Here is a 72089-nt window from a genome sequence, read left to right on the forward strand (position 1 = left end):
CCCAACAGATATGCCTCTGGTTTCCTAGTACAATGGTACCTCTGGCTGCAAATGGGATCCGTTCCGGAGGCCCGTTCACAACACAAAAAGCCCGCAACCTGAAGCCCCGTATCTGCGCAGGTGCACATGATTTGGTGCTTGTGCGCATGCGTGGGCGGCAAGACCCGGAAGTAACCCTTTCCGGTACTTCTGGATCGCCGCAGGACGCAACCTGAAAAAATGTAACATGAAGCAAACGTAACATGAGGTATGACTGTAAATGAGATTCTTAACATTTTTTCTAGTTCAAAGTGGATTTCCTCCCAAAATTTCTTTATTTTGCTACATTGCCACCATATATGGCACAGTGAGTCCGGCTGAATTCAAAGGGGCTTGTTCCCAGATAAAGTTCCTGTGAGCATGCGGCCTGAATGTAGAATCATAGAATCATAGAATCATAGAGTTGGAAGAGACCACAAGGGCCATCGAGTCCAACCCCCTGCCAAGCAGGAAACACCATCAGAGCACTCCTGACATATGGTTGTCAAGCCTCTGCTTAAAGACCTCCAAAGAAGGAGACTCCACCACACTCCTTGGCAGCAAATTCCACTGTCGAACAGCTCTTACTGTCAGGAAGTTCTTCCTAATGTTTAGGTGGAATCTTTTTTCTTGTAGTTTGGAACCATTGCTCCGTGTCCGCTTCTCTGGAGCAGCAGAAAACAACCTTTCTCCCTCCTCTATGTGACATCCTTTTATATATTTGAACATGGCTATCATATCACCCCTTAACCTCCTCTTCTCCAGGCAAAACATGCCCAGCTCCCTTAGCCGTTCCTCATAAGGCATCGTTTCCAGGCCTTTGACCATTTTGGTTGCCCTCCTCTGGACACGTTCCAGTTTGTCAGTGTCCTTCTTGAACTGTGGTGCCCAGAACTGGACACAGTACTCCAGGTGAGGTCTGACCAAAGCAGAATACAGTGTATTAGTGCTTTAGTATTCACTGCAATTAACAAAAATTTAAAACAAGAATTGGAAACAGAAATTGAAAAAGAATTCAGTTTAGAAGTTGACCTGTTTGTGAGAGACCTCTGAAAATGTTTACTATTCCTAGCATAATACTATGAACTTGCCTTTTTATTTAATCAGGATCCTTCAAATCAGCAGTAAATCTAGGTAGAACTTTGATAGAACTCAATATGCTCCTTGTTTTCTATGGGTAAGATTGATGCCCCCCCCCCTTCACTGCAATGAACAACTAAGAGTTGAGGCCATATAAGTTGCAACACAAAAAAATTCATTATCAAGCTGTTCCAGACTAAAACAAATGACCTAGAGGTAAATGGCTTCTGAGCTCATTAACCTTGAACCATCTAATCTTTTGTTTATGGTTTCTGCTTTCAGTGAAGTTCAGCATCACCCTTACCTGAGCAGAAATCAAATATAAATAATATTATGAGATAAACAAAAGAACCAGTATGTACTTTACCATAAAGCAAGTAAAAAAACCCCCCAGAATAAATTATAAATATTACATACACAATGCAGATGTTTGTTTATTGAATCTGTGACATTAATTCAATTTAATTCTGCTCACCACTTCAAATGAGTTTCATGATTTGAGGGACTAACTCATATAATTCTGATTGAGTGGCCTCTAGGTTATTTCAATTGGGCGATTTATAAAACTGTGTGTTTTAGCTGCTTTGTACAGCCTGCTGCTCTCATCAACATGACTTGAGGTGTGTGTGTGTGTGTGTGTGTGTAAAAACTCCTTCTGCGATGACCCTGACAAACACATTGAATTCTGAGACTTCCAAGGGTTGGGAAGTTTATCACAGAAATGCATACACACCCACACCCCAGTACTTTGCTTACTGCCATTGAACAGGGATTGGCTTTGAAGGAAGCAAGAGACATTTGGGAAATGATTGTTGAATCAAATATGTCTAGAAACATTTGACGACAAAAGTAGGTGTTATGGGAGCCACCGATCGGCCTCTATCCTTTCCCCCGGACTATAGTTCAGTGGTAGAGCTCATGCTTTCTAGGCAGAAGTTCCCAAGTCCAATCCATCATGTCTCCTATTAAAAGGGCCAGGAAACAGCAAGTGGGAAAGACTGCTCTGCCTGAGTTGCTGGAGATCCTCTGCCAGTGCAAGTACTGGGCTAAATGAACCATAGTCTGGCATGTTTTGAGGCAGCTTATTCCATGTTCTATGATAGCCTTTGCCAACCATGTGCCTTCCAGATGTGCCTGCAAACTGGCTGGGGCAGATGAGAGTTGTACTCAAAAACATCTGGAAGGTAGAAGAGCATGTCCTACAACTGTTACTCTAAAATGTACAGTGTGCCATGATGCCACCATGCAGTGGTTTCATCCTCCCCTACAAGTAGCATCCCATGAAGCCGTGTGGGCAGGGGAAAACGCACAAGGTGAAGCTTTTGGTGGTAGCAAAATAGCTTTCATAACACCTTGCTCTGGTGCTTGTGAGCAGTGCTGAACTACACTACTTTCCCTCTTCCCACAGCATAATTGAAAATTCAAAAACAAATGCTTCTTCAGCAGAAAAGGCTATCTTCTTGAGACACTCTGCATTTAGCATTTAAATTGGCATCTCAGAATTGGTTATACTGAAATCTCCTGGGTGCCATTCTGTTTTGTTTTAATAAAGCTAGTTATCTTTCCAAGGTATTAATTCATAGACAAACATCAGGAAAGAAAGGAGGAGGACATCATATGGGGGAGCTGAGAAAACTGGAATCACAAAGAGAGTATCTGACAATGGCTGGTGTGGTGTGGTGGTTAGTGTTAGATTAGGACTTGGGAGACCAGGATTAAAATCCCTGCTTGGCCATGAAAATCGCTGGCTGTCCTTGGTCCAGTCACTGCCTCTCAGTTTAACCTACCACACAGGATTGTTGTGGAGCTTAAATGATATGGAGAGAGAACCACATGGATCAACTTGAGTTCCTTGACTGGCAAACTGCCTTGCAAAATTCAGAAATGTGTGAATTTTGCAGGATGGCTGTATTTTGGTTCTTGGGCTCTTTTGGAAAGTCCAGATTACAGCAGTTCACCCATAAATGCAAAGTGAATTGATTTTCTTCCACATCCCTTGTCCCAAGTAGTTTTCTTGGGAAGAATTGTTGGAATAAATTCTATTTGTTAAAATTGATAACTCAAAATGTTTCCGGAGTCAAAACTGCCTGTGCAGTTGTTTTCAGGAGTATTAAAGTGAAGCCATCTAAATACTGCTTCATTTACTCTTCAAAAATGTGCTTTAACCCACTTTTATGTAGTAGCTCCTCACTTGTGGAATGCTCTCCCCAGAGAGGCTCGCCTGGTGCCGTCATTACATATCTTTAGGTGTGAGGCAAAAACATCCCTCTTCTCCCAGGCCTTTTCAACTGTGTGTGCATGTGTGGTAGGTGGTTATTGTTTGTTACTGCATCATGTTTTTTCATCACCATCATTTTCAAATACAATTTTCTTTTCACATTAATTTTGGAGGATGGCTAGAGAAAACCACAGCAGAACTTCACTACAGTAAGGCTGGGATCTGCTGCCTGACTCTTCATGAAGATACAGTTTCTAGATGCTATGATACCCCATTTTATCTCTATTGGCTGTGGATTTTGCAACACCAACAGAGCAGAAAAAGCAGTCCTTATTCATGCTTACTGCTTTCATGAATTTACCATAGTGTTTATGTAGCTTGAAGTCACTTATTGCTTCTGCTATGAGAAAATCATTCCAACTTTAATTGCCAAAGTGGTTAAGAGCTATTACAGAAATTCAGTGTTTTTCATCTACTTTAGATCATCCCTAATGCCAGCAGAGTCATTGTTTTGAACTACCATAGCCAAGATGTTGCAAGATGTTGCAATTATCCATTTTCCTTGTGGTTTCTTTTCATTGGCATCCAAGCTCTTTGAGTGATTGATGTGGTGATGTGCCATTCAAGATGAGCACAATGCCATTTAAAAACAACAACACAACAACAGAGGATGAAGTCAACAGGTGGATATCTATTACAACACATCTACCCATATTAGTTAAAATGCACTTGCCTCTGTCAGGTCTATCTGAAAACTCAGCATAGCTGTAATTGCTCTTTGACTCTGGAAGTTGCACCTTGAGTGGCTTTAGGTACCACATAATGAACCTTATACCTTATAATTATGAAACCACCAGATCTTGTAAGTCTTAATACTAGATACCTAATACAGGCCAATCCAAGATCTGCTCTGTTACAGCTCATAAGAGAGTGATCTCACATGACTGATGGGACAATATCCATTGGGGCAAGGAATTGTACCAATTGCTGCTGCTTCACCAACAATATGCATTCTTCTCCTTTCACTGCAGGAATGTTTCCCTGCTCTTGCTGTGAAAGACAGGGAATATGGTAGTATTCTTTTTGCCACTATTCCTGCACATTGAGCTAAACTGTCTGATCAGAAGCACAGTTACTTCCATACCTGCCATTTTTTCTGAACCTCAGCTTGAATGGGGGAGATTTAGATTATGCTGTGGCTAACCTGTTGCATTGCAGTGTTATCTGTGGTGTTGCCGTATCTTTCTGAAGAACTAGTTGGCAGTGATGTTTCTTACTTGAAATACATTTGTAGCATTCGGCCAGCCTCCTCCAACCTGTTGCCCCAAGGTGCTCTGGACTATAACTCTCATAAGCTCCAGCCAGCACAGCCATATGGAAGAAGCAGAGGTGGCTGCATCAGCAGTGTTGGGGATTCTAGGACAGCATGGGATGCAATGCATATTTGCTGAGAATGAAGTCCCGTGCTCTCTCATGTCTTGCATAGGACTGTAGTCAAAATTGAGCCAATGCAAGCAGTTTGGATGGGGTGGGAATTGCAGAAGGGTCTCTCCTGGTTCTTCCTTGTTTGCCCTCCCATCTCAACAATTAGCTCTGCACATGTTGCTCTGAAGAACTATGCAAGCTTTGGGTGTCTGGTGGATCATTAGAATGCTAGGATAGTTCACAGCAGCCCAAACAGGTTTGACCAAAATCCTCAGAAATGTTTGCCTATTTTTTTCTGAATGGCTGTTCCCTATTCAAATCAAGAAGCTGGAGGTAGTTAGAGTAATCAATTTCTCCTTAGCTCATATTTACAAATTATAGGGGAGGTTCTATGGGTATATCTATATATCTATCTATCTATCATCTATCTATCTATCTATCTATCTATCTATCTATCTATCTATCTATCTATCTATCTCTATATCTATCTATCTATCTATCTATCATCATCTATCTATCATCTATCTATCATCAATACATTTGTCTTGCAGAATTTGCCTTGTTGTTGAGAGGTCTATCTGGGCATGAGACAAATAAGTCCCAGATGCTTTCTAGCCTGAAGGTAATTTCAACATGGAAGCTTCATAATATTTTACATATCCATTGCAAAGCTATTAAAGTAATCTGGCAAGTATAACAGGTGAATCATCTAGTGCTGGATGGTCTGATGAGATCTTACCAGTCTCAAGAATTGCATATGTTATGCTAGAGGACTCTGATATTAAAGAGGTGTTGCTAATTAAAACAGATGAGATTTAGTTATGCTGATGAGAACATGATGTGAAATAGATATGATGAACTGAGAGCTGGGAGAATGTCATTGTGTCTACTGATGTCAATAGAAATGTGGTTATTAATTTTGCTGGACCAATGTTTACCAGTGAAGGCGAGAGCCAGTGTGGTGTAGTGGTTAAGAGCGGTAGTCTCGTAATCTGGGGAACCGGGTTTGCGTCTCTGCTCCTCCACATGCAGCTGCTGGGTGACCTTGGGCCAGTCACACTTCTTTGAAGTCTCTCAGCCCCACTCACCTCACAGAGTGTTTGTTGTGGGGGAGGAAGGGAAAAGAGAATGTTAGCTGCTTTGAGACTCCTTAAAGGGAGTGAAAGGCGGGATATCAAATCCAAACTCTTCTATGTTGTTTTCTGAACTGTGCCCAGAGAGATTGTGAACAGAAATCGGTATGAGTCATAATTTAAAAGAAACTTTTTAACTGAAACATAGGAATCATTTCTGTCAGGAATATGTGACAGATAAAATAAAAGATAATTTATTTCCTCTTCCAAAATGCTAACATTGGCCACTTGTGAATAAATGCCCATCTTTATTCATTCTGTTTTGTTAGATTCCAACTGAAGCCCTCTAAACTCTCTAAAGACAGAGATGTCTCAAACTGCCATGACTCTAATTTCCTACTTCACATCTTGCCTTATCAAGACTATATTATTTCTTTCTCAAGCAACTGCCATGAGGGAAATTCAAATTATTTATTTAAAAAAACACCACAGGAAGCAAAGAAAAGCATTGTTTTAATTAGCATTCATAAACAGAAATCAGTGTTAAGCATTTTATGGCACTTCTGTGACAGTATTTAATCTGACATTTGAAGCAAAAATACCCAAAGTATTGTCCTGTTGGAAAACATTTAGACAGCAAATATGGAGCAACAAACTGAGATTATTCAGCAACATGAAAGCTGGAATGCTAAGCATATAAATGTCCCAACATTTAACTTGACATTCAGCAGCTCCCAATAAGTATCTTTTAAAAAGCTCACTGTGGCTACAATCCTATGTGCATGTACTGAGGAGCACTGAACAAGATGAAACTTATTTGTGAATAAACAAGCACAGAATCAGACTGCACTGTACACAAAAAAATATGTGCTAAGAAAGCTTGTTTAGGTAGCAAACAACACAGACAGATCGCACAACAAATTCTTTGACCATGTGATTTGCTTGCAACCAATATAAATATAGAAACACCTTTATCCTATATAGAACTTTATGCATATTAAAAATATGCTAAAATAAAAAATATATACAAATCTTACCAGAGTAATATTATATATATATATAAACCTTTTGTTTTTGTTTTGTTTTTTTAAAAAATCATCACTCCATTGCTTGCCAACATACCGTATTAGAACAGCAATCTCAGAAATGCCTTTATGATATAAACATTCATATAAACATCCTGTTGGTTAGAGATGGTAAAAAGTTCATTTTTGGCTGGGACCGCATGTGCTTGGCAAGATCTGTGGCAGTTAATAAATCTATTGTCTCTGTTTATAGCAGAGTAAATCTTATGTTACTTCTGTTTCCAAATCTATAGAGCCCTGAAATCAAATGAAGTCCTGAAGAATAGCGGGAAATATCTGATACTATTATTCAGTATCGTGGATTGATATTATAGGATTGAAAAATAATCTAACGAAGGTTGTTTATGAACTCAGAAAGAGACTATTCTCACAGTTCCTGCTCATTATAAGAGGAAGAACTGTTCCTCATCTTCTCTACACTACAAATTTATGCTGGTTTTATGCTAGTTTCTACCAAAGACTCCTGTATATCCGGGATAGGGAACCTATGCTTTCCAGGTGCAGTTGGACTTCACTTGCCCACGCAGCATGGACATAATCAGGGATGATAGGAGTTGTAGTCCAACGACATCTGGACGGCCACAGGTTCTCCACCCCTGTTGCATAGTACGGGAAGGGGGTGCTGAGATAAATCACTAGACCCTCTCATAGAATTTTGGTTCCTAGGGATTGCTGGGACGAGAGAACAACTATTTTACCGATGCAAATATGTAGTCTTATGTCCTAAAGGTTCACACCTAATTACAATATCTCTGCAAACTGAGGAGCTGCTGGGAACAGTCTAGCTCCCATAAAATTGTCATCAAAGAAGTATTTTTACATGATGGCATAATTATAAGTAGTTACCACAAGATCTATGTGACAGTGAAATAGCAGCATTAGTCAATGTGGATTACTTCCAAGAATTCCAAAGCAAGAAAGGTGTGGGACAAAATAAGAAACCAGAAAGGACTACAGCTAATTTAACCAGCTGAGGGCTTGAATTCGAGCCAACACAATAATTAAATACTAACACAACTGTCAGCCATTTTGTATGTAGCACAGAAATTCTTTTAATTACCTTCTCATATTACATATTACAGAAGAAGGCACATACAGTTTGCACGTAACATTATCCAACCCAAGGCTAGTTATAAATGACTGAAAGTACAGATACTTTTCTCCTCCTCAAGTCCTCCTGCTGCTATGCTATCCCAAAGCTAAGGCATGGCTTGGGTTTGGCATTATGTCTGATCCCAGGCTCATGGTTTGTCAATCTCCAAACAAGCCACGAATATTGCCAAGGTTTGTTCTTGACCCCACATTCATGATTTGTTGGGGAAAACAAATTATGAGCTCAAATTCAGACGTAATGCAAAGCTAAACCATGGCTTAGCTCTGGGAAGCAGGGCAACGCTTTGCCATAGTTTGCTTAGCTTTGTGTGTGATCTGGGCCATCGTGTAGTGCTATTCTTTTATTCCCAAGCACTGATAAATTAGAAGTACAAAATTATCCATTCAGTGTGTTTCATTCATTAGGACTATAGATTGGCTATAAATGTGTATAACCTTTTGGCTCAGAAACACTCCATACTGGTAATTCCCAACAGTGACAAATCCAACCCATTGCCTAACATTTATGCAGGATCAGATAATTGGTTAGATGCGGGGACCCATGAAGTTAACAATGGCAATAGGAAGCAAGCTGGGGTGGTGGAATCTGATTCAGAGACAGAACAAATGTTAAGTCAAGAAAAAGACACAAGAAGAAAAGGCTTGCTTTGACGGCTGGAGTCCTATGATTTCATTTGTAAATAAGATGAACCTGCCTCCACCCACCTTATGTAAAGTAAAAAATGTCACATAACTATAACTGATGGTGACAGCTTTGGCAATAACTGAGCAGGAAAAGGTGTTGTCTCCCTGACATGCCTATGTGTGTTTTTCTGCAAAGACCAAAGAGGGAGGCACAAAAGCTTACGCCATAATCAACTCATTGACCTTTAAGGCTGTAGAAGACTTGGTTGCTTCTGCAAAAACCTGACCAAGTCCCCCAGTAGCCTTGACAGTTTTGTGCTGTGCTCTGTTGCTTTATTCTTCCATTATATACCTAGAAAACGGGCTATCACCTGCCATCTAAGAACTTTAAAAGGAAACTTTGAAATTAAGACTCCAGTTTGGATTTAAATCATGTGGGCAAATATAAATGAGCCCAAAGTGACCATTTTTAAGTTAAGCACTTGCAACAATTGCCTAATTTCCCCTGATAGGGTAAATCTGTGTCTAGACCCTATCATTTCACAGTGCCTGTAAGTGCTCATGTGACGGAATGGTCTTCCATAAAAAAAGAAAAACAAAGAAATCGTTACAAAAAGAAATTAGATGTAAGGTTCTACCCTAGGCTTCTCCTTGAGACGTCAGTTTTCTCCTTGAGATGTCAGATGGAAGGAGTGGCCTTTGAATGGAGGAGAATTCAACTATGGAATGTGGTGCAGTCAAGATCTCACCTGAGTGAGAACTAGGCCAACATGTATATATAGCAGCCAGAAACAGAATTTTTGAGTGCTTGATGAACAGTTTGTATTAGGCAAGGAGTAGATAATCTTGCCCCTTCCAGATTTTGCCATACCACAAGTTCCACAATCTCTGGTAATTAGCCATGCTGGCTGTGACTGCCAGAGTTCAGAAACATTTGGCAGGCCCCAAATCTCTATCAGACCATTGTTAGATTTTGATATATATATATATATAATGTCACATATGGTTACATTTCTATCCTGCTCATACTCTTACATCTGAGCAGGAATTAAACCCATATTAAGTCGAAACATAAGAAGGTACTATATACAGAGTCAGACCATTTGGCTCAGTATTGTCTACAATGACTGGCACCACCAAGGCTTCAGGCAGGAGCCTCTCAACCCTACTGGAAGATTCTGGAAATTGAACCTAAGATTGTTTGCATGGAAAGAATGTGCTCCCCCACAGAACTACAGCCCTTCTCTGTATGAGGATTACATCTGACCAAAAAGTTGACTTTTTCACAGAGATTTTGGCACAGTGATTGCCTAAGATACTCAAACGTGTCTCAAGTTAACAGCCAACCACTTCTTCAATGTGGTGCTGTCCAGGTATTGTTGGACTCCAACTCCCATCAGCCCCTGCCAGCATAGTCAATTGGCAGGAGTGATGGGAGTTGCATTTCAACAACTTGTACCAGGTTGGGGAAGGCTGTCACCATGAGTTTTTTGGTTTTTTTAAATAAGCTAGCTAAGCATTCATAAAACTGGTAATCAAATTCCACTAAAAAAATACAAAATTATTATTATTAATAATAATTGAGTTTATATACCACCCTATACCCAGAGGCCTCAGGGTGGTTCACAGAACAAAAGAATACCCTTTTACTGAGATCATGGATTCTCATGTTCCAGGACAGTTATTTGAACAAATAGTCTTTCATCCAGGAACATGAATCCATCTCTTAAATTGAGGGTCAAGAACGGAGACCAAGACAGGGCAAGGGCACATTGACTACAGAAATAATATCCCACAGTCATCATATTCCACAGTTTTACTCAGCTACCTCTAAAACAGACACAAGATTTGAGTGGCCAGATCTTCTCATATAATCCTGGCACTGTGATAAAGGATATAGATCAACCTTTCATAACCTCACACCTTCCAGATGTTTTAGACTACAACTCCCCTTGTTACTGACCATTTGCCACAATATCTGGAAGGCTCCAGGTTGGGGAAGGGCAATATATAGATGCATCCTAATTTCTCTTACATGCAGAAAGCAATAGTCCTTATTTTCAGGCTCTGAAGTAAAACGTAATGCCCTGTGAGTTCATCTTAGTACATTCTTCTCTCACAGTATTGTTATAAATCACATTTCTCTTGGAATACATTTTTTAAAGTCTTCACAAGAAAGGAAAACACATCCCCAAACACAACCATACAGCATTATATCATAGGTCACAGAAAACTGTGTACATCTTTCCCCATAGAAGGACATATGTCAAATAAAATAACTTCAACATCAATAAACCATAGTGTTCCTTCTTCCCATTAGAAGTAGATTTCTGCCCGTCCTCCCTCAATTTTTTGTACATAAATAGAAGAAAATAGTCTCTGAAATATTTACATCCATGACAAGTTCCTGTGGTGAAAATTTGTACAGTTGTTTTTAAAGTGGATCCTTAGTTCTCATTTTCTCTCCAACCACGGGCATTCTTTCCAAATTTATATACTAGTCTCCGACCATCTACACGTTCGAGAATTTCTCTTTTGTAATAGTATCTGTTAAAAAGGAGCAATGAAGTTGGATATATCAGAACTGTCTAATGAATGGTTGGTGAATTTCCCCCTGAACTCAAATTAAAATTGGATTTGGCAAATTAAGTTATTCCTCTTCCCCAAACAGAAAATAGGTGAGCTTATTTGAAGGCTGATTCATAGGGGATTCAGAACCCACTGCATGATGTGATCAGGAGTGCAACAGGGTCTAGAAACCCCAAACTCCATCCACAAGCTACTGTGGCAGACCCACTACCCACTTTCCGGTGAAGGTCAGAGCAGAAACAGGCAAGTGTAATCCCCCTGCCCCAACAAATATTGACTCATTAGTTTACTGAACACAGAGGCTCAAAGTAACATAGCTCAATATGAAATCAATATGAAATTAGGCATACTTTAAATCAATGAAACCAATTAACTCACAGAGATTTAAGTATTCCTAACTTGGTTGGAATTGTGACAATTCTCTTTGATAGCCACTAGGCCAATAAAAGGCTACATGCAACATTTTGCAATATCATGCATCACAGTTTTTCAAATATCAGTCGGTGTGGTTACTTATATTTCATTGGAACTCCTATATCAAGGATGAGGAAGCAGTGCCCTCCAAATGTTGGCTTATAACTACCAAAATCCAGGACCATTGGTCTTGCTGGGCCAATGGGCCTTGGACAAAATATAGGAGGGCCACGTGCTCAACTCTCCTGCTCTATATCAAATACATTGATCACACTATAGGATTCCAAACTAAGCACAGTTACTATGTGCCCAAACTTTCTCCCTTCTTGTTAACCTACCTCATGGCACGGCTGAGTTTCTCATAAGTCATGCTGCTATTGTTTTTCTTCTTTCCCCACAGCTGAGCTACTGCCTCAGATTTTAAGAATCTGAAGATGCCTTCAGACCGGTCCTCCCATTTTATCAAGCCTGGATTCTTCTCTGGATGCAGGAGAATGTCTCGGATAAATTCCCACAAGTGAGTCCCTCGAGGAGCTAAAATAAAATGAAATACAATGAAAAGTTATCCACAGCAACAACTGCTACATGGGGATAATCCTTTCCCCCCCAGTTCCTAATAGGAGGTCATCCCTTATCTCTGAAGGGATGAACAGGTGAAAAATTAGATGGTATATTGTCCTTAGACAAGCATATCGATCTAGGAGAGTTAGAAAATTTTCTGACCACAGGAAGCATCATTTGGTGTCAGGCAAAAGACATGCTACACTGCAGCTGTGTATAAAGAAGCCCAAAGGCTCTTCCTTCTGCCTCTGAAAGCATACTTAGAGGGAAGCAATTTGCAGTGGATAATTGAGAAGAGGAAAGAGAGTGCTGGATCTTTCTCAACCAAGCCACATTTCCCTGAAACACCCCCCACTAACTGTTTAGCTGAGGACAGTTTGAAAAGCAAAAGAGAACAACATGCAGTTTATCTCCTGCATCCCCACCAATGGCAAATGTTTAATCAATGAAAGATTCAATCCATGCCTACCACTACAAAGTTTACATTTCTATGAAAGAATGACATCTTGGCTAACAAGCCATCTCCTACAAGTTTATTTGTAGTACTGTATTGAGGTTCTCACTAAGGACAAATACCTAACTCATTTTTGTTTTTGTCTCTAATTTCAGATCGTACTTCTCTGCAAATCAGTTACGTTCAGTGTTATTTCCTGTACTCTTGTCTGCTTTGAATGAAGGGAAAATATGCAACTGAGCCCAGTTCAAATGGGACATTCTGAGAAGAACTCCCAAATTAGTACCAGACTCTGAATGGTCATCCTCATGGGAATAGGAACAGATAAAAAGAGCAGTTGTGTGCTTTTTTGAGCATTGTAGTTGTCTAACCACCTAACTCATCTCCAGATACAGTGGGAGAAGGTTAAAGTTGCATAGCTGGCAAGCTACAACATTCAAACAAATGTCTTAAAGTACATTCCTTACTTTGACTGGACAGTGAAGGTGAAGGGGATGTTCATAGCCAAGGCTATCATGTTGCCATTTATCCCTAGGAGATAATGCTTAAAAGAATATAATAGAGTAGGACCTTCAGGTTTTTTCTCAGACATTTAAATTCTAATGAAGTTTACAGTGGGCATTTTGTGTGCAATTCCTTTTCTGTTGGCTCTGGTTCTCTTCACTATCTGTTATGTCAGTAAATATTTGCTCAGCCCCACCTTACCGGGCAATAGTTCTGCAGTAGCTAACTTACTGTGTTTCTTGCTGTGAGATTTTGGAAGGTGGTCTTGTGTTTTTTTCAGCCCTGAAGCATCTTCTGTAACAGAAAAGGGGGGTAGGTCAGTTCTTCCACCTGTTCTGGCACACACACTCATGACCCTGTTTCTAGAAACAATCACATGATAAGCCTTATCTACACAAAAATGTATTGTTTATATTCTGTTCTCAAAGTAGCTTGCAAGATGAAGAAACATAGCATAAAAGTACATTTTCATTCAGTGCCAAACCTTCAAATCTGTTTGAAAATAAAGCAGCAGAAACCTAATAAAATTATCACTTTCCAAAATCACAAAAGGCTCAAAGAACAAAAATGTTTTCCCAAAGTCCTAAAATGTATCCATTAAATAGGTCCAATGAATTTCACCGAGCAGAATTTTCACAATCCAAGCCATCATCTGTTTTTATTATTGTTTATTTACATTGCCTTGTGTTGTCTATTACATTGTCCTGCCTTGATTGACTTTTACTTTTTGTTTGTTATGCAATTATTTAAGTTCATAATATTATTTATTTAATATTGCTTTCCCTATCAATAAACACAAGTGTATCAATAAACTATTACATTTCTTTCAGTTACAATCCTCAGTCTGTGGCCCTTGTCACTGGTTATTTTTTAAACACTGGGAGGAGGGGGGCAAATTAAAATGCATATTAGTGCCGCAACAAGGGGAAAAATTATCCAGATGATCCAAGTCAGGGATGAAGAAGCTGTGGCCTTCCAGAAGATATTACTGGACTACAGCTCTCATCATCCTTGGCCACGGGCTCAGCTAACAGTGGCTGGCGAGAGATGGAATTCAATAATATGTAAAGTACCACAATTCCCCATCTAACATATAATTCTCTAACTAATATATGGAGAGAGAAACTCCCAGATTAACCCAGGCTCAGACCATTTTGGGCTTTAAAGGTCAAACCCAACAACTTGGATTGAGCCCAGGAACAAATTGGCAGCTAGTAAAGGTCACACAAGATCTATGTGAGCTTGCTATTTGGTTCCAGCTAAAAGCAGAACTGCTGCATTTTGAAATTTCCAAGCTGCATTTTATAACAGTTCAATGGACAGTGTATTATAGTAGTCAAGTGAAGAAGTAGCTGGAGCATTCAGAACAGGAGCCAGGTGCCTTGCTTGAACACCAGAAAGGAGCATAAAATAACTAGTAATTCATTAAAGAGGCACAATCTTCCTGTCCTTCTTCCCAGTCCCTTTCTTTGAACCCTTTGCCTTTTGAAAGCTGAATTAGCAGAGGTGGAAGGGTGCAGAAATGATAATGATTAGCACCAAGACAGCGAGGGAAAAACATATAGACAATGTTAGGCTTCCTTTGTTGGATATTCACCTCCTCAGGTGTTCAGCAAGGGCTAAAGTGGGTAGGGGGACAGGTAGACTCATACTCTAGGACAGCAGCAAATTTCAGAGGGTCCTCACCATGATGCCCCCTCCCCTGCTTGGCAACACACACACACACACACACACACACACACACACACACACACTATACAACTTGACTTTTTTTCTGCAGCAGCAATTACTGCTTTCCTTGCTGGGTATCCAAACAGCATTTTAGCATAATGGTGCAGGTTAATTTGATTTCTTACCTACCCTTCACCCCAAGGCCCCAGAGCAGGTTACATACATTTTATAAATACAATATTAAAATCAGTTTAAAACTATAATAATAATAATAATAATAATAATAATAATAATAATAATAATTTATTATTTATACCCCGCCCATCTGGCTGAGTTTCCCCAGCCACTCTGGGCGGCTCCCAATCAGTATTAAAAACATCCCTGAACAGGGCTGCCTTAAGATGTCTTCTGAACGTCAGGTAATTCTTTATCTCTTTGACATCTGATGGGAGGGCGTTCCACAGGGCGGGCGCCACTACCGAGAAGGCCCTCTGTCTGGTTCCCTGTAGCCTCACTTCTCGCAATGAGGGAACCGCCAGAAGGCCCTCGGCGCTGGATCTCAGTGTCCGGGCTGAACGATGGGGGTGGAGACGCTCCTTCAGGTATACAGGACCGAGGCCGTTTAGGGCTTTAAAGGTCAGCACCAACACTTTGAATCGTGCTCGGAAACGTACTGGGAGCCAATGCAGATCTCTCAGAATACAATCAAAAGAATAGGGTAGGTTCATTTGGCTCCTGTCCATAGTAGCCACCTACCATTTTAATTGACCCAAAACACATTGGCCCTGGATCTAAAGGTTGAGTCATTGCATCTGAGGTAAATTAAAATGGCAGGCAGCTACCACAGATAAGAACCAAGGTTGGCTCCTGTTCAAAAGCAATAGCGCTACCTGCCCAAGGCAAAAACAGATACCCCAGGAGCAAGCAATGAGGGCAATAAGATGGCACAGCCAGGTCAGGCCACTGAAGGGCCCTTTTGATCACTGGGGCCCTTGGCTAATGCTTGACTGACTGCTGGTGCCAGGCATGCTCATGCAAAGTCTTCCACTCGCAGGCCTAGCATTATTGGTTCCTGACCCCGAGAAATTCTGTAAACCTCTCCAGACCTTCATACTAAACAAACAAGTCTCAGATATGTGTGTGTGTGTGTGTGTGTGCGTGCGCGCACCTTTTGAAATTTATGGTTATCACCACATCAGTGAACTCCAGAAGTGGAGGACACACTGGGTGAAGCAATACTTCTGTTTCTCACACTTGAACCCACTGCCAGTCAACTTGATTAAGGAATAACCCCAAGTTCTAATATTGCGAGGGAGGGAGGAAAACTTATCTCAGACCAAACTGAAATTAAATGACACACTAATGCTAGGCCTGCCACACCCTTTGTTGTATCCTCTGTAAGCCCATTATTTTCCAGAAATTATATTAAAGACTTCCTCCTTCGTTATTTTCTGGTAACTGATCTAATGCAAAGTGTGGGTAGTGGTGAAATAGCAGGGGTGGATGGAAAATATTGTATTAGTTTTCCTGATTCTAATGTCAGCTCTTCTGTCCTGTTTTTCTTATGTGCCTTTCCCACTGTGGTACCTGTTGCATTATGGAACTGTGGCTTCTTGACTGATATACTGGCATGCTAAACTAAATTTCATTCATACTAGTGGACATTGGACAGCATTGCTACTCCCTCATCATTCCCCCATAAAGACAGCAGGAACTGTATGCGAGTACAGCACCCCAAATTTCAGCATTTTACCCCTGTAGTTTTCTGGGTTAATGGAGCTGCAATTAGATTTCTTCCTCAGAAGGAATTAACACAAAAATGAGTGCTAATCTCCCACTACATTCCACTAGATTTATGAAAGTGGCTTTTACTTCATTTGTTAGCTCAAATATAATGCAGAAATTCGCAGTTAGGAAAACCCTGGGGAAATAGAAGAAAGTGCTGTGTGAATGCAGCCTAGATTAGATTAGATTTAATATAGTTAAAATAACACTCAAAGCAACTCACACAACAAAACAACAAATATACAACATAAAATATGGAAATTATGTATTCAATATAGTATCAAGAACAATAATATGTTCTAGCTGCTGTCTCTCTTGCCGTCCCCAGCAGAGCAAAGTCTCCAAGACTCTGACACTTCAAAATACCACCCCAATGTGCTGTCCTCCTTCTGCCATCTACCCAAAGGCAGTCAACTCCAGACACCAACCTTTCACATATGTGGTCTTCTAATCTAGACACTGCCTGGCTCAATACCCTCTATCTCAAACTCTACCATTTCACACTTGCCTCCCAGCTACTCAGCCTCAGTTGTGAGCCACAGGACAAGGCAACTTTTCCCTTTAGCTCACTAGTGCTTTTTTCTGGAGGTACTCAAGGGTACACAGTACTGGCACCTTTTTTCCTAGAAGAAAAGCACTGAGCTCAACCAACCTGAGCACATAATGGTGTGTTTCTGAGTATGGATGTGGGAGAAATTTGGTTTAGTTACAGGCGGACCAACCTCATTTGCAATTTCTGCAATTTCTGAAACAATACACGGACTGAAACACAACCACCCTTTGAAATTTGCATTGTCCCCGAATTTTGCAATGCAGTTTCCCAGCCAACTAATGTGTACAAAAATGAACACACTAGGGCAAAGCATGCATGGAAGTGCCTATACTAGTGAAAAGAACATACAAAGAGAGGCAATCACTTTGCAAAACTGTATATTAGTCAAAACCTCATACAAAAATGTTTTTAATAAGAAAAATCCACAGTAAAAAAAATAATCAGTTAAAAGAATTTGATGTGGAAATGTGGAGAACAAACTTGGAAATGGAGAAAGCAAAACTGACAGATTCAGCCATCCCTATTTTTCAGGAAGTGGGACAATCAACAGGTCTCAGGGGCATAAGAGACAATGTTGTTAGGAATTGTTGTCAGTCGGACATGAACAAGTCCGCCTTCCCCTTACTGATGCAACAGTATGCTGGAGGGAGGAGGGAGGGAAATCAGATTTCTGAGCACTAGAAGTTCCAGAGTAATGAAAGGTAGAAATTCTCTCTGTTCATCACTTAGCACACTTAGGATGCTGAACACTCACTACTTTAAAAACAAGCCAAAGAAGCTGAAGGCTTGCCTGCCTAATCTGCTAGTGGCAATCTGTTTCCATTTATCAGTGGCACATCGCCGAGTGCCAGGAACCTGTGTCGTGTCTGCCTTGCAGGAGATCAGTGCCAGAGAAGCTTAAAGCCCACACGTGTTCTTCCACCTACACACATGTATAGACAGTCACCAATGGAAATCAGCTATTTGCATGTGCAGATGACTTACAGTAACTGCCAGGCTTTCTGCACAAACTTGTCCGAACGTTTTTTTGTTGCAACACTGATAAGCACTCCAGGAAAATGGCCTTCCATTAGGTTCTGCTGGAAATCTGTACCCACAGCTGAAAACCAGCTAATTACATTTGTGCTTCCTTCTGCATTGTCAAGTTCAGAGAACACCATCCTCTTGTACGATTTGCTGAGCTTGTGGGAAAGTCCCAAAATCTAATTAAGGCTTGACAGTCCTGCCTTTATGGAAGCATACCAGCCTTAAAACCAAATTCCATTGGGAATTTTGCCCTGAGAATGAGACTCCAAGGAATTTAAATTTACTCTCCTAGGGAAAAGAAATCCTCACTACTCTTGAATTATCTAGTTATTTTATTCTATTGAAATTAGGGCACAATCCTGTACTGGAGTTCTGCTCGCTAAAGAGGCTTTTGGATCTGGTAGAAGCCCTGCTGTGCCAGCAGAATGGCAGCTATGTTGCCATCATGACAGAAACACCAGTGCAGTGGTTTTCAACCAGTTTGCCATGGCACCCTGGGGTGCCTTGAATGATGGTCAGGGTGCCATGGGCAACACTGGCCTCTGTCCCTCCTTCCTTCCTTCCTTCCTTCCTTCCTTCCTTCCTTCCTTCCTTCCCTCCCTCCCTCCCTCCTCTGATAGTCTCTCACATCTCTGCTTCCCAAAGACTTGCATGGCTGTTTCTTACAGCAGCCCTGCCTACAAGCTCTCCAGGTGAATGGTGCCTCTGGGGCTAGCCAGGGGGTGCTTCCCAGGCCCCTGTGGGGCAGTGTGTGGAGAAACCTCTCTTTGGAGCAGGGTGGGCAGCTCAGAGATCAATAGCTGCCCGGAGGACTCCCAAGGAGTGGGGAGAGGAGGATGAGGGAACACTCCACATGGGAGGGTGTTCAAAAAGTGGTGAGGGGCTGTTGGCTCTGTAGGCAAGGGGTGATATAACAGGGCTCCTGAGCCCCAAGAATGTAGTTGGTCAAGGGAGCTGTAGACCCAAAAAGGTTGAAAACCTCTGCACCAGTGGAATGCCTGTGATTCCTTCCTGCAGAATATCCTGGTTGGCAGAGCTGCTCTGTGGTTGAAGAGATGCCTGTAATGCAGCTAAAACAAGGGTAGAGTTGCATGAAGTTTGTGCACAGCACAAGGGAGAAAGCACCCTTGCTCCAGATCCTATACCTCTTCAATCGATGCCCATAGATCCGTTGGCAGCACAAATTTATACTAGCTCCAGACCTGGGGCAGGAAATTCCCCCCACCCCCCCATTGACTTCAGTCGAAAAGGGCAGGGATTCAAAAATAGCTGTGCCCACATCAATGGCCTGAACAGAGGACTCAATACCTAATTATAGCGAACTGCCATGGGGAGATCATAACTCATACCATGTGTGGCATGGGGCTGTATTTACCTACCAGAAGGAGTGGTAGGCAAAAGGGGTTGCTTGGAACATGGAGGAACGAGGCTATTTGCTCCTCAGTTTGTTGGCTCAATGTGCCTCAATGTGGGAGGGCCTCTCCATTTCCTTTTACGAGAGTGCACTCTGGGTTTGAGCCAAAGAACGGAAAACAGTAGGTGTTCTTCCCACCTAAGAGTCTTCTTGCAACCTCTGTGCTCCTGGCGCTGAGGACTGACTGTTGAAATCAGGTGCAGGGAAGACAAATGCTCTGTGATTTGTCTTATTGCTGCTTATTGCTGCTTAGTAGTGTCTGCAGTGTGGGTTGAAGTATCAGAAGTTCCCTCCATCCTTCACTCCTAAAGCAACTGCTTTGTTTTTCCAGGCATGCAAACAGTTATTGGGGCATATTTCCCCATCCTATGATGGGCCTCAGACTCTCCTCACCTGCTTCCCAACCTATACAGTGAGACACTGGAAGGTACTGATGTCAGCGTATGTTTGTGATGCTCCTTATTGCATCTCCTTGTGCTTCCCCTTGGCCAATTGGCAAAAGGCTCTTTTCCTCTCTGGGTGGGTCTGAAACTCTTGTCCCAGGGAGGGGTGTGTGAGTTTCCCAGGACACAATTGGGCACTTTGCTGCATATCACATCTTCCATCTCTTGAGCATGTGTTATGCTCCTAAAAGAGTGGCTGCATAAAGATATTATAATCCCTGCCTGAGGACTGGTTGTACATCTGGGCCTTGTGGACTGGTGTTGTTGTGGCTTCATCTTGCTTGGTGTGGGTGAGGGTGTGGATTGTGTGCTGGGGTGTGTCTCCATCACTGAGAGGTCATTGGCTGCCTCTTGTGTATGACCAGCTTGTGGGCAGGATTGCTAACATATACCACGATTACTTGGCACTGACCCTATTTCTAGACATATTGTGGGTGTCCCTCTCTTTTATTTATCTTATTTTTATATTTTCTGTTTGTGCCTTCAGATGTCTTCTGAAAGTCAGATAGTTGTTTATTTCCTTGACATCTGAAGAGAGGGTGATCCATGGGGAGGGCACTACTTCCAAGAAGGCCCTCTGCCTGGTTCCCTGTAACCTCACTTCTTGCAGTGAGGGAACCAGAAGAAGACCCTCAGAGGAGGACCTCAGTGTCCAGGCTGAACGATGGGGAAGGAGACGCGCCTTCAGCTATACTGGGCTGAGGCTATTTAAGGCTTTAAAGGTCAGCACCAACACTTTGAATTGTGCTCACAATAATTGCATATGATTCAGGAAAAAAGCCACATCAGTGTTTTTTTTCAGAATATGCAACTTTGGTTTTTACAGCGCTGTGCCCTTGGCATGCCATCCTACCTCTCTAGGCCCAACAAGGAAGTGGATAAACACACCACAACAGGGAGCTTGACTGATCCTCATCACTGTCAGGAAAGATTTGAAGAGCTAGCAGCCATTTTTAATGAGAATGGGTGGACAGCAAAAGGGAAAGAGTGATCAATTGCTGAGCTCACTTGTTTGAAGTGTGTGCACCGAGATAAATCAGGTTGCACAGCTGCTGTAGATCAAAATGACATTGAACACTCAAATGCATTTTTTTCTGCCATTGTTAATAGCCTATTTGAAAATAGGACGGCCATCTTTTTCTGCTGGCAGAGCTCCTGTGCCTTAACAGCTGCAAGAAAGGAAGCCATTAAGCACTGCAAATTCCACAGCATGGGCACACTGTGCCGTAGCGGTTAAGTGCTGGGCTTTGACAAGGGCAAGACAAGTTCAAATCCTAAGTCATCTACTAGTTGACCTTGGCCAGTCACCGTATCTCTGCCTAACCTACCTCACAAGGTTGGCTGAGGATAACATGGAAAAGGGTAAAACCATGTATGCCACCTTGAACTCCTTGCAGGAAGAAGGAGGGGGATGGAACAGTAAATAAATAAATCACTTGTGATGAATGTGCAGGTGTGATTCAGCTCATAGTCTTCTATTTCTGACCAACTCAAAGTGTAATGTAGTAAGGAAGAATCAAGGCAGAGACAACCACTCTCATTCTAATTCTCAGATCACAGACCAATCCGTGTTTTTCTGAAGTCTATATACATACTGAACCATGCACAAAACTGGCAATGAACCATGCATATGCAACACAATGTTTATATTCATTCCAGTTTTGGAGAAATCAGATATGAGGTGGCCGTCTGACTCTGCCCAGGTTTTGAAGCATCTGAACTACAGTGGTACCTCAGGTTAAGTACTTAATTCGTTCCAGAGGTCCATTCTTAACCTGAAACTGTTCTTAACCTGAAGCACCACTTTAGCTAATGGGGCCTCCTGCTGCTGCCATGCCGCCGAAGCACGATTTCTGTCTCATCCTGAAGCAAAGTTCTTAACCCATGGTACTATTTCTGGATTAGCGGAATATGTAACCTGAAGCATATGTAACCTGAAGCGTATGTAACCCAAGGTACCACTGTAAATCATAAGATGTTAAATATGCTTACCAGTAGGCTGGTGACTAGTAGCGTTGATTGCAATCTGTGCTCGACAGTACGCTTTGCTGTCCACTAATTCTAAGGATTCAAAATGAAAGAGTGACAATGATGTAATGTCTTGTTAAAAGAGTATCCCAGAACCATTTGAAAATGCTTTATAGGTTGTTGGGTTAGTTACCTACTGTGCCACCATATCCACTATCATAGAAATAGTTCTCTTCTTTCCATGACGCCATTAAAGACGGATCTTAAACAAGCAAACAAAAAGAAACAAGAGTCAATGTTGGTAAAGCAACTTTTTAAATGCTCCATATTCGGGACACACAGCACCAATCCAGACAAACTTAAGCATTTGATTGTCTCACTTCTTTTAAAAAAAAGTAGTGGGGCAAACTGAGTGGTCTAGATGTTTAGAGTGAGGCATTCTGCCTTCCATGTGTCATGATCTTTCTTTGCAGATAAGGAACTTTATCCTTTGCAGATAAGGAACTTCAGCTCTCCTTGGCAAATCATCACAACTCCTACACCCAGGTCCAAGTCGCTGTTCCTTCAGCCAGATCTGGTCCCATGAGGATGCTTTCCCCCCCCCCACCAGTGTGACAACAGCTGCTTTGGCAAGAGGATAGGGATGGCCCTGCTCAAACCTTTCTCGCTTAAGTTCATTCCCAGTGCATTTTATATGGCCCAGTGGTTTCATAGTGATTTGACGAGGAAAGAGAGATAGTAGCTGCAGAATTCTGCACATGTTCTACATTTGAAACTGAGCCTGAAGTTGCCCTGAAGTTCTAAAGTCTTGACCTGGCACCCTTACAACGAACCGCAAGAAGCAAAATGTATTGTTGCAACAGAGAAAAACACAAAGGTTTTGAAAACCTTCCAAATTTTCCTTTTGAGCCGTAGCACATGGGTAACAAGCATGATACTAGCGTGGTATTGTTACAAAAGTATCATCAATCTGTACAAACACATGTTACTTATTTGGAGCTGTTAAGTTTGTTTTTGTTTGTATTTCAAAATACAAGGTGATTTTGGGGATCGGTTTGTCTTTTAAAGCAATGAATGTGATTACAGCTGAAAATGAATCACTTACTAAGTCATTGTTCTTGGCTAGGTTAAGACTTATGACACAGGAATTTAGCCGATCTTCTGCTTACCAGCTACGTGTTTGGGCATCCCAAACCTATGTCCTTCAAATAGCACACACCCTCTTGTTGTTTAGACACCTGATCTACCCATTGTTTGCTCTAAAGACAAGCCTCGCCCAAGAGGGGCTTGGAAGAATTTTTATTTTTGCAGTTCTGCACGGTATCAGAATATCTCCAGTAGCATTCTACTTCGGTTTGTTTCCTTTACAGAAAGTTAAAAAGAGTTATCATCAGTGGAGGTTTGTCCATTAGAGCGAATGGAGCTAGTCCAAGGGATGGCACTGCCTGTCTGGGGACAAGACTAGGAAGGATGGGGACAAGACTTCAATGACTTGGCTCTGCCAGTCATTCGTTTTGTCTCCACCAACTATTGATCTGCTTGCATTCCACTCAACCAGTCCCCTTTAATCAATGGATAGAAAATATGGCAACTCTTGCAACATGCGAGCAGATTGCTCATAGCCATAAATTGTGTATGAACAAATAAAACAACATTGGGAATGGAATGTATTAAAAAATATAGTCAGTTATAAATAAATGTATATGTATCAGAATGATAATTTCATCTCATATGCCTTCGTGCTCGACAATTATGTACGGAATTACAGGGGGGTTTGTACTTTGTGTGCACTTTTTGTTTCCTTTTTATTTCTTCACTTTAGTTTAATTTAAATTGGTTTTTTTTGGGGGGGAGGGACCCAGTCCCAATTGGCATCAGCCACCATTGGTAATCACATACAGCTGATCTGAAGGAATGCCAAATATGGCAAGCAGTCTACATCCAACTGAAGTCAATGACAAATCTGTCGGTAAGGGGAAAGCCACAAAGTGCACTGAAGGACAGAGCTGTGTCAGCCATTCAACACCGCCAGCATTCCCTAACCTAGCCCATTGCCCTCAGGTCTGGTGGAGGGTGGTATCTCCCCTCACCTTGGACTTTGACTTGGGCGAACTTGCCCTGCCTAGAGTTCTAAAGGTGAAGCTCAAAATGTTCCCTTACACTTCCAGCACTGCCATGGCATGTCTACTAAAGAAAGGGATATCTGAAAAAAGCTAAGCTTGATAAGAACATATACTATGTCAGTAGCATTGTACCATAGCCTGACTGTACTGGCTGCCAATCAGTTTCAAGGCCCAATTCAAAGTGCTGGGTTTGACCTATAAAACCTTCAACGGCTCAAGACTGCAATACCTCAAGAAACGCTTCTCCCCATATGAACCGACACGGACTCTGTGACCATAATTTGAGGCCCTTCTTTATGTGGTCCCTCCACAAGAGGTCCCATTGACTTCAACAAGAAATACAAGAACATGCTTGACTCTCATGTATTGCGATCAATGAAACTTTTAAAATGCTTAATGTTGACTCACATCATTTCCCTTATATTTAGTGCATATTATTATTATTATTATTATTATTATTATTATTATTATTATTGTAACATTGAAATGTGCTTCCCTGTCCTTTTTCAGATAAATGTGCCTGTCTTTATTTCTTCACATCATCTTAATTCATATCTATTTGGAGTTGTTTGCAGTTGATTGGGACATCAATATTGCTGGCATCACCCACCTGTTTGTTCTGTCTTAACAATGACATTGTGTGAAGGGTACATTTCACTTCCACACTGGCCTGCAAGAGAATGCAAAGGGCAGCTCAATATACATAAGGGCAGGATTTTAAGCACACACCACCAAACCAATTGGCCTGTTTCGACAAGAAGAACCAATGCTATCAGACAGTTCTACTAGTTACTGGTTTATAGCAGAACGAGAAAGAAAAGCAGTCACTTGCTTTATAACCTCTGCATGACAGTGTCTTCCCACAGGATTCTCTCCCCCTCCCCAGCTCCTTGGCATGCACATATCAAAATCACAAGCAAACACATGTATCGAACACACCTGTGGGTGTGAAGTTTTTGTGCGGGAAACAGCCCTCAGCCATTCAGCAACCATTTCCTAATGCAGCACTTTGAATTCATGAAAATACATTTTCACAGATGGGTAAGTCTCAGATTCACAAGGGCTGGGAGCCTATATAAAACCTTTGCAAAGTTATAAGTTTATATTTACCTGAAACATTCAGTGTTTTCCCTGCCCATCCTCTTCTTTGGCTTTGCACAGGTCCTGGCTTCCACCTCCCTATTTATTTGGTACAGCTAAAGAGGCCATTCTGAGACTGCCAGCATGGTCTCTGGGGCATAGATTTCATTTCTCAGCACTACTCAGTTTGCTATGTGAAGGCCTTCCTACAAACTTTGTTTTGATATTCAGCTATTTTAAAGACCTGATATTGCCCTGATTACCATATAAAAGAGATGCTGGAGGTTTGTAAACCTGAAATAGGATGAATTTGCCTGGCTCAATGAATGCTGCAGTTATGCAGATATCATCCCAAGGTGTTTCAAGGAATATGAAGGGCATGTTTTAACCTGCAGATCATTAGCATACTAGATATCAATACAGAAACTGAGTGGTAAGCTAATGTTATCCCTGTAACACTGAATTTAAAGTTGACATATAAATTTTAAGGAGGGATGTCAATGAAGCACGTAAAGGTAGGAAGCAATGGAAATGGTAGGGCCTAAAGGTGCCAACTCCTAGGGACCGAGGCACTTTTGGCTCCCCTAATTTAGGGAGTTTGGCCCCCTCAATATTTAGATAATGTTGCACAGCATCATATTGGGGGGCCTGATCCTCTGGAGAAGCTAGCGCCTCTGCTATGGCCTCAGGCCCAGAAGTCAAATGTGGCCCTCCAGTCCTCTCTATCTGGTCCCCGGAACTCTTTCCAGGCCACACACCCTCCCAAGACACACCAATCACTGTCTCTGTTCCTCATCCTCTTTGAGTGTTTTTGCCTGGCTGGACTGTGCTCTTGAACTCTGCTTATGCCTCTTGTCTGAATGGAGGGAAGGAGGAGAGGCGTGCTGTGTGCAAAAAGCCCTGGTATCTACATGGTAGCCTACTGTACAAAGGTAAAAGTCACCAACATTGTTCTGACCACTTTTACCTCTAGCCCTGCCCACCACCCAGGCACATAGTCTTCTGACTGAGAGAGGTTCCCCACACCTGGTCTGAAGAAAGCTTCTTCTTAAAAAAATGAAGGGGTGCTAGTAAAATTTGAGTGATGGGAGAACAGGACATGACTGAACCCATCATTTAAAAAGTACATAAACCCACAGCCCCAACTGCACCGTCATAATCCAGCCGCAAGAAACACAGCTGCTACTTCATCAGACCTGGAAGCAAATTCTGCAGGGAACAATGATGTGCCATGCAGGAACAAGTAATTTACAGAATTGTATACATCCGGTCTGGAATCCCTGATACTTTAGTGTGCTTTATTTACCATTCCACTTCAGGTGATGAAGGCTGCTGTAAAGAAGCTGCCCAGCTGTGCCAGCTGCTCGGGTGAAATCTTGCAAACTCATGTTGCACAGATGTTCCCCACCAATATCAAACTCCTGGAAAGGAATGCAGGCGGCATCGAGCTGGTTGGTGTCCAAAAGGTGCTGAAGCCATTCCCAGACCTGATACTTTGTCCAGTATTGAGGGTGTATCTCATGCCACTGAGTTCCAAAGAAACTGCCTGATGCTGCAAGAAAAAACTCGAGTCATTTGCCTGATCACTGATCGTCAGCAAATAATGTAGGTAAAATGGCATTAGTATTATTTTATATACAGGTTTCCTGCCTCCCCCCACCCCCGAACAGCACACAAGGGGAGGAGAAGGGACACTATTTTATCTGGCAAGCTGAGATGCATTTCTCCCATTGAAATTAAATGGCATGCCTTACTTAGCTCCATTCATCTCAATGGGTCTGCTCTGAGTAAAATTTGTTTGGATGCAACTCAAACATTAAGCAGCAAATAATTAAACAGCAGAAGAAAGAATACTATAACTGATTAAGTAGCAACAAAAGCCAACAAAAGCAGCAAAAAAAGTATTTTTAGGTGGTAAAAATACAATAAAAGCAGAAGTCCCCAAAGGTCCTCTGAACAGCTTCCATCTAGTTACTATAAATCCACTGTGAAGTGAGTCCTAGGAAGGCAGCTGCATAATCTTAATGCCACTGATCAAAAGGCCCTTTCCTAGGTAACTGCCCATTGTATGACAGAACATGAGAGAACAAGGCATCTGAGAGAGAGAGAAAACTTCAGGTGTTGATAACCTTGAGACCTTGCCAGATGTCTTTTAAAAAAAAAATGTGCTCATGGTGTTATATGGGCAGTTATATGCAATCTCACTTTCAATAATGTTTGCACCTACACAGGTTTGGCGGGCAGACACACTGCTTTGTTTCCAATCAGTACATGTCCCGTAACATCCTGCTGAAATCCTTTATCTTTTTGATACTACAGCTGTTATGGTTTAATTTTTATCCTGGGTGTGTGTGTGTGCGCCATAGTGCCATAGTGCCCCTCCAGATGGCAACAGTATAGTAAAGTTGGGGAAGCAATGCAGAACAACTAATAAAGTGGGGTTATGTGTGGATACTACAGTCTAAGTCCGCCACTAAGGCATGTTATTGAATCAATGACATATTTTGCAGAATACACTTGCAAAAAAAGCCCCTAGTCTTCAGATATTATGGACCGAAACCATTTAGGGCTTTCAAGGTCAAAGCTAACATTGAATTGGGCCCAGAAACCAACTGGAAGCCATTGTTGTATCACAATTGGTACTCCATGTCTACTAAGGACTGCCCCAGGCAAGATCTTGGTGTTCCAAAGCAGTTTTAGACTCTTAAGACTCCTCAAAGGCAGTCTCATGTAGACCACATTCCAGTAAAGTAATCTGGATGTCACTATAGCAATTAGGCAAGAATTACTGTGACGAGGCTGTTTGTATCCAAGAAAGTATGCAGTTGGCATTATCACTGGTAAAAAGCATTCTTGGCTGCTGTCACCCTCTCAGAGCAGCACTAAATCCAAGAGGACATCCTATTGCAAATCTGAGTTTCAGGGTGGGTCGAACCCCATTCACAATAGACTCTGCACCTATTCCAGGCCCAGCCATATTTCCAGTCAACAGCGCATCCATCTTCTCTGGATTAGGGTTTGTTTGTTTTTCTACTGTCATCCACTTCATCATAGACCTCAGACACCCATTCACAACTTTTACTGCCTTCCTAGGATTAGATGGGAAGGAGAGATAAGAGTAGGGTGTTGTCAGTGTACTGATGGCACCACACCCTGTATCTCCAGGCAACTCCACCCAGTGGTTTCATGTAGATATTAATGGGCACCAAGATAGACCCTTGAACCACCCTGCAGGCTAAAGGCCATGAGATTGAGAAACCATCTCCTCCATCATTATTTGTGATCTATCCTCGAGGGATGACAGGAAAGGAGCAGTATACCCTCCACCCCAACCTTGAGAAGGCAATACCCCAGCCATATAGAATCCTAAATTCATATATGGCTCAATATTACAGAGTCTTTACTCTCCAAGTCTCTCTAACCCAATTTTTTCCTCTGTTTTCAGTTCCAATGCAGGTGCAGAAAAGCTAGTCTAGATATCTGCTCTAGGGTTCATGAAAGGCTTTGGAAATTTGGAAACACTTTTGTTGTTCCTGTTGCTCTTGTTCTAAATACAAGCATTCTATCGGTGAAGCCAGAGATCTCAGATAGCATATTAGCAAACAAGACATACTGACTGACTTCCTCTTGACTTCGCAGCAGAAATGGCAGACACACACCTTTTGATAGCTATTGTTATTGATAGATTGAATTGGTTTTTACATCTATCTCAAGGAGATTTACAATAATGTCATTAAAAACACAGGGATCTATATATGTGATTTATCCATTCATTCATCAGCTTTTATTAATAAAAAGAGGAACTTTTCTGAAGTGCAAGACTGCTCCAAAGGGGCATTTCTTGGCAAGATCATTTGGGCTAGCCAGTCAGTATTATATATACGGTATTTTAGATCTGGTCTGACATTTGCAGAAATGTTTCCCCTCCCCTGGACTTTAAGGCCAAACTCTAAGCTGCTTCTTAAATATCCAAATATTAATAAGTATACCAATACTGAACAAAACAATATCTGAAATATTGGGGGGGATTTATATTTAAAAAACAACCACCTGAAAAGTAAACAATACTGTGCAACAGCATATCTGTGTATGCACATGTATCTGGGCATGCAAGCACACAGGGCTTGAAAGAATAAATATTAAACATCCCACTGTCAATTTGGAGTTAGTCTGTGTTTCTGAAATGTAGGCAAGCAGTCTCTCTCCCAGCAAGTCATCACTTAAAGCCTGCAATAGTATCTCAAAATGGACAGACTACCAGAGGCTTGAATTATTTAAAAACTGTGATGGTGGCCTCAGTTCTTTATTATGCAATAAAATAAGATAGTCAATATGTTCCCAGTTGTTGGGAAAATTGAAAGGAACTCAACACAGGAGCACGGAGATGTATACACTCAGAATATACGTATTCTCTCTTAACTTATTTACATTGTGTCTGGAGGATCACATTTGCAAGGGTTTTATTCTATACCACATTTTATATAAGGAGTAGTCTAGCTTCTCTAAATCTAAATAATGCATAGGTAGTGGCAGAACCAAGGGAGGTGGGATCAGGGTGGGAGGACAGAAGTGGGGCAAAGTATATTTCTAGGTAGGCAAAACGTGTCCCATTTGCCCCATCTGGCAACACCCATGTTGCCTAACCAAATTGGTAAAAAAAAATGGACAAGCAAATGACTCTTTTTTTCTACACTTCATGTGATTTTTGGAGGAAGATCTGACTTGGGAACCTAGGTGTGTTTGCATTCAAAACTACAAGTGAATCTTAAGAAGTTTCAGAATCTGATATCCTTACTGAGAAATTCTGTTTTTGTCAGACAACTCAAAAACTGGAACAACTGTGAAGCCTCAATTTCAAAAGGAAACATTGCTGATAAAAGGAAAGTTGGCAATAAGAGTTTGTTATGAGGATTTTAAAATAAAATAACCAGAAATTCTTTTAGAGATAGTTAAAAAAAAATATGGAGAAATATAATTGTATGGTGAATTGTCAGAAGAAAACTGACTAATAGTTACTTTATGTGACCAGGTTTAAGGGTAGTGTTGTGAGCTAGTGGTTAGAGTGTCAGACTAGGTCCTGTTGGCCATGGTTCATGGTCCCTTGGGCCAGTCACTGCCTCTTATCCTAACCTACTTCACAGGGTTGTTGTGGGGATTAAATAAAAAGAGGGAGAACCATGTATGTCACCTTGAGTTGCTTGGAGAAAAAGGTGGGATATAAATGCAATAAATAAATGGATTATTTAGAGTTAAGGAAAACGTTTTAAAAGTTAAATCTACATGGATTCACAGCCTGAATATATTTCTATATACAGAAATTAGGGGGATAGATAGATGATAGATGATAGATGATAGATGATAGATAGATAGATAGATAGAGATAGATAGATATAGATAGACAGATAGATAGATGATAGATAGATAGATAGATAGATATAGATGATAGATAGATAGATAGATAGATAGATAGATAGATAGATAGATAGATGATAGATAGATAGATAGATGATAGATAGATATCTCAAATAAACTTCATGAAAAAATGTATACCGTCAACAGCAGACTCAATGGAAACTGCTGTCTCCAATAAACACCTGAATATATTTCTACATACAGAAATTAGGGGCTTTTAGTCTAATTGCCTAGCATTTAATGACAGAAAGGCTTTAATGAGTCTGTCCTACATACGTGACCTATTTGAGAGCAAGTCTAGTGTAGATTTCAGTCCTGTGCCAAATGAAGAGGTTTATCTCACCCCAAATAACTTCTGGCCATAGGTGGCATCCTGAGTTTCAGTGCCAACAACCACCACTCAGTGTTAACTAAAACAGTCAGAATTGGAATGGAGAATTTCAAGTTGTAGAAATTATCTCTCCTGATGTCATGACTAGATTAGAATGTGGTGTTTATTGGGGAGCAGTATGCATCATGGCTGCTGTTGACAGTACACTCCTTTACAGGAAATTTATTATATTATATTATATTATATTATATTATATTATATTATATTATTATAATAGTTATTCTGTTCATTTACTCTGTTGTTTTTAATTGATGGATTTTTATCATTTACTTACTGTTTTTTGGTTTTTAATTTCTAAGCCACTTTGAGATTCTCGCCCCCCCCCAAAAAAAGTTGTGATATATAGAGTATAATCATCATCTTCCAAATAAATAGCAGGAATAAATAGTGTATAATAAATTACCATAGAATATAAATTGCATTGGTTACACTGCATTCCATTTTGGTAGCATGGAATTTTCTTGTTTTGTTTTTTTAAGGAATACAGTAGAACTGTAATGCAAACAATAATACTGCAGTAAAGTAGACTGGATAGTTCCCCCCCCCCCAAGTGGAATAAGGGCAAGATAAAGGTTTACAACTCCCAAGTCGATTCACAGATCACCACGGGTGAATTCTTCCTACCATGACATGTGGGGTATCCATCTGTCCAGGATGGCTGCTCGTGGAGAAGACTTGTGACTGAATTAAGACTCATTCTGCCAGTTCCTTCTAAAATCATGATCTGCAAATGAACCAAAAAGCAGACTTAGCTCAAACTTCTTGCTCCACAAATACCAAGAATATCCCATCAAAAGCAAACAATGGTAAATGCCACAGCCCAGGTTAGGAACAAGTTGCCACAACCCCTTTCTAGCTGAAATAAAACTTCCTACTGGCAAAACATTACTGTGCCTGATTTTCATATGCATGAATCAAGTTTCTACAGCCACCCATCCATAAAAGAGTAAGCTGTAATAAGGAAGGAAGCAGAATTAAACAAAAAAACAAGACAGCAACCTACCTTTACTTACGGTACTCCCATTTGAAAGACATTAAGGGGAAGAAAGAAAGAAAGAAAGAAAGAAAGAAAGAAAGAAAGAAAGAAAGCTGAATTTCCTCCCCGATCTTTCTTTGAGTAGTAAAATGTATTTAGTGTTATTTGACGCTCCAAAACCTGAGTTTAAAAGCTTTATATACTATACTAAAACCATATTTTTCCTCAAATAAAGCACATGCTCCCTAAATTTGGATTGCTCCCTCAATTTGTGCAATAATTTCTTGATAACATTAAACATTAAAACATTGGAATAAAGGACCATAAATACAGTAAGTTCTGAACAGCTGTGCACTCTTTTAAAAAAGTGTTTTAAAACTTATTTTCAGTCATATATGCAGACATCTGGAATAAACAACATTTATATTATGTCAACATAAAATGCAGGCTAAATATTAACCTTGATTAACAAATAACCAACTAGACAGAAAGTTGGACCAAAAATAAGCAGAAAGACAATGTAAGAAAGTGTTCTAAATGTTATCAAAATGTTTTACCTTGCTATGCTTAATAAACACTATTTGCTCTCAGACTGCTAACACACACAAAACAGAAATGCAATGTTGTATATTTAGAGAGACATTTGATGTCAAGTATTATGAGACTTTTTAAAAACGGAAAAGCCTGATTTAACAATGATGTGTGTGCATCTTCTCAATCCCAGACTCTAGGAAATACTTCAAAGATTTTTTGCATAAAAGGCATGCTTTTCATGGATACAACCCTGTGAATTATACTATAATCTATGAAAAACCTTCAGGCTTAACAACAGCTCCATAACATATGAATTAGAAAAGCACTGGGAGCCACATGGCACCAACCAACACTGCCAAATTCTTCTGCCAGAGTCTCATGGGAATACTAAATGCAATCATTCACTGGATCAGTCTAACAATACAGTATTTCCAAATGACATTGAAATAGATCTTAAGGCTTACACCATTGATTCATATGAACTGTTAAACCAGCATTTGTTTCCCAAGTTTCCTTCAGGGAATCTAGAGATGGTTCTAAACAAGCTTTCAATGCTTTATAGAATTACTGGTCTCTTTCTTAAAATTTGTACATGCAAGAAATAAGTAAAATAACCAAGCAAGTATTAGAAACTACCCCAGAACTGACCTTACTAAACACCTTCCAAGACATTAATGCCCACTTACACCACAAAGAACTCTTAACCCACCTACTTTCAGCAGCCAGAAGCATCATAGCCTGACACTGGAGAGAACTGTCAGGAGTAAGCAGGGACCAATGGTACCAAATAGTATGGGAAACAGCCCTGCTAGAAAAATTAACCAATAAGCTGAAACTGACACAGGGACAAATAGAAGAATACACCTTCACCCCGGTATGGCTCCCCTTTATCACATACACAGCCCAACAAGACAACGACAAAAATCCACCAACAGCATACAAATCAATATGGCTAACCTGATCCAAAACACCCACCCACCCCACTCATACATGAAAAGAAAGACCACCACAACCAACCACAAATGAATAACAACACCCTAGGCCAACCCCAACCTCTCTCACCACCAAAGGAACACAAGCGAACAGCAAAGAACCTGCACAAGCAACGCTGACACCAAACCCTGCATATAGTAAGTAAAATAGAAACTTCTAGCTGGCTTGGCCATGTCCACCGAATGGAAAATGGCAGGATCCCCAAGGATGTGTGCTCTATGAGAAGCTGGCTTTGGGCACCAGGCACTCTGTGTGGGAATCCCTTGCAGACGACCACAGTGCCTGGAGACATACAGGTTGTGAATCCATAGCAGTGACCAGAGGAGGAATGGCTGCTGGGTGGAGTGCAGAGGAAGAAACGCCATGGTGTATCTGCAGCAGGACAACAGGACACCTTCAACTAACCCAGCTGCAACCAAAAAAGTCTCTCCTGAATTGGTCTCTACAGCCACAGCAGGCACTTTAACTCTCTAACAGATTAACCTCACCCCCCCCCAAAGGCACACTCCCTCACTGAGTCCTGAGATAGATGGATGCCCATATCCCATGAAGACCTGTCATAAAATTTTCTACTTTTTAAGAAGCATTTCTATTAGCCACAATATTTCATTCAGCGTCTTAGACTACAACAATGCCCCTTAGCATTGTGCTAACCTATATTCCTATGAATAATCAATTACCAGGCAACATTCGATACCTTGTTGTTAACATATGAAGACATCAACAACTCAGAACCAGGTTACCCAAAATACCACTTTCCTCTGTACAGACCTGTAAGATCACTTAGATCATCTGGTGAAAATCTATTTGTGGTAGCGCACCCTACAGAATATTATAGGCTGGGGACCTGAAAACAGGCATTTCCTGCTGTTGCCCTTGTTTTGTGGAATAGCCTTCCCTCTGGCATACTCAAAGCAGCAAAAATCAGTTGCTTTAGATGTCTTGCAAAGACTTATCTTTTCGTCCAGGCTTTCCTTGATCCATAAGATTGGACCCTGATTTTTGTCTATTAATCCCCTTAATCTGCCTTATTTGCATTTATGTTTTTATACTGATTTATTGACTGTAGGCAGTATCTTTGTTTTTCATGGACATTGTTTTTGTATTGTACATAGTGTACACACTTAGAGATTTTAAGATTATGAAGCAGTTTAGAAATGCATTGAAATAAATAAGTAATCCATAAGAAACACGAATATATTTCTCAGGCAATACACACACACATCAGTCGGACAGAAATTTCAGAATTCATAGGCTTAAGACTATTTATCGTATTTTTCGTCCTATAGGGCGCACCGGCCCATAGGACGCACCTCGGTTTTTTGGGGGGGAAATGAATTTTAAAAAATTATTTCCCCTCCCCAGCCCAAAGCACGGGGCACCCTCCGGAGGGCTAAGCGTGCTTCGGGCTGCAGGCTGCCGCCCCAAGCCTCTCGCGCCCGGCAGGACCTCCTGCTGGGCGCGCAAGGCTTACGGACACTTGCCCGAAGCACGGGGAGCCCTCCGGAGGGCTCCCCGTGCTTCGGGCGGCAGGCTGCCGCCCGAAGCGTCGCGCGCCCGACGAGAGGTCCCGCCGGGCGCGCAAGGCTTGCGGACACTCACCAGGGCTGCAGGCTGCTGCCCACAAGCCTTGTGAGCCCGCGGGAACTCCCGCCGGGCTTGCAAGGCTTGCGGATAGCTTCCTGAAGCCTGGAGAGCGAGAGGGGTCAGTGTGCACCGATGCCTCTCGCTCTCCAGGCTTCAGCGAAAGCCTGCATTCGCCCCATAGGACACACACACATTTCCCCTTCATTTTTGGAGGGGGAAAAGTGCGTCCTATGGGGCGAAAAATACGGTACATTTACCCAGAAATCCTGATCTGCTGAATGTTCTCTCTAAGGAAACACACCTGGCACTACCACCATCATTCTAGGCACAAGGCTAAGACCTTTTCTTTCCTCAGGTAGTGAAGATGGTGGTTCTCATCTTTTATTAGAGTGGGTAAGACCTGTGATTATTATGTTATTGGAGGAGCATTTTAGATAGTCTGGGCTGGATTCAACTAACCTGGTGCACTAGTGCAAATCAGTGCAAAGACTTATGTGGCATACTAGTGCAACGGGGTTTTCCTCCTCTCCTTCCACCCTGTGTGCTATCTATTACTCCCACAGGACAACCACCAGAACAGCATGCAGGGGAAGAGAGGGGAATTCATTCTGTTTGGCACTGACAGAACAGTCCAATTACAGCCACACTGAGTTCCACCCTTTGCATTATAGATTGTTTTCCATTTTCTGTTTCATTGTTTATATATGTTTAATTTACCCTGTTAACAAATGATGACAATGATGATGACAGATGGTACATTTGAAATCAATTACTCCTCTTTTGATTAGTGGCAATTTGGATCGTCTTGCTAAATCAGGACATGTGTAATACCAAAACACTGGGAATGTTATGTGGGGAACAATACCATCACAGTGCGGGGAGTGTACAAGGTTGACTCGTTCAACAACAGTAGTTTAGCTGTGATGGCCAAACTGTTCTGATTTGGGTGCTTGCACCACCAATTCCTGGTTTTAGAATAGAGATATTTGTGGGCTACCAATACTCTACTTTATGTTCCAACTTTGAAAGGTGTGTAGGCCAAGTGGATTATATCACCCTTGTGCAGGAATTTTAGCCATTTGCTGGTTTACATGCCACACTTTGAAAACTGTAGTCAGAATAACCTTTAGGGACTTGGGCAATGCTGAACAACTGATCACCCTACCAAAATAACCCCAGCAGATGAAGATACAACAGAGGGAGAAATTCAGTGTTCCATCACCACAAGCATTTCTGCTTGCCAAACACAGCAATCTCCCCTCTCCTTCCTTCATGCTGTTCTGGGGTTCTCCCAAACTCTCAGAGCAATTTTGTGTGTCGGGGCAGGGGAAGCCCTGTTGCACTAGTGGGAGTCCTTGCACTGGCTTCCACAAGCACGTTGGCTTAGTTGAATTAATAAGGGCCTGGGTGAATGAAAATGTCTTAGCCTTACATGGTTTGGCAGCATTGCAGGCCTGGCAACCCCCACCATGGTCTGGCCTGGCCTTTGGTTGCTGGAGCTTCCCAGCCAGCTGAATATTCACCTCGCTGGCCAAGAATTGGACCCAAGCCTGCCTTCAGACTGGCCAATGGCAGGCAGACTTGAATGCAGGGCTTCGCTTGGGAACTGGCCTTCCCTCAGGTTCACTCCTAGAACATTCATGACAGCCTGTTTAAATTATGTAAATATATTTTTGATGCCCTTGTAGTATTTTATTTTATGTCACAGCCTGAAAATCTGGAATGGCTCGTGAACTCTAATTTGTTTTTGTAGGATTGAATATGTATTTCTTAATTAAGATATGCATATATGTGGCATTATGTTGACTGATCAACATATATGCATCATAAGATGATCTGTAATTTTAATTATTTATGTATGTTTTTCATCATAAATGAGCAATTGCTAATGAGGAAGCTCACTGAATTCAGATCCTAAATTGTAATATTTTGCTGAGAGCTGAGGAAGGATTGGCAATGCTTTTGGAGGAGATTACAGGTTGTATTGTATGCATTCTATCTGACAGGAGTTTGAGGCAATTACAAGATTGTTTTGTATTAGACTGAAGAATGAAGTATCCAAAAGAGGGAATGTTCCAATGTTGGGTAACCTCAATTATCCTCACATTGACTGGTCATGACAATGAGGTAAAATTTCTAGATTCTCTAAATGACTGCCCTAGAACATTTGGCAATTATTGCTAAAGATAAAATAACGAAGCACATAGGAGGATAAGCCTTGCTGAAGCAGAGCCAACATGTCTTCTGCCTATTTGAGTTCTCTGAGAGTGTCAACAAGCATATAAATAGAGGTGATCAGTTTAAATAGTGCACTTGGACTTTCAAAAAGCTTCTAATAATGTACCTCACCAGATTCTCCTGAGTAAGTTTAACAATCATAGACTAGGAAAAGAGATCCTCTTGTGGATCAGTAACGGAAAGTTCTCCTGATGGGGAGATGTAGAAAGTGAAGTCCCCCAAGGATGAGTATTTGGACTTGCACTTTTTCCTCCTGTTAATAATGCAAACAAGTGTAAAGTGATGCATGTTGGAGCAAAAACTCTTAATTTCACATATATGCCTGTGAGATTTGAACTGGCTACCAGGAGCGAGATCTTGAGGAAGATGTTTTCTTATGCTATTGGAGTGGTGCTGCCTTAATGCCTTAAACATTTGAGCAAGTAAATAAAATGATAAATTTTGCTTGGAGAAAGTACTGTCTATGTTCTGCAATACGACAATTGCGTTAGGCTTACAACTTACAATTACTGGGATTCGCTGGGGTTCAACTCAGCTTACTCAACTCTAACTTCCCACTTTTCCAGAGAAATAAATCGAGCAACTTTTTCCATCAAACTAGAGCGTTCAAAGAGGCCACTTTCTGCTGGCCCATCAGTATTGAAAACAGACAAATCCAATCTATTCAGCCACATGCTGCTGGGATTACAATAAAGAAAGTAAATACACTCCAAACTTCATATGCAATCCAACCTTAATAAATATAATCATATTAGAATATTTATTCATCAACAATGGATTCCAGAACAAAATGTAACTAGATCGTTCCCAGACTCACATGGGACCAAGATATAAAACACAAAGGGCATGATCCTTCCCCTGAGGCACAGCACCTGCATGTGGCTTAGTCATAGGGCACCACAGAGTCCTGCAACCCCGCCCACCAACTCTTGGCACATTTGAGCAAGCAGTGATGCATGAGACCATTGTGGCAGGTAGGAGCTCTGTGTGTACTTTGCCTTCCCATGCAGCCTCTCTTCTCCCATCCTGTGAGGCATCGTGGTGATAGCACAAGACACAACTGCAAAAAACAAAAACTCATTGCAAGGAGGGCACAAGTCATTGGCACCCAGCTCTATGGCCATGGTGAAGAAATGGAAGATGGATTGTAGTTGGCAAGAGATCGAAAGGTTATGAATTAATAAAAAGCAAATAGGGTTAGCGATGGTCAGAGAAGGAATGCGTGGAGAAATAAATGAACGCTGACTGTAGAACAGTAGGACAAAAGAGGGAGCTTGAAGCACAGAGTGCTCCGAGAATGAGTTTCAGTAGCAATCCAGAGAAGGGGTACAGAATATGAGCAGGTCCCTATCAATCCACATTACTGTTCTAAAATATAACACTTTGTTCCATATGAAAAGATTAGCATCTTTGATGGCAGCAGTAACTAACCTGCTGTTATTATTGCGAGAACCTTTTAAAAGCCCTTAAAGTTAAATGAAATGGATATAAAATCCAATGACTTGGATCCTGATTTCAGTCAGCAGACTTCCTGCCTCTCTCTCCCCACTCCAGTCACCCATGCCTTCCCAAAAGCCATTCCTGGTGGCTACTGTACCCTCCATAATGGCATGGGATACGGTGTAGTGGGCTGTAGAGGAAAGAGGGAATCAGCAAAAAATCAGGATAACCCTAACCTACTCATGCACTGCCTCCTTAGTTTATAATTACAGTGGTATCTCGGGTTAGATACGCTTCAGGTTATAGACTCCACTAACCCAGAAATAGTACCTCGGGTTAAGAACTTTGCTTCAGGATGAGAACAGAAATTGTGCTCCGGTGGCGTGGCAGCAGGAGGAGGCCCCATTAGCTAAAGTGGTACCTCAGGTTAAGAACAGTTTCAGGTTAAGAACAGACCTCCAGAAGAAATTAAGTACTTAACCCGAGGTACCACTATATAAGGAAAAAGACAAACAATCAGAAGCATTTCTTCAGGTAAAGCACAGATGGGCTGGCATTCATTCCAGTGGTTAGTAGCTGGTGGCCAATAGCTTAGATTACCTTTGAAAAGGATGACGCATGTATAGATGCGAGATTCATCATGAATTGCATTAAGTTTGGCCTGCTAAGTAAATACCTTCATTGATAATGATGCTGTAGGTAGCTATTTCCTGAATAAGCAAGCTTCTCTTCCTATCAGTCTTACATTTATATGAATCTACCCCAAAGCTGTCTCTACTTCATAACGCAGGTGAGCAAACATTCCTCTAGACTGGTTGGTTAGCCTAAAATATATGTAGAATGCTACTATTTCCTGTAAGTGTTCCAACATGACCAATGGTCAGGGGTGATGGGAGCTGTCATCCAACAACATCTGGATGACATCATACTCAGTACACTGGAATGTACATGTTCTGGATTGTACATAGTTGTTCATTTTGATTAAAATTCTTGTGGCGTAGGAAAACGTCAAAAGTATCTATTGTTTCCCCCATGTGGTTTCCCATTAATCCAATGGGCTCATTCCGTGGGAGGGTAAGTCTGAAGTGAAGTCTGAAGCTGTCCACAGCTATCTTTAGTTTAGATGTGCTTAGCACTTAGCTGTTATAAGTGCCAGCTCAAAAACACAGATTCCTGCTTGTGCAAGTCACCTACTCAAATGAGCATGGTAAGATAACCATACTCAGAAAAATCTTATGGCCAAACTAGACACTGTGCAATTGCACGAATGATTTTTAAAAGTTAAAAAGGTGCATGTGTGCTGAAAAACCATTAGTGGGGGGCTTCCATCCTTTGTCAAAGTTTTGGTCCAAATCCAGATTTCCCTCTCACATTGGGGGGGAAATCCCAGTAGTGGGAGTGGAAGGTTTCATTCCAGTTCAAATAGCGGCTGCTAGTCATGTAAATATTTATACATATTGGCATTTGGGTAGAATGAATATCTTCTTTGTCTTTGTTACGAATGTTCATGCTAGTTTTATATATTCTGGAAAGCATTCTCGTGATGAAGGAGAGCACTGTCTAGCTTAATAGCTTAAAAGGGCAACTCAAATGATCAAGGGCTGGAGGAAAGGTTACACCATTTGAGGCTTTTCGGCTCATGGGGGGGCTGGCGGCAAGACAGGACATGATAAAGGTGCATAACATTATGCACACTTCTTCTTTCTTTTCTTTTTTTAAGAATAATTTTTTATTAACCGACCAATCACATCAAATCAAACCAAATTACATAGCCGAATTTTAAATTTTTGTTGGGGGTACCCATATTTCAAGTTCCGAAGGGATCCAATCAACTTCTTGCTTCTTACTGCTGTTTTAATGTCCACAAATCTAACCATATGATGTTCACAGTACTATCCAGTCCTTTCTTATTGTTTTTCCACATCTCTTGTTGTTATTTTCATATATTTTTCCTTTCTCTTTGTGACCTCTGATAGTCTCTGCAAGCTGGTTAGAACAGTTTGTAATCCTGCGTGGATATTTTTTTTAAATCCAGTAGCCATATCCAGACGTTTTCCATATAACATCACTTCCATACATCAAAACAGTCTTAGCGTCATTAATCTTCACCAATCTGCCTCCTTTCTCAAAACCTCTGAGGAGATTCACTAGGAATGCAGTCTGAAAACAAGTCCGTTCTTCCTCCTGGCTATAAATCCTTTGGCAAGATGGCGACTCCGAATTAATTGCTGCGCCATTCCCTAAAGCTCTTATTGCTTCTCGGTCTCCATAAAGCATACTTTGGGTTAAAGTTTATCTCCACACAGACCTTAATCATCCTGCTTGGGTCAGTTCAACCGACGGTTCTTTTTTTTTTTTTTTGAATAATATTTATTGAATTTTCCAGTAAAACATACCAATACAAAACAATTACAATAAAGACAAACACAAACAAAAAACAACAAGTATAATTCCAAAAATTATTTTCTCAACCTAATTTCCCCGACTTCCTCATACCTCACCGTTTTGTATTCTAATTTCATTATCCTGTCAGCAACTCCATTCCCTTATTTCCCAAAAATTTTTAACAAATTCCATTCCTTTTCATACTCTAATATCTCTGAAAACCACCATATTTTTAAATCCACGTCAGTCTAACATTCCTTAATCTTATAGTATTTATTAAGATAGTCCTTAAATTTCTTCCAATCTTCTTCCACTGTCTCTTTCTCCTGGTCTCGGATTCTGCCCGTCATCTCTGCAAGTCCCATATAATCTGTCATCTTCATCTGCCATTCTTCCAGGGTTGGTAAGTCTGATGTCTTCCAATACTTTGCAGTGAGAATCCTTGCTGCTGTTGTAGCATATAAAAACAAAGTTCTATCCTTCTTTAACACCACATGACTAACCATGCCCAGGAGGAAGGCCTCTGGTTTCTTCAGGAAAGTGTATTTAAACATCTTCTTCATTTCGTTATATATCATTTCCCAGAAAGCCTTAATCCTTGGGCATGTCCACCAGAGGTGAAAGAATGAACCTTCATTCTCTTTGCATTTCCAACATTTGTTACCTGACAAGTGGTTAATTTTTGCAAGCTTGACTGGGGTCATGTACCACCTATATATCATTTTCATAATATTTTCTATCAAGGCATTACACGCCGTGAATTTCATGCCGGTGGTCCACAACCTTTCCCAGTCAGCGAACATAATATTGTGACCAATATCTTGTGCCCACTTGATCATAGCTGATTTAACAGTTTCATCCTGTGTATTCCATTTCAGCAGCAAGTTATACATTTTTGATAAGTTCTTAGTATTGGATTCTAACAATTCTGTTTCCAATTTAGATTTCTCCACCTGGAAACCAATTTTCTTATCCATCTTGTAAACCTCCATTATTTGATAATAGTGAAGCCAATCTCTAACTTTGTCCTTTAGTTTCTCAAAACTCTTCAATTTAAAGTTACTACCCTCCTGTTCTAAAATTTCCCAATATTTCGGCCATGTGGACTCCATATTAAGTCTTTTCACAGCTTTTGCCTCCATTGATGAAAGCCACCTTGGAGTTTTGTTCTCCAGTAGGTCTTTATATCTAATCCACACATTGTACAATGCTTTCCTGACAATATGACTTTTAAAGCCTTTATGAATCTTCACTTTGTCATACCACAAATATGCATGCCACCCAAAAGAGTTGTTAAAACCTTCCAAATCTAAAATGTCTGTGTTTTTAAGAAGCAGCCAATCCTTCAACCAGCAGAAAGCTGCTGATTCATAATAAAGTTTCAAATCTGGCAGGGCAAATCCCCCCCTTTCCTTTGCGTCAGTTAAAATCTTAAATTTTATTCTGGGCTTTTTGCCCTGCCAGATAAATTTAGAAATGTCTCGCTGCCATCCCTTGAAACACTCCATCTTGTCAACAATTTGCAATGTTTGAAACAAAAATAACATTCTAGGCAATACATTCATCTTAATTGCTGCTATTCGGCCAGACAAAGAAAGTTTCAAGTTAGCCCAAATTTCTAAATCTTTTTTCACTTGGTTCCAACATTTCTCATAGTTGTCTTTAAACAAGTTCACATTTTTAGCTGTCATATTAATCCCCAGATACTTTACGCTCTTAACCACAGTTAGACCTGTTTCATCCTGAAACTTTTCCTTCTCTCTTACTGTTAGATTTTTCTCTAATACCTTAGTTTTTAATTTATTTAATTTAAATCCTGCCACTTGACCAAACTCTTGAATTAATTCTAGAACCCTTTTCGTACTAGATTCCGGCTCTTGCAATGTAAGTACCAAATCATCTGCAAAAGCTCTCAATTTATATTGTCTCGCTCCGACCTGAACCCCTTTAACCAGCTGGTCTAGTTCAACCGGCGGTTCTAATGAGGAGGGGTTCTTGTAAATCACATAGAAGGAAACTAAAAAAGGTCCCCCCCATTCAGCCCCATTGTCAACATACCCCACCTTTGGTGTATCTTCATCGTAAAATATTCCTGTTTCTCAAGCCCGTCATCTTCTTTCGCAGAGGTCACTTAAATTAGACTTCACTCCCCTTCTTCACTTGAAATATGTGCATTTGCTTCTTTTGTAATTAGTTATTCCAAATTGTTGCAACTAGTGCACGATCAGAGACAGGGTCCAGGAGAGCCAAGGTCCCCACGGGGGCATTCTGCCTAGGGCCCTCACCACCTTCTTTTGAATTAGGAGGTGATTTATGGGCACAGCAGGCAAGGGCAGTGTTCCCCATTTCCTTGGGGCAACAAAGGAGGCTGCCTACTCCCATAACAGCCTCTTAATTACCCCGTGTGGGTCGGAGAGATGGTATTGTCGGACATCTTCCAATGCGCCCCCTAGTGGCCCCCCTTCTTCTTTCATATTATTAGCACCCAGTCTTAACCAACAAAACTTAATGAGGAAAACTTAAGGACCGACAAAAGGAATTACTTCATGCAATGCCTAGTTTAATTATGAAATTTGCTGCCACAAATTGTAGTAATGGCCACCAGCTTGGTTAAGTTTAAAAGGAGGTTAGACAAAATCATGGAGGATAAGACTGACGATAGGTTGTATTCAATGGTGGTTTTCCTGAGCAAAGAAAGGGCATCTGGTTTTGATTGATCTCACCTACCCAGTGGCAGCTTCTGTGTGTCCTACCCCCAAGAGCTTCTCCCGTGAGTTAGAGAACCCTCTGGAACAGCAAGGAATATGGCACAGAGAAGTGCATTTGGCAAATATAGGGTGCCTTGCCTTAAGCATTTCCACAAGCACAAATTCACCACGAGATATGGGATGGGTGAAGATGTCTGTTTTGCTTTCTTTCTGTTTCCCAGTCTTAAGTTCGGTTTTCAACACATCAGTTTGCAATATTTTTTTGGGCGGGGGGGAAGTAATCAGCATTTTAGTGCAAATTTCTCCCAACATACACAATTTTTAATGCAATTTTCGAATTTTATTTTCACTGCCGTATACATTTATATGCACACTTTAAACTAGCATATGCATTTCTTGAGTTGCAGTGAAAAATGGGGACAATGGCAAAGTTTGAAGGAGTGTGTTTCAGTTTGCATATGGTTTCACAAAGTGCAAATTTGGCAACTTCGCATTTAGATGGGAACTGAATCCAGTTTCTCCCCCACCTCTACACCAGATACGATCCAAAGTATACTAATTGTGATGGCTATATGTCACCTGCAGGATCAGAGGCAGGGAAGCGATTGTGGGAGAGTGCTGGTGCACTCGTTCCCTACATTTGGGCACAGAGGTCCAGTGTGGTGCAGCAGGGCTCTTGTTATGTTCTTGTGCTTGCAAATGCAGCATGCTCCTTTTAAAGCAAATAGTCTGGCATTCCAGAAGCAGACTTCAATACAATGCCTTATTCTAGGGGGTGTTGACTTAAAGAGTGTGCTGGCTAGATGTTTGCTCATTTTCTATAAATATTATTTAAGATCAAGAAAGCAATATAAGATTTTGCTGCTGCGGTTCCAACACAACATATAAAAAGAAATTGAGGGCAGCTTGACATGTGCAGTTTCGGGCAGTGTCAAGTCAGTGCACGCATAAAGGCATCAGCCATCGCTATCTTTCTTAATATGTCTCCAGATCCCATATACGGTAAGTAGAAATCAAACCAGCACCTTCAAGAAATGTGCTGTTAAAAATGACTGCAGTTAAGCCCCTTTGCACATGCACTTGTCTGAGTGGTAAGCAGAATGCCACCCTGAAGAAACAAAACCTTAAAATGATAGATTGGGTGACCCAAAAGACATTGGCCAAGCCTGAGTTCTATTGAAATCAATGGGACTTAAGTTAGTTATGGCCAGCTTGTCCCACTGATTTCAGTGGGATTAAAGTGTGAATAAAATTTTGTTGTTATTTATTAAATTTGTATACTGCCCCTCATCCAAAGATTACAGTGTGCTTCACAACATAAAAACACAAAGTGAGAATACAAAATACATAATAAAAACAAAACAAAACCAGTAATAAAGGTAAAGGACCCCTGACAGTTAAATCCAGTTGCAGATGACTCTGGGGTTCTGGCGCTCATCTCGCTTTACAGGCCGAGGGAGCCGGCATTTGTCCGCAGTTTTTTTTGGGTCATGTGGCCAGCATGACTAAGCCGCTTCTGGCGCAACAGAACACTGAAACCAGAGCAGTGCACGGAAATGCCGATTACCTTCCCACCTATTTATCTACTTGCACTTTTTGGCATGCTTTTGAACTGCTAGGTTGGCAGGAGCTGGGACAGAGCAACGGGAGCTCACCCTGTCGCGGGGATTTGAACCGCCAACTTCTGATCGGCAAGCCCAAGAGGCTCAGTGGTTTAGACCACAGTGCCACCCGTGTCCCAAAACCAATAATACCCCCTCCCAAAAGCACATTTAAAGGGCATAGAAAGTTAATCAGCTGAAGCCAAAGACCTAGTTAAAAGGAAATGTTTTCGCCTGGCTTGAGGGAAATCTCCCTGGGGAGAGAATTTCACAAACGGGGAGCCACCCCAGAAAAGGTCCATTCTCGTGTTGCCATCCTTCTGACCTCTCATGGAGCAGGCACACAAGTAAAGTTCCTCTGGCTCCAACCGCACATGTGTCAAACCAGTGGTGCTCACAACAACAGCGTAAGGAAAAGGTATTTATGCTCATCAGCTCAAGGAAGAAGCCTCTCCCCACCCCCTCCCAATGTTTCTCCTCCAACACTGCTGCAGAAAATAGCTCTCACAGTTCTTGCTTTAAATTAGACTAGATTCAATACAATGGAGCATTTATATGTCAAAAGAGTGGAAACGGGTTGTCAAGGTAAAATTCACCGTAAACAGAGACGTTAATTCAGTTGTTGGCATGGCTCTCTGTTATCTTCTCAGTGCCTTCCAAAGGGTATTAACCCTACCTTTTGGCAGCATGGTTATTTATTATACTATATTATTTTTTGCACCTGCTGCTTAGCCCTGATAACAGCTCACACCATGTTTTGATTTGCTGGGCTATTTGAAAAACAAAAGCAAAAAAAGGCCTCAGCAACCTGAGCTGGTTTGATGAGAGCACTTTTCCACAGAGTTTTCCTAAGTATATGGCTTTCTACTGTAATTGTGAATATCCCATGGTTTCCAACATTGGAGGAGGAGCAGTCTCCCAAGATGAGATGTGACATTGTCCTTTTCCATTAACCAGAACCTGAGCAGCACACAGCAAATGCCCAGCTATAAGCAAGTGTGCAAATTGTGAAGGAAGTGTGAGCAAGCTTTCCCCTCATTCACTCCATATCCTTTGCTCTATTACCCTTAAATGACAATACCATGAGCAAATGCATTAAATGGAAGTGATGAAAGGGGAAGTCATTGTGGAACAAATGACTTCTCAAGCTCTCTGTAATACAGGATCATGGTACAATAGGTATATGCAAATCATGGTTAAGGAAAAGAAAACAGTCCAACCAGCCAGCCATCAAAAGGTTTTTCTAGGGATCTCTATGTAGGTAGCAGCAAGTACTGAAAAACAAAGCAATGTAAAACATGGAACTAAAATTGTTTCATGTCGAGGTCAATGGTTGGAACTATCATTTATGATTACCCAAAATTGTGGGTAATGCAAAAATAACACTAATAATAAATGCAAAGATACAACTGCTCTAGTTGTCTTTGCATTTATTATTAGTATTATTTTTGCATTTATTTTTGCATTTATACCCCACCTTCCCTTCAAGGAATTCAAGGTCGTGCACACATTTCCTCTCCACCCCATTTTATCTTCACAATAACCCTGTGAGGGAGGTAAGGCTGAATTAATCCATCAGAGAAGAGGAGAATGGTGAGACCCATTGTAGCGTGGTAAAGGATATGTAACTAACTTGCCAAATGAAACCCCAAAGAGCGCAGATTTGCAATTACATACCACAGATTTTAAAAAGCCACAGGAACATGAGATGAAGCACAGATTGGCTGCTAGCTGCCCATCTGCAGGTCTTTTCCACCCATTGACACAGATGCCAGGGTGACATGGCTTCAGTTTGTTTATTCTGTATATAAGCATTCCTTGCTGTTGATATTTCAGTCAATATTCCCAGTCATTCAACAGAGAGTTGTTGGTGAGAAGGGGCCAAATCTGATGAACAAGTCTGAAGTTAGAATAAACAATTTAGAGGAGCAGACTGCATTGAAAAAGTGCTAAATTAAATATACTCAAAAACTGCATGCACACGCACACACACACATTCTATATTCTCCACAACCAAATGCATCCCCAAATAGGAAGGTAAATCCTACATTTACTAATCTATGTTTGTTATAATGTGGTCAGGAAGCTAGAATCAGAACAAGCTCCGGGTGATGAGGCAACAGATTGTCAAAGAGCCCCCTCAAGCTCCATTTTCCACACACACCTAGGACAGCAGTGGGGGGCCATTTTCCCCAAGCCATGTCTGCCCACCATCTGTTGTCAGGTAATTGACAGGTGGGAAGCGCCATCCACCTGTAAAAATCACCTGCTGGGGAGCTCTGGATTTGGTCTGCTGGGCTGAGAAGGCTCGCTAGAACATATGAATAAAGAAGAAAATGGAGAGTGGACTGGATTCAGCTTTTAGCTGAAGCCAGCACAAGAACTCTTGCTAATGCAATGGTGATTCTCCCTGTCTTCTGCCCCTGTGTGCCCCTCCAAACCCATTTTGGATGGTTGGAAGGACCCCCCCCCCCTAGAAAAGTGCCTTGGAGGGTGAGAGGAGAGTTTGTTCCAAAGAGCAAGCAGAAATGCTTGCACTTATAGAATGATCTCCTTGGTTCTATGTTAAATTCCACCCTGTGTTTTCTCTTAACATTACGTAACCACAGCCGGGACAATTGGCTTCCAGGGCAAAGTCTGTAGCCAATTATTCATAGCTACATACCTGCATTTTCCACAAATACATTTGTGCTCAAAGTGATTTACTGGGGGAAACGATTTACTGGAAATAAGCAGTCTACAATAATTGCACATGATTATAACGCACGGCAGAAGTTGTATTATCACTGCAGCATAACACAAAACAACTCAATAATTAGCAGTTCATTTAAAATGCAACAAAAAGTGAGCCTAAAGCTTACCAACAGGACAAGTGACAACAGTGAGCTTCACGTCCCAAGTAGATCCAAAGCAGGCCCTGCCAACTCCAGCAAAAAAAAGAATATTTATACCTAGACACAACAGGCCAGAGAAAAACACCAGCTCTCTCAGGAACGCTCCTAGGGCCAAAGGGTGGGGCAAGCCAGGAGGAAACAGCCACAGCCAGATGGCAAGCATGGAGTCAGTCGTTCTTTCCTCCTCCCTATGAGTACCAACACCTGTCTTTCCAAATACTAAGGTACTAGTGCTACTGGCAACTCTACGTACATTCAAATCCCAAGCTGGCAAAGCAGCAAAAAAGAAAGAAAAAAAGGCCAGGAAATGCCAGCAGCTGATCTAGACATCATATCCCTGATTCTTACTGTGTGTTTTATGTCAGAGATAACTGACCGCATTTACAAAGTGGAAGTGAAGAAAGCAGCGCTTCTGTCTGGGCTCCTGTCTGGGCTTCAGAAGGTGCCTGATTGTCAAAATGTACTCTATGCACATGAGACTGGAGCTTTTCAGTACATAGAACAAATTCTTCTAGGGTGGCAAGCTCTGTCTAGCATATGCTTCTGTAGACGTAGGGTTTGAGCCGTCTGCCATAAACCCACCTCTGATGTGCATTCATACTGCATGTGTTAAATGCCCCAAAGGCATGAGCCACATCTTTGCACTACAGTGGTACCCCGGGTTACAGACACTTCATGTTACAGACGCTTCAGGTTACAGACTCTGCTAACCCAGAAATAGTACCTCGGGTTAAGAACTTTGCTTCAGGATGAGAACAGAAATTGTGCTCCAGCGGTGCGGCGGCAGCAGGACGCCCCTTTAGTTAAAGTGGTGCTTCAGGTTAAGAACAGTTTCAGGTTAAGAACAGATCTCCGGAATGAATTAAGTACATAACCAGAGGTACCGCTGTATTGGCAAGATTCTCTTGGCCAAGCGGGATAGTAAATTATAACAAAATCCAGCCCCCAAAAAATTAAAAGATGGTCATACTGTTGGAAGGAAACTACTTCAGACTGGTGGTGAATTTTTGCATTCCAGTGAATGGTTAATGTAACAATGTCTCCCAACTACTGGGATATATATATTTGTTATATTTATATTTTTTGCTTCCCAAACAGAGTTCAGAGCGGTGTTTAACAGTAACCCTGTAAGATAAATTAAGTAGAAAGACAGTGGTTGTCCTCTGGGTTGGATAGCTTAAGCCCCACTGAATATGTACTGGATTGTAGCCTTAGTGATTTGACTGAGGCCACCCAGAGGGCTTCATAGCTGAACAGAGTTTTCCGTGTTACTATGCTGTTTCAGGTTACTGGTGAACAGAAGTGGTTTTGCATAAAACAAATTCCATCTTGCACCATTGCATCAAGATTCCTTATATGCAAGAGGGGGCTGGATGAGGCCACTGGACTGAAAGCCCCCTGCATTCCCCACTACACAATCTAATAAACTGGTGTATCTATTTTACCTGGAGTACAGAATTTTAGGAAACCTAGTTCTGAAAACTAGGGATTGCTAATAGATGCTGAGGATATCATCAAAGAACATCAGTCAACTCTAAAATCCACAGTGCAATTGCACTCTCCAGCTACTATACTTACTTTTAAACACTCAAATTATTTATTGGTTTATCTCAGAAATTATGCCTCATCAATTTGATTTGGGTCAAACTGGCCCTCAAGCTGACTTACAAGCAATAAAAGATACATAGATACATATAAAATAATTGAGAGTATGCATGTGTCAGTAGAGTATATGCTTGTAGCAAAATGAAAATATATTTACAATTCACCCAAAGGATGTGTTTCAAATTAATTGAAAAACTGTCAGCCTAGATTATTGGGGGAGGGAACTTCAGAACACTATTGCCACACTTAGAAAGACCCTGCCCCTTCATAAATACTTTGAGGGATGTTTTCACTATAGCTATGCCAAATAATACTAAATATTATAAATATTACAAAGGTTCATTCCTGTGAAGAAAGGTTCAAACATCTGAACTTTGCATTCAAATGCCAGGGAGATTGTGCTAATGTTTCCTGTCTCCATACAGTCAGATGCTTGTATTTCTCAAAGTTTTCTGAAGTTACACCACAAAGATGAACCAACAGAATTGTGAATCATTTATATGCAGTTGTGCAATAATAATTGTATGTTTTGGTCAAACCCATTACATTATAAAAAAAGAGACAATTATGTTGGGTACATAGGATTTTCTAACCACAACATCTTGGCTGATTTTTACACGGTCTTTAGATGACATGAGAGAGCAATTATACTGTATTATAAATTAGTCACTCGCCCAAACTCAGTTTTATATCAAAGCTGATTTAGGACTCATGCAAATTCAGGGTTGCATCTAACAACAAAAAGGTTTTAAATATAGCTGAATCACTTTAAGAATCATCATATTAATATTTCCTGGCTGGATCTTTGGCTAAGAACATAAGAAAGCAAAGGACACATAACTAGGAACCTGAGCATGTAGAACTGTTGTGAAAAGATTTGTTCTCTTCTGGAGAAGAAATTTTCCCAAACAGAGACTACCATATTTTCATTCCCCACCCCCATCTTTTCCTCTGCCTGCCGAGAAACCAGGTTAATTCAGTTACCAGCAAGTATTGTGGCCTTTCTCCTTTATTTCCCCAAGTCATTGTGACTCAGATAGCTTCTACTGCCCCACATCTCAGGGAATGAAAGGTATGCATTTTATTCAATCTTTTCCTACTCAGAACAGGACCAAAATGTTAGTTGCTAGTATTCACGCTGGTCTGTAGGAAGAAAGCCTCTGGAGAGTTCATCATCTTTCCTGTCCTGTGTTCTTTACTACAGTACAGATAAAGTACTAGCTAGAACCTTGCTCAAGTAACAAAAGTTGAGTATTTTCATTAGGATTTCCTTAATACTTACTAACTTCTTTCTATTTTAATTTGTTGGAAGCCACCCATAGTGGCTAGGGCAACCTAGTCAGATAGGTGAGTAATAATAATAATAATAATAATAATAATAATAATAATGTTATATGGAACATCACCACACCACCACTTTGCTCAGGATTTCAGAATGAGGCACTTGTTTTGAGCAATGTTCTCAGTAGTATGCATAAAAGTCAAGACAAAGTTTCAAGTGAAGCCCTAGATGGCTCCATGTAGCGCTTAGGCTGGAGACTATATTGATGACATCCAATGATGTCCACCTGCTTACACAATGGAAATCAATATGTGCAAATCGATTTCTGGTTACCCTTATCCCCCCTGTATGCCTTCACGGTCAGCTGCAGAGAGTCCTCCAGTACTCCAGAAGAAAAGAGAACAGAGAAGCTTTGCTAGATCTTACTCCAAAAGAGCGGGTCAGAGGTGTTTCAGCAGCAACCATCACCATAACTGTATATATGTGAAGTCGGCATCACTCGTTTTACTCCTTAATTCCTTTTCCTCCAAGAAGCTTGGAAGAAACCGCACAGCATTTTCTCCTTATCCCTTATAGTTCCTTTTGAGACTATATCTGATAGTTTTATAAACGTATAGTTGATAGACTTTGAAAGCTTCTTGATCTTTGAATTTAGAATTGCACTCCTGCCATCACATTAAAGTAGATCATTATCACCCGTCATCTGTTCCAAATGAGGAAATAAATGCATATTTATTTTAAATTAGGAATCCAGTAGTTGCATCCAATGGAAAATGGCTCTTTTTATATAAAACAGGATAGTTAATTGCTCCATTAGTTGACAAGCCATGTTTTCAACTACACTTCCTGTTTAATACACCTGTAACCTAAGCATGCTGCATTCTACATATAGTTTGGGGTTTAATTATGAAAGAATGTCACAACAATACAGTAGTAATATATTATAATACTAAAGAAGTCTGAATTACATTTGTCCAAGTTACATCACCTTTACCTAGATTCTGTTTACAGCTGTTCATTTTTATTTAACTATGTCTTTGCAGGACTACATCCAAATCATTTGTGTCTCATTCCAAAACATTTGGGCAATCAGAAGTTCTGGAAAATAGGTAGCTATCTGCATAGGACTGTAGTGACATGATAAAGTTAGATAAAGAAGATAAAGATAAAGAGGCTAGGAAGGTGATTTATCTTCTTTCTTCTTTGGCGATCACTCACAGCCGAGTAAGATTGTCTTCCATGAACATAGTCCAAGTCAGACTAAGTTGGTCAATGTAGCTCACTATTGTCTACACCAACCAGCAGAATCTCTTGGAGATTCAGACAGGAGTCTTTTCCAGCTCTACTAGACAGAATCTAAGACTTTCTGCATGAGCTCTACCACTGTACTGAGTTGTGACCCATCCCAACTATAAATTAATTTATTAGGAGGGAGCTCTGGGTAAATTGTTTTCTTATTCTGGTTCAGATAGTTGTGTACTATGGCTTTTAAATTAGAGTACCAGAGTTGAGCAGGAAATTTTCATTTCAGAGCAACATTACCCACTATATATAAAATATCCAACTTCTTGATACTGAAGTTGAAGCAAATGCTTCAGGAGACAGAGTCCACAGATGAGCAGAGTCTGATGTAGAACTTTATTCAGGACCGGCCCACCCATGAGGCAAAAGCAAGGCAACCGCCTCAGACAGCAGGGTCCACCAGGGCAGCAGATCCAGTTGTCGATCTTTCTTCCCCACTTGTTCCTGTTGTAGGTATTCCTTCACTGGCAAGAAAGGGGGTGCCATTTTGGAGTCCACTTGAGGTGCCAAAATGCCTTAGGTGGGCCCTAGCCTGTTTGCATAGGATTGCAGCTTTAATTGCATTTCTTCTACTCACACAACATGCCCTAGAAGACACATCAGCTCACAACTATCCAGTCTAGAAGAGGCCGTCACATTATTTTTCCTTTGCCCATCTTTGAAGGCACCTTGCAATTATATGTTTCCCATGGCTGAAACATTAACAGATGGTACTCTTCCACTTGAGAACATTATTGTGGTCTTTCAGATGCCACCCTCTTGCCTGCAGGATATCAAAGAGGAAAAATTCTAACCTCACCCAGACACAAATAAGTATTTGTACTAATGCTTTGAGGATGCGGACTGAGCCCATTTCATAGCTGCAGTCAAATGAGACAGATTTGCATAGGGAATGAAATGTGCGGCCCTTAATTTGGAATGGGGTATTTGGGATTTCACAAGCTAAAATGATGGTACAACTGACATTTTTTGAAATATTGATGCAGTCAAGCAAATATATCCAGACATGATTGAAGTCCATACAACAGAGATCTAAATTAGGTTATATCCAGATATGCAGGGAATGAACTATACTTTTTAAAGTATTATCTTCAGCAATGAAGCTGTTATTATCACTGTTGACATTTACTGTATGATGTCAACTTCTATGTATCTAATTTGCTTAATGCTGTTTACTTTGTGCCTTTAAAAGCTGACCAAATAACACAACTACTTGGAGTTATATATGCTTTCTGAGAACTAGAAATACAATTAACCTTACAATAACCTTTATTTATGTGTGCCTTGATCTAGGGACCTTTGTGGCTTTCCTTGTTCATTTAGAGAAGACAGCTAAATGTTTGCAAAGAAAAAATAACATTGAGCTGACCAGTCAATTGGAATTAATAGGGAAACTCACCTAGACATGTTTTTGTATATCCATCAGATCGCATGTGTTCACATCACAAATGAAAGCACTCATGGAAATTATCTAATTAATTCCCTAGTTTAAACATTTCTTTTTGAAAAATGGCCTAGCTAATTTTTTAGCTGTCAACTTTTAACCATTTCTTGAAATACTTTTCTACAATATAAGTTAAAAGCCCTTTTAAAAAAATGTAATGAAATGAAATCCAGCTTTCCAAGAGTTTTCCCTGACACAGCTGCTCTTTAGTACTTCAGGGATTTTATATCAAATGGCAATATTTCTTTATTGAAACTAGGCGTTATTGCTTGAAAGACAAAAAGTAGTGTTCCTTTCCGATATGGTATCTTAAGCACAACATATCTCAGAGTTCCTTAGTTCATGATGACATTTTCCTTTTAAAAAAGAAAAAGGTTTTTTTTTAACCATTACAATAAATCATTTTCCAATTAATTAATACAATTCACCTTCAAACCAAGGAAAGCAAAGGATATGGTTTAACATCACCATCAAAAAGAGATGAAAAATGTTCATTTCTCAACCAATTTGGTCTCAATCACATTATCTTTTGCTCATACTGTGTTATTGCTGTATCCAACAAAACTTTATAATGTTGAGGAGCAGATAGTTTCACCACCCCTCCACAGCCAGGGGGTTGGTGGCCATTCGCATATGATCCACATATCCTTCAAAACAATTCAAAATAATTATTGGTTTTATCAGTATTTCATATCCAGTAATGTAGCCCAAAATTTTCCTCCAACAACCTTGATTTTTTTCTATATCCTCTATATCCTGTACAAATAATCTGTACCACATCTCCAAAAATTGTCATGGGACAGCTTATATACCTGTTTCAGTTTATAGGGAATCAGGCACCACAGGTGAAGTCTTAAAATAGTTATGTTTCAAATTTATTGCTATGGCTACTTTACAAATTCTGTCCCCTGTCCACTGGTGCGCGCGCACACACACACGTTTGCAGAGGTCAACAGAGTAGTCAGCTGAATGCAGGAGACAAAACAAGCAGAAGCAAGCAGAGATATGGTCCCCAGAAAGAGTGGGAGCCATTTCTGCTGCTAAATTTACAGACCCCAGAAAATAGGTCAGAAAATAAGCTATATTTAATTTACAAGTGTATAAGTCTATTCAAGATTTATTCCACTATTATTTTTTGTGATAAAAATTATTTCAGAACTGTACACATTTTAGTGTAGTGCTAAGTTTCCTGCAATATTATCATTGGCAGGGCTTTTTTTCCAGCTGGAACTCACTGGAACTCAGTTCTGACACCTCAGGTGGGTGCCATTGCCATTATAAGAGAACAAGGGGTGAGTTCCAGCATCTCTTTTTCTAGAAAAACAGTTCTGATCATTTGGTATTATAATATCACAACATTTCTTTATTGAAATACGTGTGTGTTTTAAAAATGTATGTTAAAAGTGCCTCTTTGCAAGACATAATAGTGCCCTTTTGAATTCACCTCCTTTCCCTCATGAAAATTGATCCTTAAAAAATGCCCCATGCTTCGTGGCTTAGGCAGCTTAGTCCTCAATTGCCTCTACTCATGCTGCATTAAAACCTAGCTTTGTACAATTATGTCACATTTGTTTCCAAAGGTCTTAAGATCATGGCTGTACACAAGAGCAATCCTAAGAGTGCATACCAAAAAAATCCCCCTGAGATCACTTGGATTTACTTTATAGGTTGCAGCCTAAAGCCCTTTTAATTCACCCTATCCTCAAAAACAGACAAGCTGAGTTCACAACGCCTAGTGTTACATCTGGATATGGAAAAGCAAAACTCATGTTCTTGCTCAGCTATGAAGATGACTGAGTGGTCTCAAGTGTTGCTATCTCAACATAACTTAGCCTCCCTACCTGTAATACTTGGGAAATGGAGGAGAATTGCAATAACATAGTGCCAAACATATCAGAGGCGACTAAAAGCTTGCTAATTTGTGGCCTTCGTTCCAGGTTTTGATGAACCTGAGGATAAAGTAAATTCCAAAGCTGGGGAGCAGTTGCCAAGAAGACCTCTCTGCATACCCTCACTTGACAACCTCTGCACACACAAACACACACACACCCCCAGTGGCTTGGGAACGGCTTTTCCATGGTGTGAATTCGCAGTGCTTGAGCGAAAATTGCAATTATGCAGGCAGGGCAAATCATGTGGGCCTTTACCGCCCCATAAGCCCCTTTTCCCAGCAATTTCGGTTGCCGGGAGTGAGTGGGGTAGATTCCATAACAACCAGCTGATTGAAATGTATTTCTCCCTGCTGGAGACAAGTTAGATTTCATAGATGTCTCCCTAGACTCCAGTCTCTAGTTGTTCACAATCTGACTTTTAAACAAATACTATTAGAAAAGTCCACAGTGTTCTGATGATTATATTTTGTAGTAAAATGTTCCTATTTTCTGAGGAACATTGGAGGGTATGTTATGCTTATTTCCTCTAATGGTGCATGATCATTGGGCATATTGGGGAATTGTGTTTTCCAGGATTCATAGACCATATGTCACAGCAATTTTTCATACACAATGTGATCTCCTATTTCCTTATAATCCCTTTCTTTGCTTTTTCTTCACAGTACTCTATCAGTCTTCCTTTGTGATCAATTTAAGGCTTTGCGGGGAGTAACCATGTGTCTGTGCAATGCTACTTAACAAATGTGCCAACTTTATTATAAAGAAGGTTACTGGTTTTGTGCAGTTATGTTGAAATTCTAAACTAATTGACCATTTTCATTGAAAACAGTTTTTTCCTTTTTTTAAAAAAAAAAAAGACTGTTTATCCAAGTGAAAATAAAATGGGGGAACCAGTTACACTACCCTGAGATTGGAAGAAGGATGGGAAAAGAAAGAAAGAAAGAAAGAAAGAAAGAAAGAAAGAAAGAAAGAAAGAAAGAAAGAAAGAAAGAAGCCTGTGGTTTAGCTTGTAAACAGTGCCTTACAGTGCAATTCCGTGAATGTTTATTTGGAAGGTAAACTGTGTTCAGTAAAGCTTAAGCCTTTGTAGCTATGTTTAGGATTACAACCTTATTTATGTTTACTCCACCATCCTATTAATTAACTCAGATATTAACTTCACTATATTCAATAAGACTTACTTCTAGATTAGTGTTCACACATTCACAGCCAAATTTGCATTTGCAGCTGGTCAAAAGAACAAAAAAAGAATGGGAAATAGAACATCTTCTACCGGATAAAAAGGAGTGACTAACTGCTCCAGTTTTAATCTTTGTTTTCTGCTTTGTATCTGCACACATTGTGTTTTTGTGCTATTCAAAAAAAAAAAAAAAATGTATATCACAGCTGAAGCTATTTTACTCTTTTGCATTTATTTTCTATAACAAGATGCCTGCATGCCTTTCATTATACCACTTGACATAAAACACTTCTTAACCACCAGCACCACTGATAAGAATGCAACTGTGGTTAATAAAAAGAAGGGGTTAGGTTAAAATATTGGCCAGTTAGTTATATCTTAATTTTATGTACTCAGGTTTTCTCTTTGGTACACCAAACAGTGTATTCTAGATTAATCAAGCATTAAAAAAAACCTGCACGTATATGACTGAAGAGTTATTGAACAAGTTAAAGTGCCTTTTCAGCATATATAATATGTACCTCAATTTGTGCAGTTTGCCATTACAGAATTGCAAGTAGAAAAGAATATTTTAAATAGCACTACTGTCGTTGATTCATGGTTATTCAAACTAAATATCAATGAAAGCCAATGGAAAGGAACACACCAATACAGCCAGATGAAAATTCGGAAGATCATAACTTTGTTTATACGCTATTCTTATATTCAGAAACTCAAAGAATGTTAACCTATTACTATAAGAGCATGGATTCAACATGGTGGCCTACCACTGAAGAAGTGGAATTTGGCTTAAGAAATGATTAATAACTGACCAAGATCGTTGTGAAACCTTGTGTAAATTTGTTGTCGATCAACACAGCACAGGAGTGAAACAATTTCATGATACGAAATTATTAGTAGCCCTGGTTATAATGGCAATTGGGCGATAGGGAACAATCTGGAAACTGGACCCAGAAGCCCAATTGAAGCAGACCAGTGGTTTTGTGAGAACATTACAACATCTCCTTCACCAGACAGGCAATCAATATATTTGTGGATGATCAGCAACAATATTATATTCAACAGGCCTGATCACAATGTCCATACTTCAATGCTAACCCACAAATATAATTTGAAACACTTGAGAAATTAGGAGCAATTCAGTATACAGAAGCTGGCATGCCCACAATAGGGGTGCCAGGTATATACTTGAAAACATATAGAATTGTTTACATTTTATCCCTCTGAACATTAGCCTACTTTACCTTACTAAATCAGGGCTAATAGCACAATAATCATTGTAACTAAAGATATTAGTAGTAGCAGCAGCAGCAGCAGCACTAGTAGAACAACTTTAAACAAAAACAAAATGCCCACTGTCCTGCTGGTTGAGCCAATGAATCCTGCACGTCATTAGGATATTTTAAACCCATTTATTTTAATGGGATTGGAGCTGCCCGTGCGTAGCCAAAATCTCTTAATGAGAGCTTTTCAACACCCTTTGATCAAAACATTTTAGTTGCGTTTTTCAAGGCAAGGGTTGGAACATCATCGTTATGCCAGAGATTAGTTCATACTTGTGTACCTCTAGATTTTATCCCTAGTGGCAGAGTTTTTTGTTTAAAAGGAGCTGAGCAGCACGCCGTTCAAAGCCCTTACCTCATTTAGCTGCTGGTTCTGTTGGGGAAATCCTTTAGCTGCAGCAGCGAAAAGACTGATCAGATGTTATGCCAGATGTTAGGTACACATAGGTGGCAGGCTATCACTTCAAAAAACCTCGCAGTAGTGAAGGCAGATGCTTGTGATATGAATTTTAAAACATATTTTAGAATGTTTAGCTGGCCAATTGTGGAATTCCTTAGGTCACTTCCTGTTATTCTGATTGGATCGTCTAAAATAAAACTTTAAAAAACCCTACAGGGATTGCAAACATTTGCATACAGCCAGCCAACTCACACCTTCCCGCACAAACAAAACAAGTCTAACCAGGTTACACTTCTGTCCCAAGAACAAAAGAGAAAGAGCCCTGTTAATGGATGAGGCATTGGTTTCGTGTGTGTGTGTGTGTGTGTGTGTGTGTGTGTGTGTTTAAGACGATCCCATTTATTTTATTTTATCTTTGCTAAGGACAAGTTATTTCAGGCAGTTAATATAACCTGAAGAAAGAAAAGCAAACTCCAGAAAAGTGGCCATCATTTCTGACAGCTCAAACCGGCTTGGGGGTGGGTGGGGGAAATAACCAGAAAACGAACAGTATGGAATAGATTTGCATTAACTGCAAGCTCAAGCAAATGTTCCAGCACTGAAGGATTATCTTTCTCCTCCCTGGTGTTCACTTACCTTCATTGAACTAAGTCATATATTAGAGAGTTTGTCTCTGTGCCTTTCCTTTCCCCATATTATTTTTGTGTGTGCACACCACAAAGGCACGGTAGAAAACAGAACAAAACAAAAACTTGGCACAAACTGAAAACTGCATACCTGCACAAGGAGTGACTGTGGATGTGGCAATCAATGCACAAAGGGGCAGCCAAAGTGTCAGACTTGTGTCGGTGTCCATGGTGCTTTTCATTTTCTACCCAGCCTCTGAGAGCCAGTGTGGTGTAGTGGTTAAGAGTGGTAGTCTCGTAATCTGGGGAACCGGGTTCGCGTCTCCGCTCCTCCACATGCAGCTGCTGGGTGACCTTGGGCTAGTCACACTTCTCTGAAGTCTCTCAGTCCAACTCACCTCACAGAGTGTTTGTTGTGGGGGAGGAAGGGAAAGGAGAATGTTAGCCGCTTTGAGACTCCTGAAGGGGAGTGAAAGGCGGGATATCAAATCCAAACTCTGCTATCTGCTCAGAACAGAGACAGTTTGTACATTGCTTTGCCAAGCCCTGGCCATGCAGTACTGGGTCCACGAGAAGCTCCACACAATTGGTACTGTTCAAATGGATTTAGAAGTAGCTGCGCTTTAGACTTTGTACAGAAGAATGCAGTGCCAACTGGCTCCAGGTGAAGGAAACCACATGTGAGCAAACTGTAGCTTTAATTCCTGCACCTCTTTAACCTGACTAGGATGAGGAACAGAGTACCAGAGATAGATGGGATTGACACATTCAGAAAAATGGCTATAAACTAATAAGATATAAACTAATAAGAGAGAACAGCCACAGTGGGTATTGGGGGGGGGGGGGCTTGGTTTTGCATGTAGTCCAAAGGAGTGGGCTGGTGTAGCACAATTTTGCACCTTTGCACATGCCTGCAGACAGAGATAACAAATTCTGTTGCCAGGTCTATGTAACTGAATAGCCTCATTACAGGATAAAAAGAGTTAAGAGCTTCCTTATTAGAAGGTGTAGCTCAGTTGTCGCAGAGACACCAAACACAACTTTTCCATTGTTGACCAATAATCTACCCATGAGGCTGGAAACTAGACTCCATTGGGTGGGAGATCTAGTCTACAAATCTGGACTCCTCAGTTCTATTCACGAATGTAATTCACGTTTGCTTTCAGAACTTAAAATCCCTGGAATGTTATTGATTTGTTATCTACTCTCCATGCTGTTGTGGTCTCAGCTAAAGCGTGATGGGGGTAGCGTACATAGAACTCCAAGTACTGCATGCATAAGAGTGCAGCTGGTCGTGGTTCAAGGCTGCTATGAGCATGTTTTGGTCTGGTTTTCTCAGTGGTGTTGTCATAAAATTTGAAGTGCTAATCAGTGCAGCCTCCATAGCCACATACCCAGAGTCCATACCCATATCCCCAAGATATGTCCAAAAATGCAGCCTCCATAGCCACATACCCAGAGTCCATACCCATATCCCCAAGATATGTCCAAAAATGCAAACTGCTGTACAGCTATATACTCCCAAAATAAGCATGACATTTGTTTTATTTGTATCAGCTGATGGTCAAAGAATAGTGATTTGTCAAAGGGTGGTACAGTGTTAGGATGTTGGACTTTGGCAAGGAATTCTTGGGTTCACATCTCTGACAGGTGGGGATGGGCAAATCTGTCAATTTTGGTTACTCTCAGTTACCATTTTTTCCATTTGTAAGTTGAGTTCTCCATATTTCCACATCAACCTGGGGTTTTTTAAAAATTCAAGTCCATATGAAAATTCATCAGCATACACATATTTGTATGCAACTTCCCCTAACATGAGCACCTTTGCAAATCAATTTTCCTAATACAATTAATTTTCACTGTTATATTCACTTTTATGCACACTACTTGGATTGGATTACTTGAACAGAGAACTTCATCGCAAAATCCACAGAATGCAATTTCAAAGGACAAGAATGTTTTGGTTAGCATATTATTCCAGAAAATATGAATTTCTAAGTTTACCTTTGAATGCAACGTCAATAAAATTTCTTCCCCATCCCTACTGACCAGCCATAAAGTTCACTGGGAGACCTTGGACAAGTTGCTCTCTCAGCCTAGCCAACAAAAGGATCATGTGCCAGGGCAGCCCAACATTCCAGCCCTGCACGTCAAGAATACACCACTAGCATATATTGCTTGAGCAGATTATGTTGTCGTTTATTGTATCTTTACCAATACTTGTTAGCAGACTCTACATCAGAGGTCAGCCCTATCAAACAACTGCTGAGAGCCCACCACTGACCCCGTTGTCAACCCCAAATGGTGGCTATAGTTATCTGGGCCTGACACTCCTCTCAGGGCTGATTAGCCACCATTTCCCCCTTCAGCCAGCACTGCTACCATTATACCTTGACAACTAGAGTGGCATTTTTGCTTCTACTGCTACCATTACTTCAGCTACAGCAGTGGAATAAAACTGTCATGCTGCACACCTGTCAGCTGTTGCTGTCATAGAATCATAGAATCATAGAGTTGGAAGAGACCACAAGGGCCATCGAGTCCAACCCCCTGCCAAGCAGGAAACACCATCAGAGCACTCCTGACATATGGTTGTCAAGCCTCTGCTTAAAGACCTCCAAAGAAGGAGACTCCACCACACTCCTTGGCAGCAAATTCCACTGTCGAACAGCTCTTACTGTCAGGAAGTTCTTCCTAATGTTTAGGTGGAATCTTTTTTCTTGTAGTTTGGAACCATTGCTCCGTGTCCGCTTCTCTGGAGCAGCAGAAAACAACCTTTCTCCCTCCTCTATGTGACATCCTTTTATATATTTGAACATGGCTATCATATCACCCCTTAACCTCCTCTTCTCCAGGCTAAACATGCCCAGCTCCCTTAGCCGTTCTTCATAAGGCATCGTTTCCAGGCCTTTGACCATTTTGGTTGCCCTCCTCTGGACACGTTCCAGTTTGTCAGTGTCCTTCTTGAACTGTGGTGCCCAGAACTGGACACAGTACTCCAGGTGAGGTCTGACCAGAGCAGAATACAGTGGCACTATTACTTCCCTTGATCTAGATGCAATACTCCTATTGATGCAGCCTAGAACTGCATTGGCTTTTTTAGCTGCTGCGTCACACTGTTGGCTCATGTCAAGTTTGTGGTCAACCAAGACTCCTAGATCCTTTTCACATGTACTGCTCTCAAGCCAGGTGTCACCCATCTTGTATTTGTGCCTCTCATTTTTTTTTGCCCAAGTGCAATACTTTACATTTCTCCCTATTAAAGTTCATCTTGTTTGTTTTGGCCCAGTTCTCTAATCTGTCAAGGTCGTTTTGAAGTGTGATCCTGTCCTCTGGGGTGTTAGCCACCCCTCCCAGTTTGGTGTCATCTGCAAATTTGATCAGGATGCCCTTGAGTCCATTATCCAAGTCGTTGATAAAGATGTTGAATAAGACCGGGCCCAAGACAGAACCCTGTGGCACCCCACTAGTCACTCTTCTCCAGGATGAAGAGGAACCATTGATGAGCACCCTTTGGGTTCGGTCAGTCAGCCAGTTACAAATCCACTGAGTGGTAGCATAGTCAAGTCTGCATTTTACCAGCTTCTTTACAAGAATATCATGGGGCACCTTGTCAAATGCCTTGCTGAAATCAAGGTAGGCTACATCCACTGTGTTCCCTTGATCTACCAGGCTTGTAATTCTGTCAAAAAACGAGATCAGGTTAGTCTGACATGACTTCCCTGTCGAGGGAAGGGGAGGAGTTCATGCTGCAGAGGGGGAGACTATGCCAAACAAAACCAGTCCTGATTATAGGAGGTTGAGAGGCACTGACTTGCTTAAGGCAACCTAGGGAGTGGATGCAATATCTGATCCAGGTGGATCAATATCCATTCAAGGTGGATGCAATATCTGATCCGGGACTGCTGCTCAGTTTCTTATACTGAGATACACCAATTCTCACAAAGGGTTGTAATTTGTGACACAATGCCATAAATCACGGTTGTAAAACATTAGTGTTTTTTTAAGCAAGACTAGCTGTAGCTCTTGACATGGGTCAAGGTCTGTATCGTTGTTTTCCTTTCCCCTCAGTGACCATTCCTCCAATCCCAACTAGGTGGCTATGAAGGACATGGAGGAGCATATCTTCTCTGGTTGCTATGAAACGCAACATTGCAGGCAAGATAAATAAAAAAACTGTCCAGTAGCACCTTAGAGACCAACTAAGTTTCTTCTGGGTATAAGCTTCCGTGTGCATGCACACTTCTTCGGATACTTCTTCAGATTTCATGCATGTACATGAACAATACCCAGAACAAACTTAGTTGGTCTCTAAGGTGCTTCTGGACTTTATTTATTTATTTATTTATTTATTTATTTATTTATTTATTTCTACTGCGTCAGACCAACGTGGCTAGCTACCTGAATCTGAATTGCAGGCAAGGAAATTGACTAGGTGCAGTGGGTAGATTAAGGACAGTCAGAGCAATTGGAAATGGCAACAGCAGCAGAGATGTTTGACTGCTGTCATGAGGCCAAGGTGCAGTTCTAACTCTTAGAACAAATAAGCCAGATGCATCCCATAGGTAGGCTGATTCTACTTTTGAGCCTCTACTGGGTTGCTCAGGTAAGTACTATCTGTTGTGACTGCTGCAGGAAAGACCAGTGTTGACCTCGGCTCCAATAGATTCCACCTGTGAGTTTCACATGATGGTATGTAATTCAAACCAGCTCTGCTTCCAGAAGTAGGTCAAAAATACACAAGATTTCTTCATATGCATACATCATGCCATATAGTTACAATATTGTGACTCACTTGTGACAGTAAATATGATCACTTAAGTACAAACAACTTACACAGGCACTATATTAGCATCCAACTACCTTTGACAGAATGATGATGATCGTGGAAAGAAAAATATGAACATGGAGACAAACAGTTAACGCTTTTCTTCCTGTACTAAATATTGCAGGGGACACAAATGGTGATTGAGAAATATGCCACAAGATTCCAATTTAATGTGGTTCACTTATTTTGTACATAGATGCTGTTGTCCTATTTATTGCAGTGCCGCTCCAAATGTGCATTCTCATTGGTCAGCATTAAGGCACAAACAGTGGGGGTGTTCACAGAAGACTCCCCAGGACGTTCATCAATAGGGTGAAGAAAAGTGGAGTTGTGCCTGCAAGCCATGCCCCCTGGATAGTGATACATGCCAGCCACACAAACACAGTGACCAGACATTCAGCATCAGCATAAGGAGGCAGTGCATGCATTGATCTTATCCTGGCAGTGGCTTCTGACTTTGACTCCTTGCAGGCAGTGCACCCATGTTTAACCATAATTGAGGGGGGCTCCATAGCAGCAGCACTGGCGTGCTGCAAGGGAGCCAGCACATATTGGTCATGTCCTAGGGAAAGTGGATCAGGCAATGCGGTATGCAGTGGCGCGTCTGGGTGGTAGGGTCATGCGGCATGCAGGCATTACATTTGGCATTACGTTTGGACTGATACCAACCAGATGGTGTGCATTTATCATCTGCTGGCAAGAAGGCTTGGTTGCTAGAGGTATACTGGGGTCTGCGAAATTGGTTGCAGCTGTAGGTAGCCAGTGAGGTGAGCCAGTGAGGTAGCAGCAGCTTGTGTGGTAGATAAGGTATTGGGTTGAATGCTTTGTTTACTCCCAGATTGAGGGGGGGGGGTGAGTGATGGTGCATCACTTCCTTGATCAGGTATGATATCTCAGGGTACCTTCCAGACACTGGCAGTACTGGGTGGTAGCAAGGTTGGGGCTGGGCAGTTGCACTGGCGCTGCCACTATAGGTATTTAAATTTGCAAAATTTTGTGGAAAGGGAATAGAATTGAAGGAAGAGAAACATTTATTTGTGTAAATATTTGCATGCCGAGACCCCGAAGCCACCCCCCACCCCCATTGATGAATAAGACACAAGGACACAGATATAAGGTTAATGGTTATTGGGCAAATTTAGGCCACAACTTTATCGGTGTAAATATTTATATACTGATTGTTGTGCAGACATCTCAAGGTGGTGTATGAAATTGCACAAAATATGATACACATACAATCAAAAACTCTATAACATAGGGGGGGGCGAATTAAAAATCAGGAATTTTAAATATCCTTAAAATCCCATAACAGCTGGTATCAGTAGCCTGTAAAAAGAAAAGGATCTCCAATTTTTGGTGAAGCTGCATAGTGGTTACAATGTAAAAGAGGTTTGGGGGGGTGCCTTTACATACAAATGGATGTGTTCAAAAAAAAAAAATGCAGACGAGTCAAGCACCTGCAAATCAATAACCTCCTTCTTTGTATTTATTGCAGACATACCTGCCTGTCACTCGCTTTCATTTTTCGCTCAGTACCTTTGGACTCTGAATTGTTCAGCCCTCTCCATGCTTGTGAATACACTTTTGTCTACAGCTACCACAGGCAAATACTTTGGAACCAGTTCATCCTATCTCTAATATCAACACAAAGTACAGTGGTATTAATATGCAAATATCAGGTTTATGATTAACGGCTTTAAAATTCCAATGAATCAGGAGCACTTTCAAAAATACTCGTTTGCAGCTGAGTTCAGAGAGTGCACCCTTTGCTCACTGTACACTGGTACCTCAGGTTAAGTACTTAATTCGTTCCGGAGGTCCGTACTTAACCTGAAACTGTTCTTAACCTGAAGCACCTCTTTAGCTAATGGGGCCTCCCGCTGCCACCGCGCCGCCAGAGCCTGATTTCTGCTCTTATCCTGAAGCAAAGTTCTTAACCTGAAGCACTATTTCTGGGTTAGTGGAGTGTGTAACCTGAAGTGTATGTAACCTGAAGCATATGTAACCCGAGGTACCACTGTATTTGAATTTCAGGAAACAGTGAGGTCTCAACAAACACACAGAGTTAATACAAACAAACAAATCTTCCTAGATGCCAAGAACATACAGGCCAGAGAAAGTTGCATCTTCTTAATGAGTCCACACCTAATTCCGACAAACATGCACATTCATCCATTCCTGGATGCACATTTAAAAACCTTTCCAACATGTTTTTATCCATAGTTTCATTATCCCCATTAGAAATGGAAATTGGTGAAATTTAGGCACCCCAGCAGGTGTCTAAACCCTAAGGATCTTGTTGCTGACTCACAAATTATCACATCACCTTTACTGAATATTTGGGGCCTTGACTATTATATCCTGAATTAAAATCCTTAGATCATAGCCCCCCCCCAACTACGTTTGCAAAACATCTCTAAACCATAGACTATATAAATTCAGTTAATAGATAAAATATTTTCAGATGAAGACCATTTGGTCCACCCAGATCTTTTAACAACCTTATGTCATATGGCCTGATCCTCTTACAGTGGGATCCTAAGGGGTATTTGCAGAATGCCAAATGGATTGGTTCCCACTTCCCAAGTCATCCTGGCTTCTGTACTAGCTGAGGGGGTTGGGGACTTACCTTACTTTTGTCCCAGTGCATTTTTTCCCCACTGCTTCCAGGATGGTGAGGATTGGGGATCCAATCCTGGGGACTCTCCATTGGATCCAAGGCCGCTGGATCCCTGCCTTGCCTTTGCCCTGTCCTTACAACACCTCCATTTGTGTCTAGCACTAGCTGGAGCCATTGGGAACCCCAACAGCAGACTGTATTTGCCCCAAGAGTTTTCTGTGAGCTTAGCGGGGTGCCAGATACAGCCTTTCCACCAGTGGAATTCCTGTCAGCAGGCAGAGATATGCCTCTCTCCAGTCCTAATCCCTTTCAGTCAGTGAATCTAGAGTTTAGGATTGTTCTGCCCATTTTAAAATATGTTCATCTTTTTTTATTAAAAAAAAGGGCCTTTTGTTTGTAACAGCTTTTATTGTGATAGCTTTTCAACTGTTGTATTTATTTTGAACAACCCAGAGAATTTGTGTTATGGGAAGGCTATATAAATTCAGTTAATAATAAATGAACAAATTACTTAACTATGGCTGGCTGATAGGAACATTAGGTGACCTGAGAAGTTGTTACAAATGTTTAATCAGCAGAAGCACCTCCACTTGCTTTACAGAACAACCCCCTTCTCCTCTCCACATTTGTTTTACAGTTCTCCCAACCCCTTCAGAGCCGACTGGGTGCTGGGGAGTACATGGGAAGATGAAAGAGGAGAAATCCCTATTTCATTAGCAGAAGTCCTTATATGAGCTTCTGCTAGTTGGACCAGTTACTTGAATCCAGCCTCTGGACTTTTGTATATTTTTTAACCACTGCATATGATCTTTTGTGGCATAAATATACTGATGTGGATAAAAGTAGCTCAAAAAGTTGCAGGGATGTTGAAGATTAAATTTACCTGAAGCAACCAGGTATCCAACTCTTTCTGACAAACTTATGGCAGTACCCTCTTTCTGCTGTGGATTATGGTGTTTTGTTTTGGTTTTGCTTTTTTATATCTTTATTGGCATAAGGGATTATGCAGCCTCATGAAAGACACAGGGTTTAGGATGAAAACAAGATATGGCAGGATTGAAATAAAATGGTGGTGGCAGGTTTTAGCTTATTTTATTGGGTTGCATTTTGTATTATTAAGTTGCTTTTTTTGTATAAAGCTACTAAGAAATATAATAAATAAGAATGAAACTAACAGCGCAATCCTAACAATGTCCATTCAGAAGTAAGTGCCACTGAGTTTTATGGGGCTTATTTCCAGGTAAGTAGGTATAGGACTTTGGTGTAACCCATAAAACCAAGCATATCAACCTTGCTATATTTGCAACGAATGTTTTAAACCCCCATCTAATTTAGTGCCCAAATTATTTATTGTAAATGACACAAAATATTTCTAAAGGTTTACAGATCTGTACGCTTTCACCCCATTTTGTTTTTAAAGTGACAGTCTTAGCCTTCATTTGAAAAATAACAACAACAGCTATTTGCAATCACTTAATCATAGAGCTGGCTCACTTAATCCTTGCAATGGTAGAATTGCCTACATTCAGGGCAGGTGACTACAGCAAAAAGTGTCCGTGTTGACTTCCAGATTTCCCACAGCCGCAATGTGTTAAAGTGGTCAAGACAGCAGGACTTTACATTATTCTTAAGAATATCCATGAAGTCCACAACTTCCTTGGGCAATTTGTTCTATTAGCCATCTCTTTTCGGAGGCTGATCTCTGACTTTAATCTGCTCTGTGGCAACTTGAATTCTGTCGTTGGTGATAACCCGGCTACTCTCGCACCTGCAACTCAAGAGATTTCTAATTTAGCCAGCTGCTCAGGATTACACTGAACAGCTAAGAATAATGCCTTGTTATTCAAGAAATGTCTGACTATAGGAATAAGTTTGGACATGTGGTGCTATGTACGTACAGTAATCCTTATTTCCTTCCTCAGGCGCCCTGGTAAATGGTGGTTTTCTTCTTCTTTATAGTAATCCTTTAGAGATGTTTAAACTGTTACGATGGTCTACACTTCTGCAATTTCTCAGATTAGCTAAAGCTGTCTTATTACTTTTTCCTTATATGTCAGGTGTTTGTCCAGGGCTAGCCGTAGTATATGCTGGATATGTCTGATTACTTAAAGGCTGCACTCTCTAAATCCACTGTTAGAGAGTAAACCCAATTGAACCTGAGTAAACATGCACAGGATTTTATCTAGATCTTGCCCTAGCATCTAGGAACCTGTAGAATGATTTATTTATTTTTATTTTTTTGGACGGGGGAGTTGCCTCTTCTAACAGGCTGTGGATTAAGCTTTGATGGGGCAAATTTAGGCTCACAAACCTACATACTCTCCTTCTCCAAGAAAACATTGTATTGTCGTTTTATCTCATTTATATTTTGTTTTCATTCTAAAGCCTATATTTTTCATGAGGCTGCATAAACATGATCCCCAGCAGAAACTGAGTGCAACCACAGGTTCGTCAGATAAAAAACCACTACTCCCACCCATCCCAATATGCTGTGGTTTTGTTATTTAAATTACCGTAGATTATTTTTCTCTGTGGTCATTTCATTATTTCAGTGGTTTATTTATGAGTCTTTCATAGTCACCAGCCCTGAGGTGGTTAGGAGATTATAATAGCCTAGGATAAAGCTAAATTGATCCACCTTGTTATTGGGTGATTATCATAATAAGAAAAGGGTCAATGAGCACTACTGAGTTGACTCGTTTAGCAAGTGATGCTATATGAAAGCATTCCAACTCTAGAAAGAATCTAAGGCATTCAGATGAACAGCTCAACTCCGAGCACAAACTTGCTCCTAGGACAAAAGAGCAGAGTTTGGGATTCTGCTACATGGAAGACTGGTCCATCTACTGGGAATGGATGGTCAGTGCATATCTCTCTCTGTGCAGAAAATTGGGACTTCATGGTCTGATGGGGAATCCTCACTAACTAGAGTTCACTTGCTTTAAAATGTGATGAGTCTACCCTGCTACATGTGGGGCCCATCCTGTGGGTGAAGGCCTGGAATTCTGTCCTAAAGTCCTGCAGTTATGACACCACTTTATACAAAGTGTATTGCATAGTGAAAACCTATACTAGTGTTTTCTTGTCTATTTTTCTCAGGAAATGCAAGCTGAAAGCTTTTCGTATTGTCCATAGGAGGCAGCATTACATGAATTCAAGAACACATGCATCAAGATAACAGCTGAAGTAGAGGAACCATTAAGTTAAAGCAGTACATGTTTATGCCAAACCATTTTATTTATTATGCAAACCACCTTAGGGTTCCATCAGAATCAAGATGGCTATCAATCAATAATAAACAAAATAATGAGCAACAGGGCAAGATGATACAATGCCTCCACCTCCTTATATCAAAATGAAAACCCAAATGGGATCAAGCAGTTCATAACATACCTGCAAACATCTGCTCCCTCAGAACTTGGTGTGTTTCCAATTGTTGTTGTTCCACCTCTCTTCCTCATAGTATTAAAGATATTTGAGTTCCTTGCTGTCAGTCACTTTAAATATATGTTCCTTCAGAAAGATTCCTCTTAACGGGAGCAGCTTTAGATTCCAGATAAAGATCAGCAGGAAAACATCTTCAGCAGAGAGTTGGGTTAAGTCCAGGACAGGGTTTGCTTCTTTTTTAAGGAAAGCCTGCTCTTTTTGAAATGTTTGACAGATTAAAAAGTATTTCTCAGTTCTGTGGTTGGTTCTGCATGACTGTTCCATTTTAATTGTTCCCTGCCTTATGCTTTTACTGTGATTGTCATATTTTATGTGCTTTATTTCTTAAAGCTTGCTTTTTTTAAAGAACAGCAGCACATGCATTTTCAGAGAAAAATGAATAAATATCCCTAGCTTTCAGAGGCCATCTATCATATTAATTCTGGCAACCACCAACATTCTAGTAGGCTAACTAACTAGTTATGTGAGCTTCGAGCACTCAGTATCCCATGCCCTAGACTACACTTGCAAACTTCACTGGTTCCCAGGTGTTTTCTCCAACAAACCACTTGAATATTGCTGATGGTCTCAGCATACCACTTAATGGATCTTCTGCCTGTTGTAGCAATCATAAAGTGCTGTGCTAGATGCTGTGTTATTTGTAATTGTGTATTTGGTTAGTTCTTATATTCTATTTTATTGTATTACAATTTGCATTCCGCAGAATTCAAACTTTAATACAGTAAAATGCAGTAAGAAGCAATAAAAAAATCAATATGAATATTTAATGTAAAGATTCCATGGACCACCTGAGCTCAGCTCCTGGACCACTAATAGCCCATGAATCACAGTTTGGGAACCCCTGGAATAATTTATAACTCCTCCCCCCCCCCTCCCTAGTGTAAGTCAGGCAGCAAAAACATGTTTTATTAAGCCCAAATGGGCTGTCATGTAGTAGGTCGACTCAGCTCAGGGGGTCGCAACTTGTACACTCCCATCTTGGAAAAATCAATGACATTGAACTATCTGGGGAATAACAAGGTATCTGTGATACCTTGAGGTGTCCTCTATGCTGACTAACTGCCTGTTCCTAATTATTTCTACTTATTGCATTCAGTGGGACTTACTCCCAGGTAAGCAGGGTTAATATTGCAGCCTATTTTTTGAGAAACCAAGTCCTAATATTTTATAGGACAGATGTTGCCGAGGAAAAGGTGAATTGTCTCCTTGATGGCAAGACAATCTGCATTGTTTTAGGTGACAGCTTTATCAGCGACCAAGCCCTTGAAGGAGAACCGCTGAGATAAGCAATCGCAAGTGAGCAAGCATAATAAATGTTGGCCCTGGTGAGCCAAGAGGAATTTTGAAAATGAAAGAGCATCTGCTCAAATAAGGAGCCATTTGTGGCCTGACAAATACAGTTGGACATGGGCTGGAAGCCAAAGGCTTTTAATTTGTATAGCAATGAATCAGAAGATCAAAGACCTATAAGAGCGATCCCCAACCTCTAACTTCAAGGCAATAGTGCTCTTGTTACTCCCTGCTTGGACTGATTTAATTCTTGATACTGCATAAGGTGCACATCAAACTCTGAGATGCTATACGATAAATCTAAAGTTCTGCTTGTGGTTTTGCCCTCTCTGTGTGATAAGCACTCACAATTTGACTTGAATGTTAGCACCAGCCCTGTTTCCCATGGCAAATACATAATTGGCTTGTCTCTGTGACTAACACGACAGTCACATTTAATATGAATTAAGTATGTGTGTGTTTTACTGAAACACCAGTGCAATCTGTGAGCCTCCCACAAAATTTACAATG

At 40.9% G+C, this 72089-nt stretch overlaps 1 protein-coding gene across 1 annotated transcript; it reads right to left on the reverse strand.

The window, feature by feature from the left end:
- Nucleotides 1-6310: 6310 nt before the first annotated feature.
- EHF (ETS homologous factor) lies at nt 6311-58879 on the reverse strand. Its single transcript, XM_081836162.1, has 9 exons — nt 58724-58879; nt 31649-31748; nt 26528-26773; nt 24752-24811; nt 22212-22280; nt 22043-22111; nt 13390-13452; nt 11978-12173; nt 6311-11183 (listed from the first exon to the last, which is right to left on the reverse strand). The coding sequence occupies exons 2-9, from the start codon at nt 31743-31745 to the stop codon at nt 11084-11086; spliced, it is 900 nt and encodes a 299-aa protein (XP_081692288.1). The 5' UTR covers nt 31746-31748; nt 58724-58879; the 3' UTR covers nt 6311-11083.
- Nucleotides 58880-72089: the final 13210 nt, after the last annotated feature.

Source organism: Podarcis erhardii (assembly GCF_964252035.2).
Source record: "Podarcis erhardii genome assembly, chromosome: 1".
NCBI lineage: Eukaryota > Metazoa > Chordata > Lepidosauria > Squamata > Lacertidae > Podarcis > Podarcis erhardii.

What these genes read in the sequence shown, in the direction of transcription:
- EHF (XM_081836162.1), bottom strand. Translation starts at nt 31,745, where the DNA reads ATGATTTTAGAAGGAACTGGCAGAATGAGTCTTAATTCAGTCACAAGT. An exon ending in TGGATACCCCACATGTCATG is followed by an intron (nt 26,774 to 31,648) that starts GTAGGAAGAATT and finishes TTTTTCTTGCAG; the next exon opens with CATCAGGCAGTTTCTTTGGA. An exon ending in ATCTCACAGCAAGAAACACA is followed by an intron (nt 12,174 to 13,389) that starts GTAAGTTAGCTA and finishes ATTTTATTTTAG; the next exon opens with CTCCTCGAGGGACTCACTTG.